Raw genomic sequence first — 60,948 nt, 5'->3', positions numbered from 1 at the left:
GGAAGAGGCCTGGCTGCGGTGTACTAAACTCGACTAAAACAATTCGCACCAACATTGTCTGAATCCTTTATATAATCTACGTGAAAGCCGTATTTCCTGCAGGAACAAACTCCGACGCATCACGCGACTGTTGAGATATTTTGCGGTTGGTGATCAGTTTTTATCTCGAAGTGTTCTCCAAAAGACACCAGTTGAACTTCTTGATACCCCCACACAAGTGCCAAACACTCCTTTCTATGGCGGAATAATTTTTTTCTGCTGCCGACACCTTCATCTTCAATAGGGCCAAAAGTTGTCTCGCAACGTAAAAACCACGAATTACCGTTATCAATAAAGTCAAAGTATGTATTTCACTACACATTTACAAGTGGGCGCTCAGATGTGCCTTGCTAGCGGGAAAACCATAGGCGTGAGCTAACTCGCTGATAAGGTCTTCTTTCTCCGTGTGAGGTAAGAAGCAGGACAAGGCAGCATTCATGTTCTGAAAAAATAAATAAATAAATAAAGAAAAAAACGACCGAAATCACGAAATAACACTTTGTTGGGCATATTCGGTTCACAAGGGAAGACGACTGACTACGGAGAAAGAGTAGCTCTTACTCCTTCTCGTCTTGACTTGACTTGTCATGCTCGATTCGAGAGCGCTTGTCTCGTCCGCACTATTCTTCCGTTGTAAACCGAAAGTAACGACGTCTATAGTCTATTCTTTGACGAACGCGGATTTCGCTATCAAACTGAAAGATTTGGTAGCGCTATCAAACTGAAACTCAAGGTAGGGCACACACTTTTGGAACTTTCGGCTTGCCTATTAAAAATCTTGATCACGCACCGAGCGTACAGCATCGAGCTAATTGCGCCAAGCTCAACATCGAACTAGCGTTTCTGTTTTTCTTTCGCGTATCTTTTAATCTAACCTAATTCGTCTGCTTCTGCTTTCCCCATGATTGTCTATGGTATCGCTGACGTGAATATCGACCCAATCAATAATTTGTAATGTCTCATCTCTGGAAACTGCTGATCTTACGATGGACATCGGTATAGCTTTAGACATTAAGTCTCGGCTTGTAGGAAGGGCCGTGTTTTACCCTTTCCATGTAGCAGAGATGAACCGTAAGTATATATTTCGCAGCTTGTGCTTTCATTTTCATCCCTTTACTGTCCTTCGCGAACTCTGCGTTCGTTATAAACCCCGACAGAAAATCTCCAGTGAACCTGCGTCCGGTAATTGAAACAGGCATGGCCGACATCATAAAACACACTGCATAGGAAAGGAATATCCGCATCCTAGGAAGCCTTGAGCTCCCTTGGATTGATTTGCCACAGTATGATGGTAGGAAACAGCCTTGGTACAGGCTTCCCAGAGCTAGGCCTAGTGTGTTCGTGCACAAGGAAATAATCGTTTACACTAGGCCATGTATCCAGGTGGCGTTGGCCGTGCCCTCAAAAAGAATATTATCTTGTAGTGTGGCGCTAAGCACTTACCGCTCTGATAATATGAGACTCAGTCAAGCCAAGATCAGTCAGAAACCTGTACTCGTCATCCAGTGTACTGCCAGTCACTGTGGTGTCGTCTTTGTTGATAGAAAAGTTCGCACCGTCTTCAGCAAACCTGCCCGGGTAACATACCGTAGGATAAGGTTACGCTGAGTTACACAGCCAATCCGTCGTGACTACGAAGCCTGTACGAGTACCTGACTATCGAGTGTTTCTGGCTGGACAGAGGACAACCTCCCGTGAGCACGCTAGAGTAAGGGCAAGCCTCAAAGTGGAGATTCACTTCGCGTGCCATTTGGTACGTACTTCCTGAAGTGTCCTGGAATACACGGTAACCATGTCCTACTCTGCTGCAGCGCAGCAAAGTCATAGCATCTAAGACTGTGTTGTAGGATCCACTTTCGCCAGCATGGGCAGTGCGGTTAATCCCAAGATGGGCTGCGCGCTGAGAGATAGTAAAAGGAGTGAAAAATGAACGGTGTGTGCATGATGGGAGATGTCATCACAAGCCTTCGAACATATGGTCTACGTACCTCGTAAACTTGAATTTCTGTTGGTGTAAATCCGCCGTATATTGTTTCATCTTTAGCAATATCGATCCCCACAACACCACTATTCTGGTATTCCTCACACATCTTAAGCGTTTCTTTTGCCCATTCTAAATGAAAAGAAACATAGGTAAGCCGCACCGGTAAAAATGTTCCACAATGGTCCAGCGTAGAGTCACTAAATAAGCTACGCTAGTCCAGCGTATCTTCGCTTTCTTTCAACTCTTCTGGGGGACATTATGTATCACATTTTGTACTTCCATTCTTTTTCAGGTTATCGTGTGAATGAATTCATTATCAGCGAGATAACATTGTGTTCATGGAAAGCAACCACTCCAATCCCAATGAAGGCTTCTGAGGGATGTTTGGCATTGGCAGTTCCGTGGGACTGCCTGCCTAGCACTAGTTGATCCTGCTGTTCGTTTTTAGGGCGATAGCAGTACTATTTTTGAAATGTGATGTTGGCAAGCTTTCGCTTGTCCCACCCTACAGTTGGCAATACGACTCCAATGGCTTTTAGATTGTGAGCCCTGAGAATGTGCTATCCGAACATATTAGGGGAATGAGAGCTACAGGTATTTCCTCCACATTGTCCATAGATATAGTAGTGAAGAAGATTAAAATGAACGTACCATCATTGTTGAAGACGCAGCATAGTATTGTGCGGGCTTTAATATTAAAGTCCTGTTCGCCGCGACGCAAGCCATTCAAAACGGCTTGCAACACCTGACGCGGGGTGATCGATCTTGAAGGCGTCACAAGCAGATGGGGTGCAAGCCTCGTTTCGAAGTATGCAACACCGTCACGCGCCTGATCTTCACAGAGCTCATAGGAGATTCTCTCCACCGCTTCCAAATCATCTCTGCAATGCAGGAATAAAGTTTAGCACGAAGATGCACTGCAGAGTGAAGGAGAGACACACAAAAACTGCGGCAATTGGTGCGGTTTGAGATCGAGCTCATAGAATGCGCCTGTGTGGACCTGTCTGTCAAGCTACAACTTGTTCCTTTCTAAGTACTCACGTGAAAGTGGGTGTAAACACTGCAAAGAGATCAAGGAAGTGTTTCAGTGTTCTAGAGTCTGTCTGGATAAGTTTCCTTCTGAGCTCTGCTAGAGATGGTACACCCAGGTCGATTCCACGCTTCCTGCAAGTAGCGATGTCAGTGCGTGAATACATAATGGGTACTGCCGATTATTCAACTCATCGTCGTTTTATCGGTTCTAACGAGGTACAGCTCCGGTCAGTCTTAATCATAACGCTGGGAAAAAATATCTGTCTCATTTCCCCAGCGCGATAACAGCCACCCTTGGGGCACTGGTGGAATGTTAAGTGAGCCAAACCCTTGCGTTAAACTGACAGAACAATTTTGTTCAATGAAGATTTCCTCACGGCCCCGAGGATTTCTGTCTTCTGCCTGTCATCTGTAATCGCGTTCGGGAACGAGGCCGCATTTTTTCCAGTGTTACTATTAAGGTTAACCAGAGCTGCACTACTCCGTTCCTGAAGGTAGACCATGTATCTCCTCAGTAGATACCAAACACGTTTTATCCAGTACAGGTGACGTTCGGCAGCAAAATGTTATGCACGTTGCTAGACCCCCTGAAAAGAAGTATTCAGTACAGTCGTGCGTATATTCTGGGTTTGCTTATCGATTTTATATTTTGGAAATTCTGGCAAAAGACAGGTTGTTTTCCGTTAGGCTAACCGCGATTTGTAATCACAATTATCTCGCACACAGCCCACACGCCTTACATGGTTAAAAGTGTCGCGATCACGAACAACAACGTATACAGTATACTACATGTGAAATGGCGGGATCAGTATTTTTTTTTTTCGGAAACAGCTGCTAATAAGTATACGCCCATATGCCGTGTAATCTGGACCATATGGAACGGAATGTAGCCTTGCAATGGAGATTGTGGCTACGCAAGTGTGGAGCCGGCTAGTCCAGATAATCGTTGGTCTGACGTTGATGGCACGAGCCTGTACAAAACATTAACGAACACTGTTTAAAAAAATGGTGTTTTACTCACTTCGCAAGCTCCCATACCGTCTCTATGCGTACTGAGCCGTCTAAGTGTAAGTGAAGCTCAACCTGTAAGAACCAGTTGTTAGTTGCTGCAATTGGAAGATGTCAACAGAACGCTCTCCTATGGACTGTTCTTGTTCCTTATTTTTGCTGTCGAAATGTCACAGGGGTTTTCTGACTCCTTGCCAACGGAAACATGATTCTATATATACCACCTTTGACGCGCAGACTTCCGCCACCACAGAGTGCATAATTTGTGCCAGAAAAGCCTCCGAAAAAATCGTGGTTACCAGGCACTGCATAACAAAGTAAATACGTCCACGCAAACTTACGTCTTCATGCATTTCGTATGCGCTATACCGATGTAAACACGGCGCTCTGCCACTAGTTGAGTGCAGCTTCCGCTTCGGGGCGCTAGCGGCGCCAAAAGCGCAAACAAATTCCTGTCGGCTAGCGCCCCTAGGCGGATGCTATGCACAACAATTTGCAGACCGCCGTGTTCACATCGGTATAGCGCATAGGAAATGCATGATGACGAAAGTTCGCGTGGACGTATTTACTTTATTATGCAATGCCTGGAAATCCGTCAAGTAGGTATCGCGCCACGCGCGAAAATGTTACTGACCTTTTATAGCACCCACCCTGTATATATATATATATATATATATATATATATACGTGGACGTCACAATTGTATGTGCGTCGCGACTTTCTTCTCCGACACCTATTAGCACTCATGCGCGTATTGTCAGTCATGTCGGCAGTTGACAGATGAATTGAGACAATTCCAGCTGCCCGTATGACGCGTGCTCGATCAGCGCTTTAGCGTTGCACTATGTCTACATGAAAAGAAGAAACACTCATTTTCGAGCCAACCGCACGCCGGGAAGTGACGCGTCAACGCAACATACGCAACATATCACATTTCACCCATCACACGGAACACAAACTCAATCGTTTTAATGTTCGAACATGTGCTCATGCAGGCTAGAACTTTTGTGACCTCGCACAATCAACTTTTATGGAATTTCCCGGTTATTATTTTCGTGCGCTTACCCGGGAACGAGGGATCTTCGAACGATCGAACTGCTTCAAGAAGCTCATACTCGAACAGCGAACGACGTAGCTACAACAACGCAGATACTGGAAACCGGTCCGTTCCACAAACACGTCCTCACTGCTCCTCGCAGGTGTTACTTTATGCCGCGCTCTCTCTCCCTGCTCTCCCCTGCCACCGCGTTCTCTTTCCACCCGTCCTCCCTCTGCTTCTTATCTGGCTGACGACTGGCTGGAGCTTTATGCTTTGAAACCTGCGGTGTTTGTCTGTTCTCGGAACACGGGGTTATCAATGCGTCTCTCCTCGCGTGCCTTTCTCACTCCGTTTGGTGTCTGACAGACAGGGTTGTTCCCTGGAAATCCACTCCATTTGCAAACGCCCCTCTGTCATCGAGCGATAGCGTATGACAGAGCAGACTCCCCTCAATTCCTGTCGTTACATAGAGTTTCGATTTACCTTGTTAGTGTAATAGCGTGCCGTCCAAGGCAGGACATCCTCCGGCCCCTCAGTAAACACTTGAATCCGCCACTGGTTACAACGCGGTCAGTTTAACATTTCGGATAACAACATTGGTGATATGGCACAACAAAATGTACAGGCAGTATTTTACGCAACAATCTTCAGCACTCTGAGGATAGTACGCATGTAGTCGTTTCCTTTTGCAAGTCGTGAGCTGTAACTTTAGCGATATTCTTTTCACATTACGAGTTGATTATGTTATCACAGCCAGACACAGTTCAACATGATAAGTACACAGTATGGCATTTGGTGACAAGTGCTCACACCACTTAGTTCAAATTTCGTTTACGCTGATGACATTGTTCCAAAGGCGCAGGATCCCAGGGTACTCGATACATTTTATGTCCATGTTTATTTTCCAAGAGTTAGTGCAGTTAAGCGCTCAACATCCGCTTATTTTACGTTGGCGCTATACGAGTACGACTCCAGCAGAACTTCGGACCGGATGCATCAATCCATGTGACATCGCAACTTCCCTTACGTCATTTTGAAACGAAGTTGCAGACCACCCATACGGCACGTACACGCTTGACAACAGTTCGTGAGCGTGTGTATAGGTAAAAGATCTGCAATGTGCACAGAGACTTGAAAAGGATACGCCAGCACTCCTTATTTTTGTAGCAGCATTCCAACACTATACAGGGTGTGTGCTCCAACGTGTCCAGAAATTATATTTAAAGCGAGCGATAAAAGAAAAGCAAGTGGCACGACTTTTCTGCTGCTTGAGTAAGAAACAGGTACTGCTTCACTAGTAGCACCTGTTTCTTTGTCAAGTAGCTGAAAAGTAGCGCTCGTTTCTCTTTTATCGCTCGCTTTATAATAAAATATCTGGACACGTTAGAGCAAACACCCTGTATATATGTATGCAGGTTACAGAGGGTGATATATCGGACGGCTACGAAGTTGAATAAAAGCAAAAATAATAAGACGTGTACGACAGGTGGCAGGAAAGTTAACAAAAACTAGTTCATTTAGTGGGCAATCTATAACACAAATATTATAATATACTATGAAACGTTTGAAGGAGCGGTCGACGTTCCATAGTATCTTATAATCTTTGTGTTACATTAGCCCCTAAATAAACTAGTTTTGTTAACTTTCCTGTACTCTGTAGTCTTATTAGAGCAAACACCCTGCATACAAAGTCAATGTTCGCGACCGCCTATGGACACTCAATATACTGAATATAATATTCGCAATAGTGAATTGCAATGACTATGACTAATCTAGTGAACGAGGCAGGTAGAATGTAATTGTGCATCGACCTCGGCAGTAATAAGAAGATGTGCGGCTTGTGACAGTCGGTCTGATAGACTTTGAAGATAACGATAGCTTCTCACAATTCCTATAATATATTTCGCCTATTATGCCTGTCAAAAACGACAGTCTCGTTATAAGCATGGCTTATCAAAGTTATCATCATGTACGCGTGTAACAGTATTTCTGGGCTAAGTATGCAGTGTTATGCGGCGTAACTGGTTTTGTAGCATTTTGCGCGGCTCCGGTGCAAGTGGTGTGTAATTTGAATGGGCAGCTGCTGCGAAGGAGGAAACATAGTCTAATTATTGGCTCCGACCTCCTGTGGACACCCTGAAGTTACAGTATAGCTAAGATACAGTAACTCTTTTTCTAATTATTATTATTATTATTATTATTATTATTATTAGATTCCGGTTCCTCGATGAAGAAGTGAAGTCGGGGGGGGGGGGCGGATTTATTGGCAGAAACAAAGGAAAAGCAAGGATAAAAGGGGAAAGGTCAGCATGCAGCACGCCGGCTTGCTATTCCCTAAAAAATAATAAAAGAATAGAAAGAGATAACTATAAAAAAGAAAATAAAGAAACCGGGCTCACAGGGGGCCCAGGAGGCCTGTATCACGCAGAAAGCGGAGTACCGCCGTGAAGTCGGGATTACTTGAACACTTGCATGTTGAAGTGCACACTGTAAAGGTCAGGGAGACATTTAGGGAGGGATTCACGCGGATAGCGCGAGGGCAGTGGCGGAACCGGGGGGGGGGGGGGGGTCGCCCCCTAACACGTCATTTTACGCATTGGATTTCCCTCTTTCCCCTCCCGACTACGTATTTTGACAAAGAAACCGCCCACAAGTGAAGATCGAGATCCGCCCCTGCCGCAAGGCGGGTATGCTATCCCAAGAGCGAGAGGACCTTCTTGAAGGCCTCTTCGTTGGTTTGGTGTACCGAAAATAAAATGGAGAATGTGGCACTCATGCAGAGAGCCGGCTACTCCAGTTCGATTAAATAACGAGTAAAGTAAATAAAATGATATTGCTTCTGCCATTCTTCTTCGCAGTTCCAATACGATTCTCGTGCTTTGAAGGCACTGCGACACTGGAAAGGCGTGCACTGATGAAGGCAGAGTGCACGGGTAATGTCCACCTCGAGACGAGGACGCCGTCGGGGGACACAGGTTCCATACGTGTTATCCGTCAGCAGTGGCAGCACGTGCGCTCAAATCATTTCTCCATATGTCATGGTCTATAAAAGGGGAAACCGTCCCCCTCCGATTTCACATGTGTGTTGCATCGCCCACTTGACATAACCAACATGGCCACTAAGTCCATTGTTGCCAGACATCTGAACAATTTTGCATATCCCTGAGAAATACCTGGGTGAGCTATTATCACCACCACCACCACCCCGGTGAGTAGTGGTTTAGAATAACTTTTGGAACATAGTTACACAGCTTTGAGAGAAGCAAGCTTTCAATCACAGAATCAAGCTTTCCTGAAAACACACGGGATTGCGGGACACAGTTGAGCTTATTTCAAGCCTTGCCGCATTACGTCGCCGAGCAGAAAGAACGGCTCGTCAAACAGGGCAACTTCCTGACATTGTAGCATACCGCAGGATGAAAGCTAAAGTAACACGAGAACTTAAGAAAGTAGACTGGGAGCGTTGGCGTAAGTTTTGTCGACACCTTTCTCCGTTTCACCCCGGCACAAAGATCTGGAGGACAATTCGAGCTCTGAAGGATGCGCCGCCACAAAAGAATCCTCTCGCGGCATTGGCTGTCGTTAAGGGTGTAGACGAAAACACGCTAGCGACAGATTTCTCCGTCGTACTAACGACACCGGCGGCTGCCTCGACGACTGCAGTACACAGCAGTTTTGTCCAGAACTTGACGGCCGAAATTCACCAAGACTGCCCCCCCCCCCCTCCACTGGATGTTACCGAGCGCGACTTCGCTCTGGTCGAGCTAAAGACATCTTTGAAACTTGTGAATGTGGGCTCATTCCCGGGACCAGATGCCGCACTGCGTAACCTTGACGGTCGGTCACTCCAAGCTCTTCATGTTTATAATACGTCTTGGCAATAGGAATCCCTATCCCCTACCTATAGAAGGAGGCGTTAGTTGTTCCCGTCCTGAAACCAGGCAAACCCCCAAATGCCCTGTCCTCTTTTTGCCCTGTGAGCCTGACACGCTGTGTATATCTACTAGTGGCTCGAAAAGCAAGGTGCGTGCCCTCACGAAATGGCAGGCTTTCCTCGCCACCGAAGCTTCATGGATCCAGTTCTCGACCTTGTTTCTACAGACCAACATGCTCCTGCACATAGGCGGATCGATGTACCAGTTTTCCTCGACATCAAACGCGCCTATGGTACCGTCTCGCACATTTGTGTGCTGTACGCCTTGGGTGCCGTTCACGCGGCTTTGTGAGGACGACTGTGATTTACAGCCTTCCAATCTTGCCCAGGATTTCCACAACGTCATCAAATAGCCTACGGACATTGTTTGCCCGAAGCCTTCGTCGCTACCTTGGAGTTCCAACAATGGCTGAAACACGGCAAGTCCTGGCTGAAGCTGGTGAACTCCCGGTGGAGGTTCTTCGTGAGCGTGAAACGGCTCGACATTTCCTACGTTTGCGGTCCGACATTCCCCCTCGCACACTCAGGAAAATTCGATACCGGCCTGACAGTGATTTCTATCGCGTAGCGCTGACTACACGCCAGGCTCTCACTGGCTTCATCGCTAAGGACGTCACACCGCCGGACGCCCCCTGGTCTCTGCCTGTGCCTACCCACCTTCGTACGTCTTCCGGACCTCCAGGAAAGAAGAGATCAGGTTCCCCTTCAGGTCCTTCGAGCCTATTTTTATGCCCTGGTAGACGCGAAGTTTTCTACCTCTGCCGCAGCTTACACCGATGGCGCATCTCGAAATGGCAAGTCCGCTTCGGCATTCGTCATCCCGTTCGAAGGCGTAGTGGAAGGAAGTCGCCTTTCGCGTCAAACCTCATCCACAGCTGCGGAACTCTATGCCATACTTTTCTTTCTACTGCACATCGTTGATTTTACCCCACGGGAATGGTCGTGTTCACTGACTCTACATCTGCGCTGCAAGCAATCGAAAGTTCTGGCATCCGAGGCTCATCTGCACCGTTGGTGATGCATGTATTAATGACTTACAAGCTTGTCTACGAAGCAGGGCACAGGCTGGTTCTCCAGTGGATTTCAGCCCTTTGCGGTGTGGAAGGGAATGAACAGGCCGACAGGTGACAGCGCCGCAGAAGCAGCTCTCTCGTCTCGGAGACGGACGCGTATTGCGCTGCTGAGAGGAGATCGTCGTTCCGTACTTCGACGCCTCGTGACTCCTCTGGCTTCCCGCCAATGGACCGCTGACATTCTCCCCCCGGCCATGCTGAGCAGAGTTGATCCAGCGCTCGCTTTCCGCGTGCCTCGTCATACCTCTCGTCAAGACGCCTCGATGTGGCTTTTATAGCGCAGTGGCGTTACCGCTTGAGACAAGTTAACTCTCCCCAATGCAGTCATTGCGGTGCTGTAGAAGATCTAGAGCACATTCTTCTCCATTGCCCACACTACCAACCTTCCCGAACCGTACCCTCCGGATCCCTTAACGAGGCTGGACTCTCGCCCCCTTTCTCTCTTAAAATTGCTTGGTCCCTGGCTACATACAGCCCACCAACGCTCTGCCTTCAAAGCTCTCTTCACCTTTCTGGATACGATAGGACTTCGATCCTTATTGTGAAGGGGCTCATTATTTCATTCCCCCACATAACCACCAGCAATGGGGTAGAGTATCGCCTCCTGGCGACGAAACTCCCCATTCATCATCTTGCAATAAAGTTGTTGTTGTTACTTAAAGCGTCGTCTCCTGAAGCGGGAGAGGAAGAGAGACAAGAGAGAGAGCACCCTGGAAGTCGCTGAGAAGGCGTGTTAGCTTAGCTCATTTGGTAGAGCCCTGGACCGGTAATCCAGAAGATGTGGGTTCCAGTCCTACAGCTGGCTAACCTTTTCAGTGATTTCCATCTTCCATCTTTCATTCTCCTTGAAGCGCTATTAACGTGTACAGATGCGAGTTTGGGAGCACAGGCACAGCATTTTATCCTACGTTGATATCTGACCGTGCTACCGAGAACCCCCAAAGCTAGCGTAGTTTTTTGTGCAATTTGATTAAATACGCTGCAAGAGCAGACGTCGGATGCTGAGTATGGCGGAATTCCCTCTCGGGGGAAAAACAAGGGAACTTCATACTGTAACCTACCAATGATGGCACGCCTTTGTCAAAGGTGGGCCGCCTGCATTTGGTAGGCGCGGAGCAGACGAGCTCAGAAGCAATCGTCTCTGAAGTTACTCGGGTGCACGCTATCTTCTGATTGGCTTACAAAAGTTCGTCACCATGATGTTTTTGCCACTGGTGCTCCCCCGGCTGCAGAGACAATGCTAATATATGAAACTCGTTTGTTTAATATCTATGCGCTTCACGGGAGAGAAAATTAGCCAGAATGGGCTGGCGAACAATGTCGAACAAATTGGCACGTGTTCCATGTACACATGTTTCCGGATGCAAGTGCCATTTCAGGGAAGCCCAGCGCTTCAGACAGTGATTTCTGAAGACCAATTTATGTTTTTACAGTTTCGGGAAGGTGCTGTTCTGCAACGCGTTCGCATGAAACGAACTCCAATCGTTCAGGCCTCATGTTACACCCGTTATTCCAGTGGGAACCTCGCACTTTTCGAAAAATTCATGTGCGATATCAACAGTTCGCCTCAACGACGCCTCACACGGGCTTTACCTCTCTGTATAAGCTGCTACAAGACGATATTGACTGTCCTGAATGTCTTTCCTCTGTTCCTTCTTGCGTACCCACGGTTATTACCAGGCAAGATCTATCGTTTTACATTCCGAAGAGTCACGCACATCCTTTATATCGAGTCCTCGAACTTTTTAATTGATCTCGATAATTTTTGCATCACTCACGATATTGACATCTTTCACGTATATTTGCTGATGTTACTGTGTTGTTGTATAGTTTTTGTGCTGTTTGCTGTTTTGGTGCACCATTACCCAGACAGTTTGTCGTTTATATGCACCCGGGAAATATAAAACGCTTAATACCTCAATAATGTTGCATTCTGCTGCACAGTGGAATCTGCTAACGATAAGTCACTTAATAAAAATACGTACCATATCTTACCGACTGTCGTTGCTGAGCTCTAAAATGTGCCATCCTAGCATGTGATGATCCTACGAAACGCATATACGTTGTAGAAGTAAAGGAAACCTAGGCTGTACTTTCTTTTGTCTACGGCTGTAAATTTGGTGGTCGGTAATTGCTGCTGACGCCGGGCCCTGTGTCACAGACCCCTGAGCTAAGGCGGGCCCGTCACGTATAAAATAAAAAAAGACTACATAAATACATAAAATCACTACCTCCACCGCGCTCACAGCTAAAAAAGGAGGCAATTTCTTTGGAAATATTATGAGAACTATCACAACTCCACACATAATGCCAGATCGCAGTTTACAAGATATAAACAAAATGAAACTTACTTGGCAACACCGAAAATCAGCAAATCAGTATGACCTGGTTCCGTCATCACACTGCTGGCAGCATACGAAATAAACGACCAAGCCCAAACGAGTCACACATGATTTATTCAGCAATGAACCTAAATATAATGCTAACGATGATTCACATACGAATTTCTCTTGATACAACGTGTATGAATGAAACTCTTTATTGGTATTACGGTGTATACTGACGGCTGCGGTACAATGGAGTACACAAGACAATCGCTTCACACCTACCTAATAACGTTGCGTCTGAGCTATGCCTGTCGTGAAAACGAAACGCAGTAAATACGCAAGCCTCCCTCCCCGGAACTAGCTTGCTATATGCTTGGTATTGTGCATGTTCTCCCATAACGCGATACGAAATCTTTTCTGTTTGCACACATAATTCCTCTTCGTAACATAACGTGATCGATTTCAAAAGGTGTATAGCGGTGTGAACGGTAACAAAAATGGAACGCGTCTTGTTGATTATCTATAAGAAATGGGTGTGTTTTCGAACTGAACGCGTCAAGGCATGACATGTGGAAAGCCTGTAGTCCCGGTTGTGTCATGCCTACGCTTTTTCTGTAGGCGTGGATGCCTTATCCTTCTTTCCTGTACCGTACTTCTTTGTGCATATGCCTGCAGCTCATTACGTCTGCAATAATGGAGCAGTTCTAGAACGTAGACGAAGACAAAAAGGTTATCAGTCGATTTTTATGAGGGATAGTCAACGACCCTGACTACGGTGAAATGCAAATTTTCACAGCACTCTTGATAGCAATGTTACTGCCGAGAGGCAACGTCTTGAAGAAGTACGGTACGTACGCAACATGCCCCATACCCTGAAATGTCATTCCTAGTTGGCTCCCGCACGGAACCTGGGCCTTGACGTGTTCTTTACGCGACCAGTCTTTCCGAACCGGCGACCAGAGCCAGAGCCAGCGTCACTGGCGGCTGAAGGCTCTGTAGTCACCCGCTCCTTTCTTCGGCCTCCATTTCCATTGTTAAATCTCGAGCTTTTTGGCGTCGTGCTCGTCTTGACCTTAGGTTGGGCTGTGGTACGTGTAGCCTCTGTAGCAGCTACCCTGACAGGAAGTTCCGTTGTGGAAATGGCCCCAAGGGCTGGCGGGCTCTTAATGAAGCTTGGAAGAGTCGGACGAGGTCTAGCAGCGTAGTGAACATTGGGGCGTTGTAGCCTGTTCTTCCGTGGAGCCAGGAAAAGTGTAGATGGCGAGATTGGACCGTTTTTCTTCGCATGGTCTTGTTCTTGATGTTCAGCAGCAGGCTTAGGTTCAGCTGGTTTTGGCCTAGAAGATGAAGACGATGATGAACTTGGTGGTGGCTTCGGCGTGGACGGCTTTTGTGGTGGTTCCTCGTAGTCGTCAACTGGTTCCGGCTTGTTTCGTGAGCTTGAGCTGCTCGACGAGGAACTGCCGTGGCTGCTTCCTCCTCTACTGTGACTGCCTGATGACGCCGGTTGTTTTTCGGCTTTCTTGTGCGTTTCTTCTTCTGCACCCTCTTCGTCGTAGTAGTAGTCGTCGTAAGCTGGGGCTTCGGTGGATGGACGACGGGACTGTGGTCCCCTGCTGCGGGAGCCTTGACCGTAGGCTTGGTGAAGGAGGACGGTGAAAGCCATCAGGCTCAAGATTAGGAGAGGGGCCCGCTGGAAAAGACAAAAAGTGTTCTTTAATATCGGACGGTAATAGCTTTTAAGCAGTACATTCGTGCGCTAAAACAGTAACTGAAATGTGCGTAACCCGCAACCGAGAGCACTGTGCCCGACAGCTTTCACCGCAGGGCGCGCACAAAAATTTGTAACCGGTAGCACTTGGTAACGAGAGCTTGAATAATTCTAAATTTGTGCAGTGAACATACGCTTGCTTCTGAATATTTTGTCCGACTTGGATCTCGACTCAAGGACGCTTTGGTTCCACGCACGCTTAAAATGTCATCGACCACTACCGTGGTATTGACTTCCACACTTTGGAATGACCTGTCCTGGCTTGAGTTTTAATGCGCCACAGAGTCAGTGTTCCATGTGAGTCCATCATGCCCATCAAGTGCATGAAGTGTCCATCAGGGAGGGATCTTGCATTAAGAGCTAAAGAAAATATCTTGTGAAAGTTTTCTGACACAACAAACCGACCTGACAGCTCATACGCGGAAATGAAGTTCTGCCACTTTTACTAAGGTGAAATGGTGGCCAGCGTCTGGCTTCTGTCGAAATGATTACAGGAATTATTTAGAGAGAAACAAAACTTCAGAGAACGAACTTCAGAATCTCAGAAACTCTCAGAGAACGTGTATGAGAATGGCTTGTTGCATTGGTGTTGTATTGTTGTACTGGGACGGCGAATGGATAAACAAGGAGTGATATGAATTTTTATTTCTGCCACTTGTTACTCAGAAAAGATACTTCACTCTGCTTTTCCTGCGACTGACCTAGCTGTAAAGACTGTGGCTGTGCCGCAGAGGCAGTTCATGCTAGAGAGGCCAAGAATGAGATGCATCGCAAGCTCGTATAGTCATATTATGAGGACGATGAACTGCAAGAGACCATGTCGCTACACATACCTCCTTCTAAGAAAAAAAAGCGCCATTAGAGGCGCTCCCAGACAAATCGGGTCGTTCACTGACAGAGTAACCTGGGTTGCACGCTGTTTCATTTGTTTCAAATCCATCTCCTATTGAAACTTACGAAGCACTGTGCCACTACTACCTGACCTGCTACTTTTACCCGACGTACTCGTCATCATGGTACACAAGGAATTTACGAGGGATTCTAATAGTTTCCGCCTTTTCAGAGTTTTGTTCCTCCCGTAATGTCACTTCAGCAAAACGCTGACCTAGAAATTATACGCCGTTCATTCCGCATGCGTTCTTGCTGAGGCAGCTCACAGCGTTGTTAGTGCTTTCATATCGTCATATAAGTAGCACGGGATACCTTGTTGCCCATGGAATTTATCAGGGGCATACAAGTTTAATGAGGAAAGTGTCTACTCACTGCAGCTCGTCGAGAGCGACACAGAATAGTACACGAGGAAGTAGGTCAAGGTTACCTTTCTCTTTTGTTGCAGCGAAAACATTTTGTACGATTTTGAGTGTACAGTCTGTTCGGCTCTGGTTAGCTATTGACGATATTCCTCATGTTCAGGACGCCTCCCTACACCTTCAATGAGTGTGTAGGTACAGCATTTACGGGAGACTATGTATTTATCTGTTTTTTCAACTCTGCATTTGTGTGGAATGCTTATGCAGGAATGCTTATGCTTATCCAGGAAAATTACTCACCACCACCACCACGCAGCACAAAGGACAAGGGATAATTTAAAAAAAAATACATTAAAGATGTCTATTCTGAGCAATGTAGCTAGCAGTGATGGCCAGTAGTTAACTACATGTAGTTAAACTACCTGATTGTGGTTAAAAAGTGGTTATCAACTACTTGCAGAAATGTAGTGGCAACTACTAGTTAAACTACTTTCTAGTTACCTTCTAGTTAAACTACTATTTCGAGTAGTTAACTACGGTAGTTAGGTGACTGCAGGCGCCAACTACTTCCAATTTTGCCGCAAGCTTTACGGCACGATTCTGCTTCCGACGTTTACCTTGAGCTACTTGTTTGATGAGAACGGAGGTGCAGAACACTTGTGCCGTGCATGTGTACTAAATCTCCACTTTTATCACTGCTTGTGATTCATATTTAGGTGTCCAAGAACACTATAGAATGGAACTGGTGTTGATGGACAACGTTAAGTAGTTATAGATGTAGTTAAAATACATTGCAGTAGTTAAAGAAGTGGTTTTAACTACCTCCCCTGGAAAGTAGTTGAACTACTAGTTAACCTACTCAATCGCGAAGTAGTTAGTAGTTATAGTTAAACTACTGTAGAAGTAGTTAGTGGCCATCACTGGTAGCTAGAAACAAACATGAGATCTATTTAGCATTGTTTCTAGTCCGAGATAGAAGCACACTGTAAAATTATATTGCATTGCAGATTAAGGGCAGAGTCATGCCTCTGAAAAATTGATTACTGAGAAAGACGTAAAAAAACGTGACCAGAATCAACATAAAATCTTAGCAAGATGACTTAAAGCATTAAAAAAAATGCTGAAAGCACGGAAGTGACATTTAGCTTTGCTGGAATGATTGATTCATCCCTCCAGTCACCATGATTAGGAGCAACCATGCACAATACTGTTTGCTGTATGGTGCCTTGCACAGCTCAATTATGTTTAGAAAAAGGTCCTTAAAAGCAGCTGAGAGCGTCCAAACAGCCAAGTGCGTCGCAACCGTGGAGGACATGCCCGGCTCCTTGCGTGATGTAATGGGGTCCGTGTGACGTAGCATGAGCGTGACGATCAGCCGCGATGCCTCATTCCTCAGTGAAAATATCGCTGCGCTACTTGCGGGGGACTCTCAACATTACAGAGCAACGTCATCACCACTTAGGCTGACTGAAGCAGTTGAGGGGAGAGAGTGCAACATCAAAGACATCGCGTGCGCGGGCGACAGTCCAACTATAGGATAATCGCTCTTTAGCAAGACCACACATTAGTGAGTTTTAGTACCTATATCGTACGCTATCTGTTTTGCGTACGTAAGGGATAGCGTTGGTGGTTCTGCGCACACGCAAGACAAGCAGAGCTTTGCACATTGCGCAGAACCACCACGCTGTCCCTTACGTACGCAAAGGCGACAGAGTGTACGTTAGACTGAAACTCCCTATTATCTGTTACACAATACGCCGCAACCAAAACGAAGAATGTATGCAGGGGGCCTTCACACTACTCCTTTAAAAGCTGCCAGGATGTTCCAGTCAGGTTGTCCAGTGGCACGGTGAGCCTCCTTTTGTGTGCTCTGTAGGAGGGGAGACTCGTTGCAGTGGGTGGACTTGATCCAAACCGATATGATGCTGCAGGATACTGGGGAATACATTAGTACAAAAGAAAGCGACGCCTTAGAGCGCAGAAGAAATATCGTTTGGACACTCATCAATAGCACTGAGGCTTGGGGAAGTTCCTGTCTGATCGACTGGACGTGGCTGTTCCAGGAGAGGCGTTCCTCGAAGACAGCGGCTAGAAATTTCAGTGCCCTTACACGACCCCCAGGAGTGCTGTCGACTGGACATGGCTGTTTAGGAGAGGCATTCCTCACGTATAACGTCTATAAACTACGCTTCTTTCACGCGATCAACAGGAGTACTGTTGATTTGACGTGGCTCTTCCAGGAGAGGCGTTCCACAAGGACAACGACTATAGGCAACGACCAACGCCAGTGCAATACGCCGCGTACACGCTTGACAACGGTTCCTGAGCGTGCGTATAGTAAGAAATGGTTAAAAGATCAGCAGTGTGCACAAAGACGGAAAATTATAATCCGAAATTATCTCTTTATGTAGCAGTTTTTCAACAGCTTATACGAAGCCAAGTTTCGCTACCATGGCCACTGAATGCATTAAATATAATACTCGCCATAGTGAGTTGCAATGGTGATGCCTAATCTGGTAAACACGACAGGTGGAATACAGTACAAGCGAATGTAATTCTACTCCAGCGTTTCCAGTAGTTTTAGTTAAAGTTGGGTGGAACATCACAGCAGTAACAAAAAGATTTGCATCTTGCAATTGGTCGGTCTGACGAGTCTCCTTCGACAAGGTTAGCTCCTCGCAGTGTTGTTCCCATAATATATTCCGATTCTCGCATGCCTGCCAGGAACGACCGTCTCGTTACAAGCATGGTTTATCATCCTGTACTCGCATAACAGTATTTCTGGATTAAATATGCAGTGTTACGCGGAGGAACTGGTTTTGTAGCATTTGGCAGCGGCTCCGGTACAACCGGTGGGTGATTAGCATGAGCGGCCGCTATATACGATGGAGGAAACACAGCCTAATTATTGGTTCCGCCTTGTCAACAGCCTGTATTTAAAATACAATAACTCTTTTCACAAAAGATTCCGGTTTCTTGTCACGATGAAGATGCATTCTGAAATGGACGAAAAACAGGGAGACACTTACGGAGTGATTCTTGCAGATGGCATTCACAGGGCTGGTATGCTTTTTCAAGAGGCCTTCTTCAAGGCCCTTCGTCCTTCGGATAGGACCATGCTGGTATTAGGTCACTTTCCTATGCATTCATGAATGAGCCCCCAAAGAACAAAAAGGACAGAACCCTAAACGGATCGATATTAGCCTCAGTTTCAGTTGTTGGGTATAGGCTTGTGCTCACACACTGTCTGCGGCCGTGCACTGCGTGGAAGCAAACATAAAGGGACACACGTGTTGTAGCTTGTGCAAAACCCTGCGTAGTCCAGACTATAGCATCTAGGGGGTGATGTAGATAATAATGAGGTATGGGTCATAGCTATATATCTAGTAGGTATCTGTTCGGTCCGTTCTCTAAAGTTAGTTCTTTTTCCCCCATGATTTCTGGTTATTCAGATGACCTTCTGGCTCAACTACTATTCGCGCGTCTGAACACTTACAGTGTGAAGAAAGAACCCATAGATTCTCGCTTTCTATCCTCCATGTTCGCGTCTCCATTTGTCCAGTGTACGTGGGATGTAGCCAATTCGTTATCTACTTACGTTTAATAAAGCAGGTAGAGACGGAGATCTACAGCGGACAGGACATGTTTACATAAAATAGTGTTTCTAAATTTATAAAAAAAATGGAATAGGATGCTCTGGGTGCTACTTTTTGCACGCACAAGGTGTCCTGACTACAAAACAGTGTGATGACTGGGTAGTTGGTAAATAGACATAGCACGACCTAAGCAGCAAATACACCCGGACAGACAGAAAGAATAGTATAACTGTTTAGAAAAAAGGTTGTGTTGTCCAGTGGTATACCCGCTACCAAACCAACAGAGTAACGCAATACCGCTACCCGCAACTTCACAAAAAAGTAGCGCAATACCAGCCTCGTTACAAATTTGAAAAAGTAACGCGATACCGCTAGCGCTACCAATTAAAAGTAACTTAAATACTATGCCGCTACTTTTCTGCTACCGTACCCTTCTCTAGATAATACATTATCGTAGAGACACCTCGTTGCCGAATGTGTCTAAAGACGACGCAGTATTTATGCAGCGTGAAGCATGGCGTTACTTACAGTCAAGATATACTATTTGACATTGAACTTATGATAGTGTTTTGTTCGAGGCATCGGCGTATCCCAACTCAAACCTTTCCGTCTGCTTATACTCCCGACGGATTGAGTAGTTCTCCTTTTGGTCAACTGATGCAACTGCCATCATAAGCGAACTCTCATCGGGTCAGCAGTAACTAGCTCCTACGTGGTAAAAAAGCCAAACGAAAGGCACAGTGTTTGCTCATGCTTTCGCCAGGAACAACGCCTCCAAGATCATAGACAACCTCTTGAGTGCTGTTGGCATACTGCACCAAAGCTTGTCTCTCGTAGGAATTAGGAGTTACTGTTGTTGCTTGCCCCTGCTTTCATTCTTCGAGCTACACGACGGGTTCTCTTACAAAGCGTTTGATTATGCTACGTTTCATTATGTTTAATTGCTACGATTAAACCACGTTCAGTACGCTTTTTCTGGGAATATGAGTTCCTTAGGAAGAGTCTACTCGTGTGAGATTACATCCATAATGCGGGATTTCAACAAAAATATGATGTAACTTTTCTCTAAATATGGCGAACGATGTGAACAATCAATTGCTTTAAAGTTAATCGCTTGTGTACCGCCACCAAGCTAGTGTGCTAAGAGCCCCGAGAAGTTTGAGAGTCGCCCCCTGGTGTTCACTGAACGAACCGTGTCGTGCGGATCTTCCCGGGCAGTATCCACACATTGCATTGTGTATCAAGGCATTGCACGTGTAAGAGGCTGTCCAGCGTTGATATTTCCTGATAATGCATGACGAAAACGACATATGTATTCCAAGTAAGTCGCATTTGCATTCCAATATGACAGTTTTTACTGTAAGAGAACCGAAACCGAAACGATGATTCCCACCAAGAGGCGGCACAGTGGCGGCGCTAGTGAGGGTCTCGCCGCCATATTGGCCATATAGACCTCTACCTGTTTGTAAACAAATGACGCCATAGTGTTCGACACCGCCGCGAATTTGGTAGAGTTGAACTACTTTCAAAGCTGGTGGCGAACAAGGTCCCGCACGAAAGCTACGTTCTTGAGGAGATTACGATGGCCTCTGAAAGGGACGCGACCTTCGGTCCTAGTTTTCTTTCAATAGGAGGCAGCGAACAAATGCCCATTCGTGGAACCCAGCTTTCCCCTTCCGATCTCTTTCGGTTTCAATCTGTCTACCAACGTCATGATGACGTCTCTCGGGTAGAGGTTTGTTGACACTGACTCCCGAATGATATTATTTCTTCATTTTGTTTGGCTCATATACCTACAGTGTAACGTATTTCATATAAGAAGTTAAGTAGATCGCGTTCGGCAATCTGTGTAAGTTAAAGTAATTCTATCTTGCCAGAAATGTCTCACCAGTGGCAGAAACATCTTAAAGCAAAGTCAGCGGTGCGTTTGGAGTGCGATGACTGTCGCGAGATCTCGTTGTGTCTCCGATATATTTTCGTATTTCTTTTCCGAACGACACGACGAACAATAAAGTTGCAAAACATAGTTTGAAATGTGATATCAACACGCTCACACTAGTCTTGCAACTGTAGCACGCAAACTAGCATCGTAGCCCACATTATGTGGTATGTTAATAAAGTTATGCATACCTGTTCGTGTTTCACAAATGTGAGCTAAAAAAGTTAAAAAAAAATGCACAGAATCAACACGAATTATACTTCTACATATTCACTGCGCTTCGATTATGAGAGTTCGTGAAACTGAAGAAGGTCGTCACATCAGTCTGCCTGATCAACAAATAACTATAAGGAATAACAAGAAAAAGAATCTGCTTCGCCGTTCTCGCATTTTTGCTCCGTGTTCCACGTCTCCCATATTATGAAAAGTAGCGATAACGGTAGCGGAGAAAGAGTCCGCCGCTACTCAGATTTGTAACGGAAATGCTTTCCCCGTTACTGATTTAAAATGTAGCGATATCGCTACCTACAACACTCGCTATGTACAACACTGCAGGGTTGTAAGCAAACAGACGTGATCTGTCTGTCTGTCTGGGTGTGTTTACTGCTTTGGTCGTGCTGTGTCCTAACTAACATGCACCAAATTGAATTGCGGTGGCCAATATTTCATTGGACATCAATAGGGATTCACCAGGATATCAGAATAAACTCTATTGACATTCTAAGGAAAATGAAACGTCTCCTCTATACTGTGTCAACGTTATGGAGTTTCATTGTGAGTCATGCAGCTCGCAGGTCATTGTTGTGTGTTAGCCGTAGCATAAGTATCCTTTGCATGTCCTAATTAAACTACACAGGCGCTTGTATTAGTGTTAAGTCTACAGATAATGGGGAGGTCTAATGGAGAAAATCCCAAGACATACATTGCAGCCGGGGAGGGGGTGGGGGTAATACAGAAGTGGGCGTCGTCACGACTGTAGCCGAAAAAAAAAAGACTGATGAAGGGTGGAGTTGCGTAGAGGGTGAGTGAGTGAGTTAGTGAGTGAGGCAAAGTGTTAGAGGGGTCGCTGAGCAAGACCGCCTACTGCAGAGAGGGAACAAGGTTTCTTGCTTTAGCGGAACGGTCGGCATAAGAACCACCGGGGTAGCGGATGTCCGCTAGCTTGCCAGAGCTGGAGTGGGGGAGATGGGCTTCGCGCGCACAATGGTATGCTCGGCAGTCACGCAGGACGTGCTTGATTGTTTCAGGTTGTTGACAATGACCACAGTAGGCGTCACCCCTAGAGCCGATCTTGAATAGTTGAGAGTTGGTGAACGCAGGTCGAGCGCGTAGCCTATGGAGCATGGTCTGTATGCCTCGAAAAAGGTTTTTCATGGGAGAAGGGCGCGATGATGGTGCATGGTGTCCGGTATCCCAGGGTGGCGCAGTTGAACAAGCTGCTGAACGGCCATTTGCATGTCTGTGTCGTCCGGAGTTGGTAAACAATGGCTGCAGCTCAGGTGTGCTGAGGACGCTAGCTGATCCGCCGATCTGAAGGGAGAGGGCCGTTTCGAGCTTGTTGGCTTTCATCGGCACAGCGTCGGATTTACAAGATTTCTGAAAAAAATCTCCCCAGGACTAGTACTGCAAACAATGATATTGCCGGTAAAACATCTATTTGGGCCTGTGGGTACATTTGGTACATACAGTGCTCTATGTTGTGTCGTCTGTGTTTGTCTCTTTTAGCGCTTTTATCGTCAAGGAAATGATATTGCCAACTGTATGATGGACCTGTAGGATGCCGCCACCATTTTAGAATTATAAGCAAAAGATATGAAACTCGAAGCTCCTCATGCCAACATATTCGCCTTGTTCTGTCAATGAACACATTTGTCGGAGTTCAGTAAAGGTTTGCCATTGCTACCACAACATTACTCTCTTTCGTGTTTTTTTTTTTTTTTTTGCAATAAACCTATATTCTCCCCCCCTCCCCCCAACATTGCTCTTTTGTATTTTCGTTGATTAGATTAGTCGGGTAAAGGTGATCCGCGTTCGAATCCGGGTCCCGGCTGTGTTGTCCGCGTGTTTTTCGTCAGGCGCTTTAAGTCCTATATCGGCACCGTTCCCTATGAAGTCGGCCTAGGGCGCACGATCCCTCCGGCACGCAGTTTCATCCCCACCACTACCACCTTCCTTCACTTTTAGCCCACTGATCATCTTCTTATTCCCCGTTACAGTTTTTGATTTATTTGGTAATACAGTCAAACTGCTTTACAACGAAACTCAGGGGACAGCAAAAAAATTTGCAGTAAAGGTATTTTCGTTAAAAAGGATGTCCGTTATTGGACCTATAGGGCTCCAGCGGGACCGCAAAAAAATTTGCTGTAGTGGTATTTTCATTAAAAAGGTGTTCGCTATAAAGGAGTTTGACTGTATACGTATATACGTGAAGTGACTTATCCTCTCGCACGGGCTGGGCAAAAGAAAAACAGCTACAAAGCAACCGACACTAAATGCTTGTGAACATTTTACTATGTGCCAATATTGCCGCACCGCCCATGAGAAACAGCTTCGCGTCATCATTTAAGTTTTCCTTTCGCTTACACCAAACAATCATCACCTAAACTACATTCATCGTACATTCCGGTTTTTCGACTTCCCGACTCTCTGCCGATACTCGACGGGATCACGGAAGAGCGGAAGCACGAAAGTCTATTTGCAACAGCGTCATCGAAAGTGTTGCACTCCTGCAGAAACGCAGTGCAGCTGCAACGTTCAAGTGGCCAGCAGTGCCAGATCAGTAGGTCAGCACTTGCGGGCTTTCAAAAGCGTCATTCCAGTTTGTACCGGATGAGAAGACCTGTTCTTCCGAGGGCCGTGACATGGGGGCTCACCTCTTGCGCTGGAGGAGCATTAATCTGCGGCTATTGATTGCCGTTGTCATATTAATATTGAAGGGAGCCGGCAAGTCGTTCTGCCCTTTGGACTTTACCGAGCCTCTGGGCGTTTGACTGTGCGCCAGATGGTTCTCTCTCTTTAAACTTGTTTGTACAGCGGTGCATCGCAGGCGGTATAGCATTGCTCAGAGCGTGGATTCATCTGGTTCTAAAGTAAGTTGTAAAAGGTGATTAAATGAATCCCGCGTCCGTCATGAATTTTAATAAGCCCGTTGAAGATCAGGAGAAACCTTGTTAATGATACCCGGAGCTACGATGTAGAGTATGATATACGCACGCGACGTTTTGAGCAGCGTGGTAGCTTTTAGTGTATCAATTGATACTTGGGGTGCGATAGGTCAGACGTGTGCTTGTAGTATCATTCGTTCATCACATCATCTCATCTCATCCTGGCTACAGTCGTGACGCAGCCCACATTCTTGAGGCCAACAACGGCAAGCCGGTTTTCGTCACCACCACCACGACCCACCGTTTATCGAAATAAACGACAGTGCACAAACGACAAACACTGTGCGCCTTGCAGCTGATGCAAAGATAAGATATATATAAATACCCAACTGTTGCATCGAGGCTCAAAAATTTATTTTAGAGGACGTCACTGTTTGGAAAGCGAGCCATAGTCGAGTACAGTCAAAGATTACTACCTTACTACTCCCTTACTACAACAAGGTCTATGATTCGGTGGTAAATTCACGGAACACGACGAGCAATTGGGCTAGTTGGCGCGAATGCATAGTGAAGTAAACACGACGCAAAAGACAAAGGGACGGAGGAACAGACAGGAAGAGCGTTCTGTCCAGACGAATATTATTGCCACAAATGGGTAAATTCGTGGCATAGCTCGCCAGTTTACTTTAATTTTCTAAGCAATTCAGTCAATGATCACGATGATGGTAGTAAGAAAAAAAAAGTTAAATACTGCAACCGCAACATATGTTCTATTGAATAATTCCTTCGAGAGAAATAAAAATGTGCGAGGCTTGGCATCGACAAGCAGAGGTAGTTTTCTCTGCGCTCTGTCCGACAACGCTAGAATATGAAGACTATATGAAAATAATAATCCTCTTATGGAACCATCAAGCTAATCTAGCTATCGCCTCTCTCGTTCGTTCTCTTCTTCCTTGCTCTTCTCCAACCGTTCATCGCACAGTCGTCTACCTGTGTATAGAATGCTTTGACATACCGGTGCAGTACTGACGGTAGCTGTTTACTCAACGCTATTTTACTACGTAAAACTCCCGCTGCATCGAAACAGGAAATGACTCTCGAAATGGCTACCACCGAATTTCGTTATTGTAAATTCATTACTGCTCTGGTTAAGCATTGTAGCCCGAAGTCCTGTCACTTAAGGTATCGTTGAGTATCAATAACATCGATCAGTGAAATCATTAAAATCGTATGGTAGTAACGACTGCGTAACTGTCCTGGCTTAGGACGCATGGAGTTTCACCGACCACACACACACACACACACACATACAGTGGATGATGATGCTGATGAGGTGGGCGATTCACCGCGGCTTTGGTGGTACACTGCCTTATTGCTCATTGGGAAAGCGATGCACCGACCAATGCAGATCTCCGACACGCCTTTTTACGTCTGTGTGATACTCGTCCGATAGTAAGTTCCTGGCCGAAACATCAACGCGTGTTTCTGTTCGGACAGTGAACTGGGCTTTAGTTCAGAAAGAAAAGTCAAATGCTGCCCCATACACCACTCAGTATCCCATCTTGCTTTCTTTCTTTGTTATTGTTAATATTTTTTTTCGAGACATACGTTGTTATGTTTCGTTGCAACGCGAACATTTTTTTCGAATCCCGTAAATTTCGTTCCTTACACTTTCGAGGCAAACACACCGGAGCGATACTTTCTACCACGGTCACCCGCTACCAACCAGCATATCTGCGTCATCACCTGATGCTGCCAATCATGTAGCGTGTCCAAGTTGAAATTTTGCGGAAAGTATGTGACGCTGAGCATGACTACTACGGAACTTTCGTAAATAGTTTCTTTCGGAACTGAATGCATGCGCACGCCTGCAACTTGGGGCACACCTTTTTCAGCCACACGAAGAAAATTATTCTGTCCTCCAACAAATTTATAGTTTCGTATCGTTCAGGCTCTAAAAAAAAAGGCGTTTCATCTACGTTATAACCGGTAACGTCAGAGGCCTACTTGTACTCGACCTTCCCCAGCCCTCGCCTCAGCATCCATATGCAAAGTACACGTTAAGTGCTCTAATAACTGCGTGCCCTTCATGAATATATTCGTAGTGCTTGAGGACATTCAATGTTACGCGTAATTGGGCTGAACGGCTCCCCGCATAGTGCGAGCATAAGTGTGCAAGGCCCTTTCTCCAGAAAAAGAAAACTAGGAGCGGTTCTATGTAAAGCAATCGACTTTATAGTTCACAGAGAGCATCCATATACAGGGTGTTCAAAATTAAGTTTTCGCTAGCACTTTATAAATAGGGGAACAAAAGAAAACTGGTGCTACTTTTTCTGTTCCTTGAGTAAGAAACAGGTGCTACATAATTAGCAGCATCTTCTTACAGTTTCTTACACAAGTAGCGTAAAGTTATCATATCGTGATAGATATCATATAATATCATAAGATATCATATCATATCATCAAGATATCAGTTTCCTGTCATCGCTGTGTTTGCGTAGCGCTCGTGAAAGCTTAATTTTGAACTTCCTGTATTCGGTAACCCTGTTCTGTCGTGATGGACAGCAGCAATACTATAGCCTTCGAAATGTTGTGTACGCTGATGCTGCCACTTTCGACTCAGCTGTACCGACGTATTTGTATCGCTTTGACAAACGCAAGGTGCTTTGTTCAACTCGTCAGATGAAGCAGAATTACCGGTTGAACGTACAAGTCACATATTCACGAGGTAATAAGAGTACCGTCTATAGTGAATAGCTTCGCTGTGGCTGGTCACCCTCACTGTCCCTCTCCATTCTTTTTCATTTATTTTTTTTTTTCTGATGGGGTACAATGAACTGTGGCGATCCATCTACGAGTTTTCACTGCTGATCGGTATTAGATCGTAAATGTAAAATTCAGCACTCGTTTCAGGTGTGCTACATATACAAAAGGATAGAGTACACCAAATAAAAAGAAAGGAAAAGAGTACTATCGTGCCTTTGTTCTTGCTTGTTTAGCTCGTTCTGCTCCGTAGCTTTATCCATACTGTAATGCTGGTCAGCCGAAAAGTACGTGGACTAAATGCACGACGCGATGCTGAACTCATAACGCTGTACTACGCAAACATGGCCATTATCATCGTGATGACTGTACAGTAAAGGGTTCTGGGTTCAGCATTGTGCTTTTTGGCTGAACAGTATTACGGTATGGACAAAGTTACGGGGGTAGCAGAACGAGCTAAGCAAGTAACAACAAGGCCATGATAATGCTCTTTTTCTTTGTCATTGCTTTTTTTTAACGAGGTGACGTCTATCCTTTTCCATGTAGGAATTTTGCATTTTACGATGGATCAGTGTTATGATCAGGATCAGTGTTACCCCGCCTGGCTACTTTGGTCCGGTAACTTTACTTTATAAAGAGCTGGAAATGTGTTGTTCGAAACGTACGTTGTTCAAGGTTATCTTTAAAGTCCCCACCTAAGGTGCCCCATGCCCCGGACCCTACACTCTTAAAAATGAACTTCACCGCATAGCATGTTCCTGGTCAACCATCATCTCGAGTGACATCATTCTTCCCCCTGATTTGCTGAAACCGGGAGGCGTTACGCAGTTCATAACTGCCACAGTAAAAATGGCGCGCGCCCGCCTATTTCAGCAAACCAAGGCAGAGAGCGTTGTCATTCGGGGTGATGGTTTTCTAGGAGCGTGCTATGCGGTGTTTTAGCTCGGTTTTCAGAGCGTACGCGGTGCAAATCCGCCGTAACACTCTACTAGTTTGCCACCCCGTGCGTGTCATATCCGCCGAGTGCTGTTTATTTGACCCATAAATGGAAGATAAGAGCTAATTTGAACAGGGTTGCGTAAAAGAGATCCCCGATAAATCGCACAGCTCTTCCCAGCAACTTCCTTTTCGTGAACAAATTCATTTCCGCATGCGAATGATGCTGCACACCACGCGGCAGGATAATCCAGCCTGTTTCCGCATTGCCCCTTATCTATTTCAAGTGCACAGGATTTATTTCTAGTCTCCCAAGATGGCTTAGCCGCGTAGGGCCAGCCGATCTTACACCAGCATCTCCTAGTACCTGATGAAGATTACGCGAAATACATGCATACGTTTCTGGAACTAGCTGCCTCGTTTTACTGGGTGAGTTTCTGCTGGCAGGGAATCATGCTGATCCTTGCTACTTCTTGCGGTCTTTCTCGTTGTTATTGCACTATACTAGTTACTTATAGCTATACTTTTAGTATAGTTATGGTATAGTTGTAGTATAGTTATAGTATATTATAGTACAGTTAGTTATAGTATAGTTTATATACCTTATAGTTTAGCTTATAGTTCAGTTATATTTTTAACGTCAGTGCTAGTTGTGTATTGTTGTACTTACTTTCGATTATTGTGGTGACACCTGCTTGGGCCCGAGATGGGCTCGCAGTATTGCTGAATAAATAAATTAATAAATATACGGCACCAATATTGGCTCTCCTGCAAAGAAACGCCATGTGCTGTCGATGATGACAAAAGAAAAAGAAAAACATTTAGTTGTTATATCCATCAACATGGATCCTTGTACTCCATAATGCTGAAAGTTTCATGCTAAGATAAAGAAATCAAAATAATAGGAAAATAGCGGTAGAATATAATTGAAAAAGCACATGTACGACGGGGGCTCAGATCATTTACAAAAGAGTCAGAGCGCTGAAAGAAAAAGGAGCCGAACACAAAGAGTCGAAATACTTTTTTTGCCCGCCCTGATACCTGCCACACACAACATAAGACAACGCTACACCATGCGTTCCCTGCCCTGTGGAGCAGCCAGCAGCTATAGGGTGCAGCTGATGATGACGACGATACAATAAGATAATATGGAGATTACAACGTCAAACTCACGTTTGAAAACATTGAGTGGGTTGCACAGGTCCCTCGTGTTTTCCCTTCCTTAACTGAGTTTTTTTCACTCTTTTCGCAGTCAGTTTGTATGCCAGAGTCATATTTTTCTTTCTAGCTCATTTCTTTTAATTCCATTGTCTTTCATCAACACGTAGCTATACAACAGCTACGAAGCAGCCGGCATCCACGTTAATGGTGCGTGTCCTCGATGTTTTTCTTTTTTTACAATGCAACTCAATTCAATTAATAGAGCATCTCGTTTTGCATTCAGTGAATGCTCTACCACGTATAGCAGCCGCTGACCAGCTCACAAGAACTATACAGGAGAATATTTCTTACTATACTTTCGCCCGGGTTGGCAGAGAAGAGCTGTCCCTTTCAATTTTCCCCCCTCCGACTGCTAGTCAACTTAATTTCCAGAGCGCACGATTATACCAAAAAAAAAAGGAGGTCGGCAAAATGCCCGTCATTTTGTGTCATTTCTCATCGACTCACTGCCGCACTTATAGAGGGGATGAAAAAATATAAAGCATCCCACTAAAGACACTCATGTGCCAAATGTGCTTCCAACCGGAAACAGAAACCAGTTGACTTTGCGCGGAAAAAAGAAAGTGGCACTAATCCCGTTCAATACAGCCCGTGGATGCTACTAAAGAAAAAAAAGCTTCAGGGAAACAAGGCTAAATTGTATTCATTTGCTTATCATTACTGTGTACACAGGTAACACGGTGAATTGCAAGTGTGGAGAAGGCGCTCCCTTTCAACGGTTACTACTTGGTTCCTAGGAACCGTCGCGATCGATGCATAATTACATGTTAATACGCATAATTAGCGTTTTGTATCAGCTTGAAGCAGAATTTGCATCTCGGGTCGGTGGGGGTGCGATTCCGCTGGGGTGTATGACACCCCTATCAGCTGGCTGCTACCAGTATGTTCATATAAAATACGCGTATTTATGTCAGAAAAAAAAAAAAAGGTGGGGAGTGTTAGGGTGTGTGTAGTTGGGTGTTTCAACCTCCTCTTTTCCTTCTTTTTTTTTTGTCTTTCTTCTTTTTCGTATTGCTTCTTTGCTCTCAGTGACAATGCACACGAACGAAATGTTACCCAGCCTAAACTAGAAACCAGGTTTATACGTTAAGCTTGTTCTTGATAACAACAACGACAAATAAGTGATGACAATGTAGTGGGATGTTTCACCGTTGAGGTAGCACCCTATCCAATAATGAACTTGAGAATGTGTGACTGCACGATCATTCCCGATATTTCACATTACTACACAGTTATTCCGTGCGGCGTCATTATTAAGTGGCGGAAGATAATTTAGGAAATATGTCCCCTTCAAAGGTGGTGGCTCAGTGTACTGCAGAATATTATATATGCGAAGCACTGTCACAAATTGTATTTATAGGTCGTGCGCGCGTGAAAATCGCAAACCCTCCTCCAATTTTGGGTATGGCCGATCCAATACCGGCATAATGTCAAAACAGAATCTGTTTACACAAGGCATTGTTACAGGAAGCGACTAATATGGAGACACTCATAAAATGCTCGATCGACAGCCAAAAGAGGATAAACAAACTGAGGTCCAATGTCATGCACCTAGTATATACAAAGACCCACCAGATACAATGTACAAAAGCAATACTTGCACTTACCATATTGGCGACACGTCAATCCAATGAATGCACCTCACTTCGAAGACACCAATCTGGTCTACTTTCTGTGTATCTATATACGTGCACCTTTTCTTGTATTAATAATAACTGGGCGGACGGGTGTTTATCTTTCTTTTCTTTTTTAACGCGAGGCCCCCCGAACGTCGCAGCACGGCGCAGTCCCCTCACAAAGGAAAGCACCTCTTCGTGGCGCCTTCGGTTTTATACTACGCCCGTTCAGCTGACCTAGTGGCCTGCCACCAGTCACGTGGTGTCTAGGAAGAAATTGGTAGAGAAAGGTGCGACTCCTATACGAAAGTGAAGCGAGGGAGAACTGGTTCGCTAGCAAGGCGTCCTCTGTTCTTGTCGGTCCACCCTCCCTTCCTCCCTCCCGTTTTACTTTTCTCTTTTTATAATACATCTTGTGAACGCCGAACTGCTCGCTGATGTCTTCGCTGTGGAATGCCGCGCGGGTTTTTTGTTGTTGTCCGTGCCACTGCGTCTTGGATCTTTTGGTTTTTTTTACGCTTAAGAGGCGTATATGGTTCAAGTTGTGCGTCTTGAGATGTCGTGGAGAACAGGGATGTCGTGTGTAGACTTCTCGTTGAATGAGAAGCTGTCCATCCGGGTCATTACCTGCATTTCAGATTTTGACCGGTGGCCAGCATGTGCACGCTAGGCATCGAAACTGCCTCTGACAATAAGAGCTGAACCATTCTCATATTACCTCATCGTCACACCCCCATGTCAACATCGTGACTGGAGGACCAGGGACGCCAGAGTGTGCGGAGAAGCGGACAGTTGCAACCCTGATCTCGGGTTGCGGGGATCTCGCCACCCCCCCCCCCTTTTCATGCACCGAGATCGGGTAGGGTGTCTGGTATTTTCACAGCCAGATTCTCACAGAATTCGCTTGTCCAATTGTACGAACTTTGTCTATACTGCAAATGATGTTGGTGCAGCAAGGAACATCTGTTGCGTGAACAGGTATACGTATACAGGGTGTTTGCTCTAACGTGTCCAGAAATTTTATTTAAAGCGAGCGATATAAGAGAAACAAGCGCTACTTTTCAGCTACTTGACTAATAAACAGGTGCTACTAGTGAAGCAGTACCTGTTTCTTACTCAAGTAGCAGAAAAGTACCACTGGTTTTTCTTTTATCGCTCGCTTTAAATATAACTTCTGGACACGTTAGAGCAAACGCCCTGTATATGTAAGAAAGAAAAGTAGCCGAAGCTCTTGAGCTGCACGTGGAATATTAGAATATGTGTTTATAAGTGCTCAACGCCACTATACCAGCACTGGACAGCTGTTTTCGGCTGTTAAGCCGAACTTCTGACTCGCTCTTGTCTTGAGGTCGCTAGAGGTCTTGTACCGCTAACAGTTGATGAGTTGATGTACCGCATGAGTTGATGACCAAACCCCAGAGAACAAATATAACGCTAAGTCACAACTTTATTGGTTTACGTAAGCCGCGGTTACATGAATGAGATAGAAGCGTATCGGATCCACTTATCGTACCTCGCGCAAGTCCTCTCCAGCGTATTGTATTTGCTGACATAGCCTCAATGCAATAAGTGGATTATGATGCGCTTCTGTCTCATTCTTGTAACCGTGGCTTTTGAGGATCACCGGATACAGTAACGTCGTTAGCATTCAGCGCCGCCATTTCTCTCAGCTGCGTACGTGCGACATCACATTACACACGTTCCATTCTTACATTCGTCGTGTGAAGCGCTTGTATATGGCGACTTTAGCGGCTGCCTGACTTTTTGTCACCCGAAAGATAAGCTTCACTGTGTCTCGCTCACTGATGGAAATCCTAAGAAAAGTTGGGGTGGGTACGTCGGTTTTGTAGGCTTTGTGACTGGATCTGTACTCTCTAATGGACGCTCATGGGTCACCTCATGCTCATCTAGACATATGAGTGTAGCTTGAAAAGGTTCGTAAATTTCTATGAAACGCCGCAACAATTCATCAGGTTTCATTACTGCCAACGGGCATAATTCCTCGTTCGACATATATCTCAAAATTTTAGCAAAACGCGACGGATATAGTTAGCGTCTGAAAACTAACTGAAGCGTCCGCATGCAGTTTCTGCAACAATGGAGAAAAGTAAGTTTCGCTCCGTCATCAAACATTTTTTTTTTTTTTTGTAGAAATTAACAGCCGCGCAGATCAAAGTCAAGTTGGGTGTTGTCCACGGGGAGTCTTCAGCAGCCTTGAAGACAGTTTACTTCTGGATAAATGAGTTTAAACACGGTCGCACAAGCACTGGGGACGAACTGCGGTCCGGACGCCCAGTTGAAGCCACCACGGTAGAAACGATTGAAAAATGCCATAGTATGGAAGACCGCAGAATCCACGTGCGTGAAATTGCCGACGCCGTAGGGATCTCATCTGGAGCCCTATTCTCGTCATAGTAATCTACTTCGATTACTTTGTGTCTCGCCTGTCATTTGTCGTTACGTGAAGACGGCGTGAAGAACAGATTATGTCACGCGCCCTCCGCTAGTCGAGCTCTTGATCCAGCAATCTTCGTGATAAAGTAGATAAAGTACGAAGAATGCAGGATCAAGTGCTCTACTATTGACTGAGGGCGCGTGGGACTCACATCTGTTCTTCACGCCTGCTTCACGTAATGACATGCGAGACACAAAGTAACCGAGGTCGATTATTTTGACTTCATGAAAAATTAGATATGAAAACACTGTCTGCGCGATGGGTGCCGCGATTGTTGACCATCAACCAGAAGCGCACAGGGATGGACATTACAAAGCAGTGGTTGGCTCAGTTGGGTTCAAAGCAGTAGATGTTTAATCGTAACAGCAAGTTTTTTGTTTTGTTTTTTCGTTTATTAGTCACTCTGGACGAAACGTGGATCAACCACTACGCTCCAAAATCTAAGCAGCAGCAGTTAAAACAATGTATGGTGACTGGAGAAAGTGTGCCGAAGAAGGCCAAGGTTTGTCGGCAGGGAAGGTTATGGCCACAGTTTGTTGCGATTGTCAAGGAATCATCATGATCGACTACTTGGAGAAGGGAAATGCAATAACTCAAGCCCACTATGCATTGTTTTTGGAACGCTTCATCGAGGAATTCATGGAAAAGCGTCCAGGATTGGAGCACAAAAAGCTACTCTTTCACCAAGACAACGCGCCGTCCAGCACATCAGCCCTCGCGGCTAGTGCGACCTTATTGTCCACAATGAGCGTAACTGCCTTGGCTGGTAAGATAATTTCGTCACTTCTCGAGTAGGTTGCGGCACCGGCATTTCGGTTGTCTTCCCTCTTCCTAAAGGAAACGCATCAGAAGTCTTCCAATGTCGCGGTAGGTTGGTCCAGGTCTCCGAGAAGGCGAGGACGTTGCAGTGGCCAGTACCGGGTCTTTGCCAGGAGCATAGACAAGCTAGTGGTGGCCAAGTACGTCAGCTGCTTCAGCCTTCACAGGCCTGTACTGTCCATCCTCGGAAAATGCCGGCGATGAGCTCTGAAATGCTATCACATGACAACCTGCACAGCGATTTCTGTGGTATTTTTCTCTTTTGTGCACTAGAAAAGCAAATGTCTGACTCATATCGCTTTTCTGACGAAAGCTATCTCTATATCGATAAGCGCTATGGAGGTGCACGTATCTCACCTGCCTCCTTTGTCAGGGCTGCTTCACTGGTCTCGTGACCCTTCTTTTCCCTGCGTGCGCGCACGATCTTGGTATCATAAAACAATGGCTGTCCCACAATGGCAAACAGTTTGTGTGCGTGCTCATCGGTGCCGGAAGATGGTTAATCACGGCGTTGGCATGTTCCCGGAGAGAATAAAGCGCCGCCAGTCAGCCACTAGCTCTTCTAGTGCACAAAAGAAAAAGGAAAAAGACCCGTGCATGTATGATTGTTGGTTGGTTGTGTTTGGAATAAAACCAGTTGTCAGAGGGAGCACCGTACACCAGTACCGTTCATCCTGCCCTATACCTGACCCTTCAACTCTCATCTTCCCCCTTTCTCTCCCCCCACCCCCTCCGCGATTCTCGCAACGCGTCTCCACAGTCGTGGACACGATCAAAGGAGGGTTGTATGCAGCGTAAACCTTAGAATCCGTTGCTTTAATTTAGTAGTTCATTCGAATCCGTTAAGTACACTATTGTACGAGCAGCAGCCGCAGCTCTGTTTGAGACTTCGTGGTTGCCTGTGTCCCATTTCTTTTTCCTGCGTAATTATCAAAAGGACATGCGTATACCACGACCTCACGATACTAGTATAGGTACTGAAAAGTTCTAGAATTTGAGGGTTTGCACCTTCCTAGACATTTGATTTACAGCTACCTTTGTAGACACGTTGAACTGCTGCAGACAAAAGTCTGTTCAGCACCGCTGTGCTAAAAAAAAGAAAAAAAAGTCACTGTCGTCTTTATGGGGGCTACACTTGTCTTTGCAAATACACGTCACGGATCGTGCTGTGTGATTTGCGGATGTCGCTATCCGCTCATCCGCTTACTTACAGCTATTTATATCACAACGTGTCCACTTTAATTACGTAACGAGCAGCAGGCCAATCACAACTGGGGTTGTAACGGGCGCTAATCACTGCGGGGAAACGTTGTCGCTGCGCTATGGGGACGTTCCCGGGCTGAAGAGGATGTCCGTCGACGCTCTGCACACTGGACGTCCATAACGGGACCAGCGTGGCAGTTTACACGTCTATGGGACCTCCGGGGCAGACGTGGGTCGAGGCGAGGTTTAAAGGCATTTGCACGAGAATGGTTTTTGTGTGCGCAAAGGTGGATGTGGTGCACCTCGTGGACAGTTTCTTACCCATAGACAACGGTTGGAATGGTTCCACACAGGGGGCACGTGGCATGGGCAAGAAAGCAGAGGAGCCGTGTGATGTTCTTTAATGGGTCATGTTTCACCCTGGAAGGCGAATCCTATATCATGTCAGCATCTGGAGGGAACTCCTCTGCAAGTTCAACAAGATGGTGATCCACATCATCACACCACCATCCCCACAAGGGTCCAGATGAATTATCTTGAAGTGAGAGATAATTAAACTTAAACCATATGGAGGTGGTGGTGTGACGGTGTGGATCACGATCATGTTAGGCTCGCGTACGCTCTTCGTCGTCGACAACCTTCATACCACGTATTCAGCACGTCTTCCACGATGAAACGCGTGCCGCGTGGCAGGGTCACGACACCAAGAAACCACAAGGGGCTACAATACCATGTTGCATGCACCCTTAATAGTAATATAATATCCACATAAAACTATACTTTGACTTGGGTGCACTTAACGAAGTGTACCTAGGTTCCGGCGCACCCATAAGCCCTCGGGCAGTCCATAAGTAGCTATAATGTGCACGATGACTTGACTGACCAATGGGTGCCACTGCCGCTACGACGCGTCTCATATTTATCCATTCAATGATGTCTCACGACTTGCAGGGGACCGAGCACGGTTTGCGAAGATAACAAAAAACCTCCTCTAAACGCGGCGAAACGCGCAAAAGAAGTGCCTTGATTAGGATTACATAATCCAGTGCCAATGAAGTAATGGGCTGATATGCATCCGGATCCTGTTTTCTGTACATATATTTGCATAACAGGACGAAGACTCCACTATGCAAAACCAGAACATAGCACTACTGGGCATAAGCATAAATTAAAGGCGCCAGTCATGGACCTTGTTTCCAGCTACGCTCCAGAAGCGTTTCTAGAACTCGACTGTGAATGCCATCAATGCCGGGGCACCCGTTCGATGTGAAGGAGAGATCTGCTAAAATCTCCACCGGCATGAGCGGCCCTGACTCTACATGCTCTCTCTCTCCCTCTTCCTTTTGCCGTATATGGCTTTTCTCGCAGGGTACAGCCTCGACAGATGATGGCAGCAGACAGAGTACCGCACAATGTTCTCACTGCTTGAATGTCTCCAGGTTTAGTCTGAAGTGGTCAGTCACCTATACCGGATCTCGGTAATCCTTTACCAGCTCCCGTGGCATAGTGGTTAGGATGATCGTTTTTCACGCCGAGACTGCTGGGAGGTGACACGGGTTCGAATCCTGTCACCGCGGCTGTGTTGTCAGAGCTTCCCAGAGACTTTCCAGACGAAAGTCGGCACACTTCCCATGAAGTCGGCCCAGGACGCACACTAACCCCGCCTATCCCCCACTGCTGTCCACGTCTGTACGCCGCTCATAGCCACAGTTGCTTCGCGGCGCTAACACGAAGAAGTAATCCTTCAGCCCGGGTTTTCTGCCACGTAGTTCAACAATAAGAAACCAGTAACAATTAAAGGATCTTGACTCCAGCGTTAAAATTTTCGTTTATCCTTAATTTTGCGCAGGGAATGCGTTCTCAGGGACGCAGGTAGCCTTTGCACATCATCCTCTTTTTAGGCATAGCTGCGAGTGCCAGGGTGCGAATCATAGCTATAGTGCCTCACTGAGTGCCTCCAGATACATTGCCAGTTTTCACGAGCACATTATCTCCCGCAAGACCAGCGAAAGTGGTGTGGGGCTCATCGCTTTGAAACCTTCCATTGAAACCTGCGAGTCATCGGGCCCGAAATCTGGCGTGGAATACTCTTCGGGCAGGCAGTGTTGCGTATCTTCGTTCAGTTTCTGGGTCTTCATGTAAGTACACGGTCACTTGCCAGGAAACACAGCAGGAGTGAAAGCTCGAGTTCAGAAATCGACAAAAAACCTCCGTAAGGCCTCCGCATGTAAGGCCTCCAGTATGGGCGAATGCCCGCGACTGCAGGTAGGTAGTGCCTGAGATGCGACGCAAGGGCGTGCTAATATAGCAATTTTCCGCGCATAGGTTGAGATTATACGACTTCCCTTTGATTGGTTTCGCGCTGGGGGGTGAACCAGGTTTGAATCCCGGCACCGGTTATGCTGTCTGACCATTTCCTCGAGGTTTTCCTCGAAGGTTTTAAAGCACGTGTTGACCCGTGACGCACAGTCACCCTTGAGCATCATGGCGCCACGTCGGCACGCAAATCGCTTGGTATGACACAACACTACAACCACCGCGTCCCGTGCTCACGAAAATCAAAAACTTTGTAGGTGCCTATAATGCTGTGGAACAGGCTTTCGCATAACCGGTATCCTAGCGCGTAATGCCTTTCACTTTCGCCGACTTTTAGGCGTGTCACACTGACCGGACGAGCGCTCCAGTGCTCGTAAACAGGACCTTAAATTTATGTGCGCATGAAACACACTGTCGTTGCGTGCAAGAAAAGCGATGCTTGCTTAAGCTCCTGGACGAAGATGGCGAAGAGGATAAGAGCCTCGCGCAGAATGATAAACGTTATGTTTCCACGCAGGGCCAATTTCTTTTGACCCGTTGCACTGAGCTCCCCTGGAGTTTTCGTTGCTGGTGGTCATTTAAGCTAAATTTATTATAGGAACGATAAGGTTCGCATCCACTTCGTGTTATTCGATCCGCCTGTAAATATCATCCCTAAAAAGATTTACACATCCTGTACAAAACAAGTTTCGCATAGGGGAACTACTTGGACGCCCAAGAGACCAGCAACATTGTCTATACAAAGCAACGTGGTGAAAGACGCGCAAAAAAAAAAGAAATAAAAAATAAGTGTTGCGCCGGCTACAGAAATTAAGTTACTGAATACTGCTACAGGCTACTTCACTCAAAAGTAGCGCCATATAGTAGCGTCGCTACAAACTCGATCAAAGTAACGGGATACTGCAACCGCTATCAAATAAAAGAACACAAATACCTTTCCCCTATTTTCTGTTACTTACCCTCGGCGTTCAGGAATATGATTCAAAAATAAAAAAATAAAATATGACTGGAAACAGCACCACAAAGGGTGCTTCCCCGACGACGGTTTAAGCATATGATTGTCCAGTGTATCTGGTGATGGTGAGCTACTTAGATTCCTTCCTCCGATTATTCAACACGCACCACAATTTGCAGCCAAGATAATTTGACGTTTTCGATATTCACGCTATATGCAGATCTACATTCGGGTACCCATGCGCTTTAGGCCCCAAATAAATAAGAGATCGGTACAACGCTCTCCCAGAATCCAACCAGTAATAGGGCCCCAGAGCGCATGCACCTACGTTGTCTTCTAACAGCTCAGTAAGTTTTCAAGAATGTTGTACTACGCGAGCAGAATGCTAAATATATCGAAACTATCGAATAAATATATAAAATATCATATTGATTTAAAAAACACGCCGATATTGTTTTTTTTTTCTTTCGATGAATTTGCCATCTGTACACATAGCAAACAGAAGTGGACAAACACAACATCTAGAAATGGACACGCAGACATACGGAGGAATGCAGCGGTTTGATGAAGTAGCGGATATAGCATATCTGTCCTCATCAAAACGTCTAGTTCCGTACGCCAAAGGTGGTGTGCAAGACATATTGATGTCTCTTACACAGACTACGACTAGACAGCGATGGCTACAAGGCGACGGGAACTTCTCGTTACTCCATCTAGTTGACCCGGATCTGAAATTTAGAGTTCCGTCCACGTTACTTCGGTCTATCCAGACGCTCTTACACATGTTCCGTCTGGACGTCTCGTACGGGCGCCAATTACTCCATAAAATCGGGAAGGTTGCTGATTTAGCGAACTGTACACTTTGTGCAACCGTGGAGGACACTGAGCACATTCTCGTGCACTGTTCTAGATACACATCTCAAAGGACTACCATGAAATCTGCTCTCGACCGACTGGACAACCGCCACTTTGACCTCGTAAAACCGCTGGGTCCTTGGCCACCTGACAAGAGGGATGCTGCCTTGGAAGCGCTTGTGACATTTATTCAGAGCTGTGCGTTGGAGTCAGTCTATTAGGGTCGGGTGATTCATTGTGCGTGACGCTAGCCTTTGGCCGACAGTTATCGCGAAAATGGCGGGACTTTTATTATTTTCCTTTGGGAAGGGGGGCATGTTTATGGGAGTAGCTGAATTTGTCGTGTGATGAATTCAATCTATCCCTATTATTGTTTTCGCCAACATCAACATCAACGCCATCTAGAGCCCCATGCCATAGAGCAACTAAAGGCAATCGTCAACGAGCGCAAAAGCTCATTACCAACAGGCATACGTGTCCCATGCGAACGTTTTTCTTTTTTTTGTGTGTGTGTGTGAAATTATTATGAAGACATTCTGTTGTGTTTGAAATATCTATGTGTTCCTGTTCCTTTAGGGCTCAACGTACTGTTTACCTGCTACGAAAACTATACAACTATACTAAACAACTGTACTATATCTTCAACGCGCATATAGCAACTTTTCATTTGCTTGTACAACTAGAAACCAGCCCTGTCGTTCATATTGCTTACTATCGCATAGCGCTATGTGTCTCATAAATACACAGATGCACACGCATAAAAAAAAATATAGGCTCCGAGATACCAGAAGAGAATTGCATCATATTTATTTATATTCCCTGTTGCTTAATTTACGGGAGTCGTTGTAATCGAGAGGGGATCGACAGACATGTCTACCCGTATGGCAAGAAAATGAAACGAATAGGAAGAGTGAACTGTTTTATCGGTGTCTCGCTTTTTTGTCCGCCGTGTTCCATGTTTTCTATGTTATTTAGAGCTGTGGTAGCGGAGCTCCGCTGCTGGACGTCCACTGAAGAGTACGCTGCTTCGCGAATCTGTAGCGGAAAGCAGGATCGCTACCCCGTTACTGATAAAAGTAGCGAGTACGGTAGCGGAGCTAGGTTTGATCGGTTCGAACAAGCATGACCGCGGGGCATGGCTGGCGAGGACAATGTGGCATCTACAAGAGCTGTGACTGCCGTCAGTAAGGAGTATTTAGCAGGCAAGGTATCTTTGCGCGACTTAGTGGCTGTGCGGTGTAGATCATTCGAGGACCCGCACCTCAACAGCATGGCTCAGCTTTTGCCGAGAGGACAGTTTTCTATAGCTCTACAAAATGAGGATGCGGCCACCATAATAAACTTCGTGGTTAGATCTCGCTTTGACAACAACAACAACTGTATTTTGACCTTGGAGAGTGGGGAGTTTCATCGCCACAGGCGATACTCTACCCCATTGCTGGTGGGAATGTGGGGAATAAAATAACGAGCCCCTTCACAATAACGATCGAAGTCCGATGGTGTCCAGAAATGTCAGAAGAGCTATGAGCGCAGAGCGTTGCTGGGCTGGATTGGGCCAGGGACCAAGCAATTTCGATAGGGAGAAGGGGCGAGAGTCCAGCTGACGAAGGGACTCGGAGAGTGTGGTTCAGGAAGGTTGGTAGTGAGAGCAATGAAGAAGAATATGCTCCAGATCCTCAAGAGCACCACAGTGGCAGCAGGTGGGAGAATCAACTTGTCTCAAGCGGTAACACCACTGAGCTGTAAAGGCCACATCGAGGCGCATTCGCTGGATCAATGCAGCATTTTGACGAGAGGTGTTTCGTGGCATGCGGAAAGCGAGCGTCGGATCAACTCTGCTTAACATAGAGGGGGGAAGAATGTCGGTTGTCCGTTGGCGGGAAGCCAGGGGTGTCACTAGGCGTCGCATAATTGAACGGTGGTCTCCTCTCAGCAGAACAATACTGGTCTGTTTCCGATACGAGAGTGCTGCTTCTGCGGCGCTGTCGGCCTGCTCGTTCCCCAGGACACCACAATGGGCTGGAACCCACTGGAGAACTAGCCTGTGGCCTGCTGCGTAGATAGTGTGGTAAGCCATTAACACATCTGTGACTAGGGGTGCGGATGGGCCTCGTATGCCGGAATTTTCAATTGCTTGAAGTGCAGATTTGGAGTCTGTAAAGACTGCCCATTCCCGGGGTGTAAAATCAGCGATGTGTTGTAGAAAGAAAAGGATGGCATAGAGTTCCGCAGCTGTGGAGGAGGTTGGATTTCACTCGCTTTGACGTGTTGGAAACGTGAAGCTTATTTCTGGGTCTTACCGGTAATACATTCCGTATAGCAATGCGTTAAGGTTCAGAACGAGACACAAGATCGCCAATGAGTTGTGCTCGTGCTAACCCTTTGTCTCAATTGCGTCCAGTAGCTCTCGTTTGAGCTCCAGTTTCTGCCAATGAACGATATCTTTCCTCGGTAACTGTCGGGGAAGCCGCGCGATCAATCAACACATTAATTAACATATCTTCCGGTTTGTCTCGCGTATACTTTCCCATAGGGCAGATGAGTACAATGGACCTTCTTTCCATGCGATATCTTTAGACGTATGCTTAGTTGGTCAGACTCTTTCTTCCCTTTGTTTTTAGCACGTGGTCACTTTCACCTGCTGCTTAAGTGTCAACGAATCATGTATGCAATATCACCACACATGCAACGGTGTTTCATGTTTCCGTATAAAAATCCTGGAATGTTCACACCTTACTCTGATTGTTCTTACTAGCAGGACCAAAGCGGAGTGCTGAACATGACGGAGCCGCTAAAGTTGCCCAGCGCACAAAGGAAAAAGATAGTACATACATACAATTCTTTAACGGTACTGTGGGACGTCACGTGGTCTAAGCTAGTCTAAGCATAGGACGGAGAATCGCCCCCGTCCAGTTGTACCTGCGTATCACCCATGTCCATCCTACGCCAGACAGCGAAGACCATCGGATCGTTTCCTTCCTTCCAGGAAGAAATGTCTTCTAACCGGCGTCGCATTGGAATGCAGCTGGAATCCTTGTCAGTGTCCTTCGTTGCAAATCTCCCATACGTGATCATTACAAGAGGCGTTCGTACAGTCTACACACGAGCAATCCAGACCGTGTTGACCTTGGATATCAAGGTGCCGCTTCAGGTTGATCTTGTTCACGTAACTGAACGGTGGTTTGACCTTATGAACTCTATGGCTGTAGCTGAGATGTGGAAATCAGGGGAAAACGACTGTATCCCACTGTACCAGCCGAGCAGCTCGCTGGTAATACGGGTTTGTTACGGGATTCTTACTACGTTTTGTGCAATGTCTCTTTTCAAATAATTATTACTAGACATTGCACATTACAGCAGTATGACCCCTGGAAGCAAACCAGTATAACCCGTGCTTTATGCAATGCCTATATGAAAAAGCAAGAACAGCAGTAAGGCCCAGCAAAACGGGTTCTTTTTCTGCATGTAACGAGCTGCTATTACAGACCGAAATATCATTAAATTTTTTACAATTCCACATTAAGTTAATGATAAAAACTTGCACCGCATACATCGATGGTATTTACTTATCCACATCTTCAGCATCAAAGAGAAAAAAATATCTTGAGCTACACAAAGGAAGCATACACTTGGCATACACGATGCATCGTCTAGAGCCATAGCATATTTGAACCCCTTTATGCGGTATCACGTGACAAACTATACATATGTACGCCGTTACCATATACTGACTTACTAAAGTAAAGTTGCTGTTGTTGTACTATATTGATTCCAAATATGCACTTACCAAGTACCCATTTCAGTTAGCTCTTGCGCTTGATTGTCATAGTTAGGCATCACCTCCACGGGCTAACCTCACCGTATTCCAGTGGCATAGCCAGCCTTTGATGTCACTCTACAACAGTGATATTTCGTAGTTTGTGTCAGAAAAGCTTTCTTTTAAATATGTTCCTTTGTTTCACTTTCCTGTGCGAGTGAGCACCACAGGCGCAAAGGATACGCTCTTCCGGTCACGGTTGTAAGCCAGAAGTGTGTGCAACCAATAAATAGAGCAGGTGGAATTGTCGCACATTACGAAAGGCACACAATATGGCGGCGCATCTAAGTTCGTGACTCTATGACGTGAAATGAGTTCATCTGGGCAGTTGGCCTCGAGTTCCGAAGACGGTAAATCCCGACTCCCTCTTGACGTTCATAGTAGCAACCGGTCGAGGTGCAACGATTTCGTCGAACAGTTTTCACCGTGTCTGCAATTGCTGCATGAGTCACTTTTTTTTCTCTTCTTCTTTTACGTCGACTCGAAGACTGGCCAGCAGAAACGGCGCCGCTTCTCCAAGAGCGACTAGCACTATCTGAGACATAAGCCAGTTTTAGTACATTGGAAGGCGTTCACGATAACAGTTCCGAAAACATCATAAGCCATTGGCCCTGTTTCTCTCAAGCGGGTGACATCAGCAAGCATGGCGGTTGCAAACATTGCAGGCTTAGATTTGATAACTTCCTTGATCGCACCCGTTTCTGAAGAGTTCTTGCGATGTACTAAAAATCGCAATAGGCCGGTTTCACACTAACGTTTTTTTCTCGTCCGTGTTTTTCACGAGGCCAAAATGGACCCATTGGAATGTACGGGGATCGATTGCCCCTCATATTCTAGTCTTGAAGCAAACGGACGACAAAAACGTTAGTGTCAAATGGGCCGAATAGAGTTTTAGTACATCTGAAGGTCTTGACGATAACAGTTCCGGAAACACGATAAGCCAATAAACTAATCGCCCTGCTTCTTTCAAGCAGGGGACTTCACATTGCTAAGTTTCGATTTGATAACTTCCTTTATCGTATCGTTTTCGTAGAGTTCTTCCGGGGTACTAAAACTCACCCAAGCAGCACAATGTACTGAAAGTCGAGTGCAATAGGGGTGGACGGGTAGGTGGAAGGCCTTGAACAGACTCGCGAAACTAAGGAACATTGATAAGACACATACCGTCCACCCCTGTTGCACTTGACTTTCAGTACATTGTGCTGCTTGGGCATTAATACATTACGTGCCCTTATCTACGACACAAACACACACCCTCCTACACTCTTAAAAAAAGGGTGTACTTTAACTCCTTTCCTTGCCACATATATAACACCCTTTTGGAGAGTAAAATTACGCTCAAAACGGTGCCTCCTCACTCCCTCAAGGGAGTAGCATTACACCTTCTCCCTGCCGGGGAGTAATATTACTCTCCAGTAGGGAGAAAGGTGTTATGCTACTCCCTTGAGGGAGTGAGGAGACACCCTTTTGAGAGTAATTGTACTCTCCAAAAGGGTGTTATATATGTGGCAAAAAAAAGGAGTTAAAGTACACCCTTTTTTTAAGAGTGTACATTGCATCCCGGGCCTCAACTTTCAAGGAGCATGGAAGACACTTCATACTGCGTCATGATCTTGATACTGCGTCATATGAGCATACTACTTTCAGGAACCGTCACGCAAAATATATCATTTGTGAAGTGTGAATTCGCTGAGAAAGTTGCTTTGCAACGAAGCGCGTAGCGGCGACGACCTCGCCCAGCTGCTCCTCCCGTCTCGTGACGTCAGGTAGCAGAGCGCTTTTCAATGGCCACCGAGAATCATCTGCTACCCAGAGCGACCAGTCGAGACGCGGGACGGGCGGCGCTGCAAAAGAAAGGAAGAAAAAATAAGGCGCTCGCCTCAGTATTGGTAGTATTGGCGAGGCGCATGACTCTGCAGACTGGCAACCAAGGGGAGCAGGTGTTCTGACCGGCGAGATTGAAAGCTCTCTTGCGCTCCAGGAATATACGCGCTACACTCGTAGTTTCCGTGCCAATATACGTGGGCTTGTAATCCTAATTACTAATCCTCGCGGCATATTTGTTCTCGAGTCTTTGAACGCTCCTTTCAGTGACTGAAACTCAGATTTTCATCCAGCTCTTTGTTGGCAAAGCATGTTGAGCAGCTACCGCATGTCATGTGTTGCGCATGGAGTAACGTGCTAGATAGAGAGCACCTGAGCAGCACCAAACTACTTTTCTCTCTCTCTCTCTTTCCTTTCCTTCGCTGCCGACCATCACCTCCGTTTTACCCAGTGCGCTACGAAAGTCACGTATCTGTTCTTTCCTGCACGAGACAAAAAAGAAAAAAGAAAACCGCGACAGCTAATGGTAGGAGTGCACATCTGGAATTGTGTAGACGGACGCGTGAGCCACAACATGGCAAGCGAAAAAATAGTGGGCACACCGTTCTCGGATCGACCTTAATCGATCGGACCGGATTGTTAATGCGAATATCTCTGCTCATGTGCACGTTGATGTACATCTATAGTTCTTTTGGGTAGTCACGTCAAGTGTATTCTGTTGTTCCTCCGCGTCAAAGCCGATGCAGAGGAAGTTGCCATCATCTACAAACTGTCCCTTGCGCATATGTATATTCGTGTTTAAAATCTAAATCAATGGCGCAACCAAAACTCTCAAGTCAGACGCTTTCCACAGTGTACGATGTCACGTTTTTTGCACATAACGTAACTAAGAATGCATTCTGGTATACGTAGCTTATATCCCTTCGTTTTCTTCACCATCTTCTATACGTGTGATGCTTCTCTGACGATGTCTCGCCACCGTTACCATCACCGCCGACTTGTGATGCTCGGCCTTCGTGCGTACACGCTTAGGGTGAAATATCAAGAACCGTCACAGCTGCAGTCACTGTCACGCCCTCAGCGCACGCTCCCCTCTGACTCATGTGTATCATTATGGGTGGAAGTTGACACATATACGAAAGATTGAAAAACAGCAGCGTAGGAAATTAGACCGAAGCCCTTCCGTCCGCCTATTTCCGCGTGCCGGGGAACGCTGACGCCATCCATGTGCAGCCACTATTACGGGAACATTCTTGACTCAGAGGCGAACCTCCCATACCTGAACATCTTGATCCATTGCCAGAATTTGAAGAATTTCAATCTGTGAGCTGCCGTTGCCCATTTTTTTTCTCATTATAGCTGTATGCATCTAATGAGGGTGGTGTCCTTGATACATTATGGTAATTGAGGCGTCTTAATAATTGCTTTGTTTTGGTGCGGTTGGCGTTAACACGTTCTCGCGATACCTAAGGCACCGTGAGCAGACGCACAGTCACGTTGAGGGCTTCAAATATCTAGCTATCAATCTGCCCGGTCACACCCGACTGTATTGTAGATGTGTCAGCAAGACGTTGACATGTTGTGAAGTGCACCATGCCTTTCTCGCAAGACCACGCCAGATGTATAAACTGGTGACGACAAGTAAAACACACACGAACAAGGTCTCGAACAGAGCTATGAAGTTTATTTTACGGACAAAATATTTAAGTGGAATAGAATTCAGGAGGAAGAAGTAGAAGAACGATGTATGAGAAGAAGAGGAATTAAGAATTCAAGTGAGCCAGTTTCGTCCCATTCTGCTTAAATTTGCCATCTGTGGAATACTCAGCTCTGTTTTAGATCCCGTTCCTGTGCGTATTTCTTTGTCGTTGGTGCCGCGTTTCTTCTTTTTCTTCTTCTTCTTCGACGTCGTCGTCGTCGTCGTCTTCTTTTGGATCTATGACATCAATAATAATGGTGCCCTGATCTCATCAGCTATGACATCAGCTCGCTTGCTTTTTAATCATTCTTAGAAGATTTCTGTCGAGATGCAAATTCGTCCAGCTAGGAATTCTTTCTCTTAGTAATTTCGTCGTTTTCTTTTCACATATATAGTTCCTAACATAACTCAGAATTTCGCAGAGAGTGAACGGCAAACCGAAACTGAAACTGGGTTACTCCTTGCCTGTTTCGTCCAAGCATTCAGAGACGGATCTGCTAGTCTCCCCGCAACGACTTGAGGGATCATACAAAGATGGCGCCACCGTAGCGGCGGCCCTCCGATCAGGGAACTACGGAAGCCAGCGCTTCCGTTTTCTTGCTGCATTATTTTGCTGCACTATATTTTCATAAAATTATCGCGAACAATGACATAGAACAGAGGCCTCAAACTCAAATAGAGTCCCGGATCTCATTGTCATTTGACCACACCATGGATAGCAGCACAGAAATAAAATGACCGTACAATCACCGTTAAGATACCCTTAAAACAGCATGAAATAAATGCACGAGAGTATATACAAAAGGCAGGAGCGGTGTGGTGCGCTTATTGTGGATCCGGGAGATGTGCAGAATTCACTTCCGAAAAACTCGACTTTACCACCAAGATCATTAAAAAAGTTTCCTTTCCAAATCGGGCACTGAAAATACGAAAGATATTACTCAGGAAAAATACGTTTTCTTCTGAAACGATTACGACAGTGATCAAAAGTACTGAAATTGTGAAGAAAGGGCAAGAATTTAAATATTAGATACAATTTCTTTCTTTTTGTTTACCAACAAACGCGTTTTGGAGTAGCCAGTTCTGACTGGGTCGGGACTAACCTCTCCATATTTTTCTTTCTTTTCCAATCCAATCCAGATACAATGGCCCAATTACATGACTGTTTCGTCGCCCGCGGATGGCACTCGGAGAGGCTGCATCTTCTATATACGATTTGCTTGCATACTTGATAGAAATAAGATTAGCCCATGCCTCAGGTTAGTGTTACTTTACCGAAGTCCTCGAAAACCGACAAAATGGAGTAGATGCAGGCTAGCTAGTGGGCGAACTCCTCCATAATGTAAAAGCCTCAGTCAGGACACACAGACGGACGACACATGACTCACGCACGACACTCAACACGGTTTCCCGGCTCTCCAACATTGGCACAGAAGAAAAAAGGAGCACAGACTCGTCGCCATGCCGCCTTCTATGCCCAGTTTCATGATCTGGAGTCTTCAGCAAACATGTTATGGACCATACTGTCGGTTCTTCGTTCTTCTTCCAAACTACACCGGACTTCAAAGGGACCATGAAAGGATATTTGACAAGCCCACAATAATTTTTAATCTATTCCCCTGTAATAAAGCGTTCACTCTTTGAAATATGAAGTTGAAAATCGTCCAAATAGCGAAGATATTCTATATTAACCACGTGCGTGAACGGCAGCCGCTACGGCCCGCCTCCGAGGCGAACTGGCCGTGGCATCACACACAGAACACGTTGCCGATTCGTGGACGGGCTTTTGCGAGCAAACTGCAAAATTTGCAAACAAGCTTGCATACTTCGCCATGAAATATGTTTTAATATGACCTGGAGACAAGATTGTATCTAATCGTTGACACAAAACCCTACGAAAAATGTAATATAGCCGTTGACTGTAGGCATGGTTATCGGTGCACGTTTTCCTCTTTGAACTTCTTCGTCAGAACATACCTCCGTCGGTGACATTTTACGAGCTTCCGAGCACCGAACGAGGCGAACGAGCACCTGCTGTTGTGGCCGTTATCGAGCTGCGAAGTGAGATCGAATTTTTTCCAGTGTTATTATTAAGGTTGACCGGAGCTGTACAACTGGAACTACAGCTGCACCAGGAACCCTTATGGCATTTGGAGCAGTTGTAGGGCGCGAAGCTGAGCTTCACGACTTGGAAAGGGCCGAACCACAGGCAGAACCTTTCACTCATTAAATGCGCGGGGGCTTCCACAGGTACACCATCGACTTGTTCTTCTCTTGCAGCTCGAACACGTTCGTTGAAGTGCCGTACCAGGGTAACTGCATTTGCAGGACCTTCAATGATGTGTGGAATCGCACGCCTTTTAACACAGTTATAGCTGCAGGATGTACTTAGGGCGTAAACTGCCCGCATAATTCTGGAACAGAAATAATTGAATAAGTGATCGAGACGGGGAAACAACTAGGTCGGGTTCAACGTACTTGATATCAGACGCCGGATAATTCGATTCAAATTGAGCTTTCAGAAGTCTGTTCCTCGAGAGGCTGATTTCGAATTCCACGATGGCCACGTGAATTCGGTCCGAAATTGAAAGTGGAAAGGATGAGAGCACGGATATAGCTAAGCTGTAGAAGCTACGAACAACATGGCAGGTTATTAAAGCTGCCTCAATCAAAAGTTAGATTTCTGAGCGAGCATCTTCCGAACATTGTCATCGTCCATTCTTGATACGCCGAATGGCGCAAGCTGGGTAACAGCACGCGGAAGGATGCGATCCCGCACTTTCATTCTTTCTTTCATTGAGGTTACCTTGGTTTAGCATGAACTGTCAGCTTGGAAGAGTTAGTATAGGGGGAAGAGAGAAAGCCGTGTTACTAAACACAAGTTGATATTTTACGAGTCGTCAAATTCGGAATCATCGTTGCAGGAGTGGACGTCGGGGCGAAATGCGGTAATTATGAACAACCCACGTATTTCAAACCCCTGAAGGTCTTCCACATCTTCTGCGATCCTCGGAAACCCTCGGAAGTATTCGAAAGCAGATTTTAGTTCAGACAGCAGTAGAGGTAGAGATTTTAAGTCCCGTTTCTGATTTGGCTCTATTACATAGCAAAATTTAGTTATTTATAATTTCATGTATTTAGTCGTCCAGTAGTAGCATATAGTTTTCGACAGGATGTCCCTTAGGCCGCATAGCCCACCTGTGAAAAATGTATCCGGGTAGCTGTTTTATACGTAAACGATCGGTCCACCTACGAGATACGCGTATAGCCTTTCCAACACACACACCCACACACACACAATCCGAACGTAGTTCTGTGCATAGCCTAGCGCCATACATTATTGACAGACATCCGTCCAACATATGCTTTGTTCTGCCATCGATGTTCCCGAAAATCATGACCATTTCTGGTCAGATGCGGCCAGCGCAAACTCTGCGTCTGTACCTCAATCCAGGGCCTCCATTAAAGCAGGAATATGGCTTCCTTGCAGTTGCACTTCTGATGATCACTGATTGCACTTCTGATGAAGCATCACACTTTCTCAAGTCCCGCATTATTGTTAGGAACACAAGCCACGAGACTCGCTACAGGGCGCAGCTATATATGACGACTGTTCTATAAACAGACCTTACACAGGTAGAAAAATCTTTTACTCCATCTATATATATATATATATATATATATATGCTGGCAATAGCTAGAAATCTCCTCTAGAGTGCCTTCTTAGAATAACAGGAGGTAGCTGAGGTGGTCTGTGATAGATAGCTCGGCGCTGAACCTGTATAACAGGTGGTTCCCGCGCTGCGGGTCTGGTCTGCAAAGGAAAAAGCACTCCCGCTACAACGTATGAATAGCGCATGCCCTGGACTGTATTGTGGGGCACCAACATTGCATCAAGGGGATGCGTAGTGAAGAATACAAGTGTACCGAAGTTACTGTGGAGTCAGTACTGTCATTGACCTTCGTCCTTCCTTTCTATTAGTCTTGCGATCATGAATTTAACCTAACGTAACCTATAAAATGACCTTCCATTGTGCAAACGCTATTTACAGGCAGGCGATCACATGTGCGAGGATGCTACATTGGGGTTCCTCGTGGAATGACTCCAGTGACTATGCACGCGTTATGGTTGCTTACCCTTCTTAGAGGAAGCTTGCTGAGTAAGAACACAACAGCGATCAAGATGGACATCCCAAGCACACCCAGCACCACGAAAAATGGCATGAATGCTACGAGAAAACAAGATGTTGCATATGAACTCCTACCCGTGACGAAGGGTAACTGAAGCTGCTTTGCGTTACGTTCCCAGCGTATAGGACGCCAAAATTCATGGTGGATTATGGCTCTGCGTTCGACATTCGTGAGGACCAAGCCCGTTAATCTGTGTTGTCACAGCGTCAGTTCTCCGGCGTCCGCCGTTCCAAACCGATTAGTCTGTAAATGTTTAACTGTGAGGAATCCTTGAATATCCTTGCTCTTATAGCCTCAAGAGCCTCTGCTACTAAAGCCGGTTTCACGGTTAGGTCGGTTTTCTTGTTCCTGTTTTGAACGAAGCCGAAGGGGACCCATTGTAATCTACGAAGCTCAGTTGCCTTTAAATTGAATTTTCCAAGCGAATGGACGACAAATCCGGCCTTATGCGAAATTGTTATAGTAAAATCTTGGTGCTTACACGGATTAATCATTATGATGCTATCAGTGATAAGAGGTCTGCTGAAAAGGCGCTCTGTATGATTAGAGTCGGTCCACCGGTATGCCATCACGCGAAACTGGTATCTCTTGAAGGGTTGCAGGTGCCGAACAGTTGCTGAAGGTATCTTGACGTTAATCGAGCACTTGCTGTTGTTGGTATTTGGAGGCATGACCAGACCAATGGCAAAGAACCACTCCGCTAAATCGAAGTCCTCACACCAAGAGACGGTGTAACCATGGGAAGACTCGTCATGAGGCCACCAGTACAAGCGAACTTCTGTCCAGCTCTTCAGTGCACTTGTCCAAAAGCAGGGCTTGTCTGGAGCTGCACGGGAACAAAAGGAATCGGACAATCACCTGGCCAAGAACCCTCCGCGACATTCAGTTGAATGCACGAGTTAAATGAATGCAATTATGCATTAGGAATGCACGCCTCTGATTGCTAAGGATATACAAGTTCTGTATCCACTCCAGAACAACAAACAAACAAACAAACAAACAAACAAAATGACTTCACCAACCTAGCCTCTTGCTGCGGAAGTTTTTCTGGTAAATGGCCACCCCATCCGATCGATGGACCCAAAGTGCCACTTTAAAGCGCCATAGATCCGTGGGCACCAGATATTCTCCTTTGGCACCTGGAACGGTCTCCAGAAAACAGCTAGTGTGGCAGTTGCCTTCAGAGGCACAAACTAACGCCACGAGGCTTTGGTTGCGTGCGTGAGTGTTGTTCCATTTTACTCCAATGGAGAAGTCTGTATCGGTGATGGCCTGGAACCGGAGACCTGCACACACAAGTCGAGCTGAACACTCGCTGAAGACTAAGTGGCTTTCAGCGACATACGTGGATCCCTTGTCCACAGGTTGGTGCAGTAGGTGTAGTTGCTGAATCCACCGGTGCAGCTCTTGCAGAGGTTTATGCTACAGAAGGTAAAGTTAGTGTCGCCAGGAAATTCTCCAACGACGTCTGTAGTTGTATTGTCGACGGCCCTGCATTCAATTGCTGACGGGGCAGTGGTTGGTGTGTTCAGCGTCGTTGGATATTGCTGCAGGGAAAACTACAAGAGACAGCAAAAATAGTATGAAACAGAGGTCGTAACAAGACAACTTGTCGTGGTGAAAAGTGTAGGCGCATGATTTCCGTACCTCGTACTGCTGAAACTTTCCAAGACAACCTGTGGTAGTGCGATGTAACCCTGGACGGGTATGGTCCAGGTGGCACCAGGAACCCTTGCGACGCCTTGAGCAGTTGTAGCCCATGAAGTGGTGAGTCATGGCATGGGAGTGCCCGTAGCACAGGCAGAACCGTTCAGTCATTGGAGATGCTCCACGTTTCCACAAGTACAGTATTGATTTGTTCATGAACATGAATTCGTGCACTTCGAACACGCTGGACACGCTGTCGTGCCAGGGTAACTGCATTTAGAGAGCCTCAAATGATAAATGGAATTGTTTCATGCGTAATAATATCAGATTGCTGGAGAGAGCCTACTTACTGACGACAGGCAAATAAATGTTACGAATATTACGCGCATAATTCTGGAAGTGCAACAATTGAATTGGTTAAGAACTTGACCGCGGAAACAACACGGGAGCGTTCGACATACTTGCAATCAGACGCCGCCTGGTGTTATTATTGACCGATAATGGTTCCTGGGACAGTCAGTTCGACGACAGGCTAGTTTCAGGTTCCACAAGCGTCTTCGTCCTCTTCGTCCACGAGAGTCAGTATCACTTCACGTGCAGATTAGCCACACTCCTCCTCGTCCTCCTCCTCCTCCTCAGTGTTCTTCTTCTTCCCTCTGCGGTTACGGCAATGGTGGTGTGTATAAAGTTGGGTTGCCACCTGTCCGGACTTCACCCGGACAGCTCGCGTTCGGTGTCCAGGTGACGGTGTATTCGGACAAAAAAATGTTCGAACATGGGCGAAGTCTGAGTAAATTCTTTACAACTTTAGGTTTTCGTTTTGCGTCATCGTCGCCGAAGCTTGAGCGATAGCCAAAATGAGCAATCAAAGCTACGTTGAGCTACATGAAGATACTGTAGAAAACATCTCATGTAGAACCCTCCGTATACCCAGCGCTCAGCATTCAAGCCTCAAGAAATTGATGTGGTCCCTCACAATCCCCCTCATTCAATCCAAGACAGGGCAAAAATAGTGTGGCGTGGCAGGTCCCAACAGTAACAGCACCACATAGAACCCATAGCTTGAGATAGTCCACGCATCTCTCTGGACAAATGAAATGCAGCGGACTTAATAAGCTCTGCAAGTAGGTCAGCCTTTCACGCAGCCCTTCAACTTTACCGTTTGCCCTCGTGCACGTAGAACGGTCTCATTGGATCACTCTCAAGTAAGATACCACAAGAACTGCACCTGAAGACCACATTGCTACCAGCTCGCGTGGCTCAGTCGTTAGCGTGCTGGCCATGTCACGTAAACGTTGAGACTGCGAGGTACCCGTGTTCGAATCCTGCTTCGAATATTGCTGAAAGAGCTCTCCGTCGTCGGTCTCACAGAGGTGGGCAACGTTACGCCTAACGCTCTGGACAGCGTTCAAGTGTCTATATTGGACAGCGCGCAGCACCGTGCGCAGCGCTGTCCAATATGCCCATTCCGCTAACTTATCTCGACGCATCAAGTTACACTAAACGAACTTAGCCTCCCTGGAATGTGTTTCAACGGTATGTCACCCAGTCGTGTTGTGCAGTGAGCAACCTTGCTTTCCTTTTTTAAATTCAAAATAGCTTATTTTTATCTCTCCTCTATCTCTGTCTCTTTACTTCACACCTAACGGTTTTGAGGGAAACAGCGCTGACGCCGTATTAGCACATGAAGAAGCTTTCATACCCCGGGCAGTGCGCTTATTTTTTAAAACTTCAAATCTCTGTACATGCAGCCCCATGTGTATCAACATTCGACACGCAACATTATTCTTCTAATAATTGATTAATCTTCGCAATTAATCTTCCCCTGATTACCTCTCCACCTTCCTCCATACAACCATTCTCTCCACACGTACCCGCTATTAAAATCTGAGTACTTGTCACTTCTGTTGTGGCAAGCACCGCAGCGTAGCTCGACCACAATCGTCCTCTTAGGGCCGGCATTGTTATTACTGTCAGATGACGGGTCATCGAATACGTTGATCACATGCCTGTGCCGGAAACCGCGAGCTATTGGAACTGTCCTCTTTGAAGAATTGCGTCATGAACGTTTTTGTATGTAGCGTGTCCCAAATTCTTCCTTTTGTTGCTAAGCCACCGTGAAAGTGCGTTTTCGTTCGCAAGCTGAAATGTCGTCATGCGTTAAAATACGTCGATTGCATAAACTTTACATGCGTGGGCCCGTCCGTGCTGTTTTACGTGTGCGGATGTGCGCGTCACTATTTCGCCTAGTCATCGATTTATCCTTTAGCCATCTTTTCTTTCTTACTGCCATTGACATGCTTTTGCACTACTTCATGCTTACTACAGACGACGGAAAACTTTCTTCACGAAGACATAGCGCGGCCACGCGATGGTTCTCGCGAAATCGCGTGTGTTCTGTAGAAAACTTTTTCTTACTTTTCTCTTTTTCTTTGGAATAGTAAGTCAGCTCTTTGCATGGCTGACCTTTCTTTTCTTTATTTCTCGATACACAACATACCCCCCCCCCTCCCATCATCGTAACAAATAAAGAGAAGATATGTATAGGAGAAAACAGAACACTTAGGCAATTCTCAACGAAGGCAGAACACACCACCCAACAGCCTTACATGCCTCACGTGAAATAATAATTGAATAGCCACGACCTATTCGATTTCGACTAAAATAACTTGGCCTCTCCCAAAGTGCTTCACAGACGTCTGTTTTTCTTTTCCTTCTTTTTTTTTATTTTTTTTATCGGTACAAGCACCTCAAGTCAAACCCGACTTGACCATTGAGACATCTTTTTGTGTTTTGGATATGGGAAGAAAAGGTCTCCTTGCTGGTATTTTGCGCATGAGAGACCACCCGCATAATCTCTCAGCTTGTGGGTCTGTGGGATAATACCCGTAACAAAAGACAAACCATCACCCTTGTAGTTGCCTTCCTGATCCAGTACGGACGAATTTGTGAATTATGAACAATGAAAGTGAACCGCTTTTTCCCCGACTCTATGTACAAAGTTGCGGTGGACGTCTTACAGTGTATCTTTCTGCAGAGGGAAGTGGGAGGAAAAATAATAAGACCTGGACGACAGATTACAGGAAAGTTAACAAAAACTAGTTTATTTAGAGGGTAATCTAACACAAATATTATAATATACTATGAAACGACGACCGTTCTTTTAAATGTTTCATAGTACATTATAATCTTTGTGTTAGATTACCCACTAAATAAACTACTTTTTGTTAACTTTCCTGTAACCTGTCGTACACGTCTTATTATGTTACTTTTATTCAACTTCGCAGCCCACTGATATATCAATCCCTTTAACCTACATACATATATATATATATATAATGTGTTTCTTTAATATCCACAAGCTTTCATGCAGTACACTACAAATATATTCGTATAATCTGTACAAACGTTTTGCAGCTGAAGAAATGTAGTCTATACATGAAGACTTGTGTATATTAAAGATGGCTTCACTGTTGGATTTCCCGCATAACGTTAGTGTATCTTTCTCCAATGTCTTCCAGTCCAAGTGTGTATCTCTTATGTACCTCTCGCAACGGAGCATGTAAAACCGCTAATGTGTGCTGCATGTTCCAAGCTTCACTTTTTTTTTCTTTTCTAATGTATACCGACCTACCTGCACACGGCACAATATGTTCCTGATAACAACAACGAAGTTGAAGTAACGCGAAAAAGACGAGACGCAACGCACGTTGGAGCCAGTGTAGCTGGTTCTGCACTACCACCAGCACCATAAACATTTCTCATCACATCAACGTGCGCACGGTAACATTCCAATTACTTCTACTACCAAAAAGTAACTTCGTCTTTCTTAACCTTCTGTCGTCGTCTCTCGCTGCAGTTTCACTGTGAACATTTACCACCTCTCCCTATTCGCCGCGAGAACGAGCTGTAGGTGGCGCTGCGGCGGAGCGCTACTGTGGATTCGGCATGATTCTGCGCAGGACGCCCATGCTTTCCTAGGCTGTCAGCTTCAAGTTCCGCAGTGTTTCTGGACGAATTACTGATGCCAGTGCCCCGTATATTGCGGGTAAATTTTCTTGCGCGTTCAAAATGCGTTATTTAGACCGCTGAAAATGGTGTCGAAATTCACAAAAAGGGCTCTATTACGAAACGCTGGAATCGCGAAATTGTGAACAGAAAATCTCTTACGTCCGGCGAGCGCTTCACCAATGACAATTTCCGACTAATGAGGAAGAACAGGAACGATTGAGGGATTCCCGATCGGAAAACACTGCCTTTCTTTCTTTCTTTTGTTGTTCTTTATTATTCTTTTTTTTTATATCCTCGTTGGAATACTTTATTCGTCGCGTGCATAGCCTTTCCCTCCAGCGTTTTATCTTAGATCGAGACAATCAAAGAACTTTAAAAAAAAAAATGAAACCGTGCCATCCATAAAAATTTTGCCTACACAAGGACAGAGTAGTCCACAAGTACGGAACCACTTCGTTCTAATGTGTAATGCTCTCATTTTCTAACACTGGTGGTTATTCAGTTTGTGCGAGAAGTTCTAGTTTTGATTTGGCCCAGAGGTCTCAAGAAGCGGGTATTCATGTCACAGTGCTAGTATGTGCTACGAGATAGCCACATCTATAAGGTGAACCGACTTTGTGTGAGGTGCTTCTGGCCAGATAACTATATATAAACTGCAAGGTTTTCGTCTCAGCGGCCGTCCTACAGTTATGGGGCAGATATATATTTTCGACAACATAGTGTTGAAAACGTTCTTCAAAGAACATTCCGGGGTGGTGATGACACTTTACCTTGAATGCCTGCGTTCAAATAGTCGCGTATGTGGAAGCCGGAACAAAAGGATTCATCCTGTCGTACTGTCAGGTGAAAGTAGTTGAAAAGCTTCCAATCCACACATTTCGAAACTATTCATTTCACGCCCGCATTCATATATTTTATGCATTCGATATATTCATTGCAAGTAGTGCCCGACGCACGAAGAACATTGCAGCTTGCATTCTGGAGCGGGATCGTGAGTAACTTATTTATTTACACATGGTAACGAGACTTTCGTGCACGAGACTGCACTTCTTCGGGTTACAAAAATATGAACATGGTACGTACTCCTACCGTTTAATATCACTCTTTGATTTACTCACCACCGGCAACTCGGCATCGCATATTTTTCTGCCTTCGTATCTTCTTGTGTCACCATGTCTAGCCCGATCGGAGTGTGTACCATGTCCATATTTTTGTAACCTGAAGAAGTGCAATCTCGTGCACGAAAGTCTCGTCACCATGTGTAAATAAATAAGTGTCTCCTTACTGTTTAATATCACTCTTTGATTTACTCACCACCGGCAACTTGACATCGCATATTTTTCTGCCTTCGTATCTTCTTGTTTACACATAGTTCATTCTGTGAATGTCTGTGTTTGGTCCTATTCGTGATGAAAATTTTTATTACAGCATTAACCTCAGATCTTGGTACATTTTACTTGACACACATAACTGTAGTGCCAAACATGATTAAGAGTGGAATCTGCAACTGCAAGAATTTCACGTTCTGTAGTTTTCTTCCCTGCTAAGAAGCCTAGTACAGGGAACTCCAAATAGCTCACAAAGTGATCCTACTCATTCTGAAACGATTTCAGAAGTTTGATGCCGAGAAACACTACCTTCCACGCGCGTTTTTGAACACGACAGCCACGGTGAAAGCGCTGCTCCACCCGCTTATATCTAGGCTAAGGAGAGTTCATGGAGCAGCCGCATGGTGGCAGTACTGTACGATCTCGCTACGAATACATTCCGTTCATTAAAAAATATCCCCATTATCCATATTATCCAGTATCGATATGCTGTAGTATGTCTCGCAGAACGCTCAAAAGGACAAAGATCAAAGAAAATACAATTCGAATGGATATATTCTGATCTATTAAAAGAGTATTACATTATTTTCCATTATATCCTGTGGCTGTGAGGCTTCATCTATGAGCGTAATTAAAATGGAAGAGGATCGCCATCCATACCTGCCTCTATACCAAGTAAATAAAAAAGATCAGAAGAAAAGAATTTGCTCATACCCAGCTTTCTTCCGTGTTCCATGTTTTCAGTTTTATAGAAAGTAACAGTTGTAGCGTGAGTTCGTCGCAACGCGAATTCATTCAGGAAATACCCGCTACCAATGTACACGACTCAATAGTAAAATTTGGCAATGGATATCTCATTGTGCGTGCGCGTTTCAGGATTTTAAGGAAACAGTATCCCTTTAGACAATGACTGTCTCCAATTCGTCTATCTCATATTTCCCTGAAAGCATCTAATTAAGCAGTTAATTGAAATATCTCTGTTAATGAGCCACCTCACTGCACAAGCTATCTTATTCCTAATGGCCACCAAGTAGGGTAAGCTAATGACAGAATTCTTCTCTGTTCCTTTAGGTGTTTCTTTTTTTTTTGTCAAGTGCAGCTATAAAACTAAATAAATAAACTATATGTGGCGCCTCTCTTTACAGCACTAGTCCACAGCGTGATAAGTTGCGCCTCTTCTATAAGTGACGTTTGAAATTGCTTGTCGTTACTGGACTTAGGAGGCAGCGGGCGTCACGCCTTAGTGCAGGTACAGGAAGGCGATATGCGATAGGAACGTCCATGCAGGGAACCGTGTTCGCGTTAATAGTAGACATCAGGCTCTTGCTGCTTCCTTAAACTGTTTTGTTGTGGTAAGATGGTAACGGTAATGACACAAAACGAGACACTGAGAGTTGGAACGTGAACCATTCCCCCGGGCTGCCTGTGTCCCTCGCACTGTTTGAGGGCATTTATTTTGTCGTCCACTCCAGCGTTGTCCTCAGGTGGCTTTATAGCCAAACGCGAAAGAATACCTGCATCACTAAGGTCCGAGGAGATGCTGTGCCTAGAAATCAAAACGCTTCAGGTCGCGTATCCATCGTGCGACCTTTGGGTTTCAACAGCTTCACAAGATAGTAAAGCGCAGAATGTCCGGAAAGAGTTCAAATTTCCAAGTGTGAACGGATATATACCAGTACTACCGTCAACGCTTCTGTGTGGTTCTATAGCTGTTCTCAGCATTGAAAAAAAGTATATAATGACTCACAACAGAAAGCTGGCGTACCCTAACCCGACCCAGAAACGTCACTCTCTCCCTTTAAAAAGTTACCTTCATTTCCGCCTTGCTCAACGACGTTGGAGCTTGTACGAGACGTCTGCTGTGCTCACCGACTGGTCGCGAGTAAACCACTGTGTCATCATGTGCACATCGCGCAATGCTTCTTTGCATATGGTCGCAGGATGTCGTCCACGCTTTTTTTTTATAAAACCATGCTCCTAAAGCCCATTTTCCACACGAATGGGAGCCGATTATACGCAAATGGCATGACGAATGCCATTGTACTTTTTCTACTCTTCTTTTGAGAGATCTGTGAACAGACCTTGGAAAGGTCAGCATGGATTGCATTTCCTGGGAGGCTTTCATTTTCCTCGACTTGCAGCACGGCTTATTACGAACCACTGTGCTCTTCGTAAGTCTGAAATCTATATATATATATATGTTTTATTAAATGTTCAGACGCATATTAGCCTCCGCCACGAGCGATGTTATGCCTGATCGTAGACGCAAACCCTAGTTCAATACACTGATTTTCTCCGTGTTTACTGTTTGTTCACTGCACTGTTGAGTTCTGCAACTACACAGTTTATTCACCACGCGGTGTGGCGCACGAAAGAGATGTCATACGGTTCGAGTCACGCCCTAAGGGAACAAAGGAGACGAAAAGGATTACATCACACTGATAATTATATTTCTGTCGTCTTTATTCTTTTTTCGTATGCTTTCTTAAATGGCACGTCGTTTCTTGCGTGTGTTTCTCGCACTAACCATTAGCGCTGGTTGGTATCTCACTGATGAATGCTATTCATCGCCAGACTTTCGAAGTGGGTTCCCACGTTTTCTGAAGCTGGGAAGGATAAGCAGCGGTGGTTTCCACATATTTTATTAACAAGCACAACAAAGCGTCTATCTGAGCAACAACACAAGCGGCTCGCACTTCGTTGACTGCGGATTCTCATAGGAACCCTTTGTTGCTGTATATAAACACTCCCACACGACTGTGAAAGAAGATGTGAACAGAGAAACACTTCCCATCAAGAGAGTGCCACCTCATGATCAAAAGGAACAACTCCCAGAGCAGTTAGAAAACCTCAGTCCCGCCTTTTGCCCAACTCACAACCTACACCGTCGTCTCAGCGCCAGGTGAACTCTGTCCAGCAAGAGCGAGAACTTCGGGTTGAAGTACTTCGGGCACAAAGGCTTCAGCAACCGCAAGCTCTACTGGTACAGCCGGCTGTGCTACTGCTTCGGGTGCGGAAGCTCCAACAGATGCGTCTTCTGCAACAGCAGGAGAGTCAGGCGTAGCTTCGGGTACAACAGGGTCGACCGGAGTAACTTCAGGAGCAGCTGGTACAGCTTCAGCAGGAACAACAACGTCAGCAGTATTTAGTGTGGGCTGTTCCGGAGCACTTTCTGGTTGAACTTCTGGAACGGTCT

General features: G+C 45.7%; 3 protein-coding genes across 4 annotated transcripts; all 3 read right to left on the bottom strand.

Moving 5' to 3' along the window:
- Window positions 1–331: 331 nt before the first annotated feature.
- On the bottom strand, window positions 332–5,278 carry LOC135393795 (adenosine deaminase-like). The gene is made up of 8 exons (XM_064624067.1): window positions 5,129–5,278; window positions 4,077–4,138; window positions 3,065–3,187; window positions 2,675–2,904; window positions 2,028–2,152; window positions 1,692–1,939; window positions 1,483–1,609; window positions 332–481 (listed from the first exon to the last, which is right to left on the bottom strand). Exons 1-8 carry the CDS (start codon window positions 5,174–5,176, stop codon window positions 362–364), a joined length of 1,083 nt encoding a protein of 360 aa, XP_064480137.1. The 5' UTR covers window positions 5,177–5,278; the 3' UTR covers window positions 332–361.
- A 7,268-nt stretch (window positions 5,279–12,546) lies between these two features.
- LOC135395253 (uncharacterized) lies at window positions 12,547–30,885 on the bottom strand. Its single transcript, XM_064626493.1, has 2 exons — window positions 30,624–30,885; window positions 12,547–14,129 (listed from the first exon to the last, which is right to left on the bottom strand). The coding sequence occupies exons 1-2, from the start codon at window positions 30,624–30,626 to the stop codon at window positions 13,323–13,325; spliced, it is 810 nt and encodes a 269-aa protein (XP_064482563.1). The 5' UTR covers window positions 30,627–30,885; the 3' UTR covers window positions 12,547–13,322.
- A 19,323-nt stretch (window positions 30,886–50,208) lies between these two features.
- On the bottom strand, window positions 50,209–53,012 carry LOC135395252 (uncharacterized). Of its 2 annotated transcripts, XM_064626491.1 has the most exons (8): window positions 52,875–53,012; window positions 52,764–52,806; window positions 52,414–52,683; window positions 52,112–52,325; window positions 51,789–52,052; window positions 51,248–51,592; window positions 50,713–50,804; window positions 50,209–50,389 (listed from the first exon to the last, which is right to left on the bottom strand). In XM_064626491.1, the coding sequence occupies exons 2-8, from the start codon at window positions 52,800–52,802 to the stop codon at window positions 50,273–50,275; spliced, it is 1,341 nt and encodes a 446-aa protein (XP_064482561.1). In that variant the 5' UTR covers window positions 52,803–52,806; window positions 52,875–53,012; the 3' UTR covers window positions 50,209–50,272. The 2 variants fall into 2 exon arrangements, with proteins under 2 accessions (XP_064482561.1, XP_064482562.1); XM_064626492.1 differs by lacking the exon at window positions 50,713–50,804.
- Between the last annotated feature and the right edge of the window lie 7,936 nt (window positions 53,013–60,948).

Source organism: Ornithodoros turicata, chromosome 5 (assembly GCF_037126465.1).
Source record: "Ornithodoros turicata isolate Travis chromosome 5, ASM3712646v1, whole genome shotgun sequence".
NCBI lineage: Eukaryota > Metazoa > Arthropoda > Arachnida > Ixodida > Argasidae > Ornithodoros > Ornithodoros turicata.
The sequence above is the reverse complement of the archived record's forward strand: the minus strand, read 5'-3'. Positions and strand labels throughout refer to the sequence as shown.

Bases quoted from the DNA above. Each gene is read 5' to 3' on its own strand.
- LOC135395252 (XM_064626491.1), bottom strand. From the start codon at position 52,802: ATGCGCGTAATATTCGTAACATTTATTTGCCTGTCGTCA. The intron at 52,684-52,763 runs GTAAGTAGGCTC...CTCTAAATGCAG, and splicing joins CATTTATTTGCCTGTCGTCA to TTACCCTGGCACGACAGCGT. The intron at 50,390-50,712 runs GTAAGCAACCAT...TTTCCTTTGCAG, and splicing joins GCAAGCTTCCTCTAAGAAGG to ACCAGACCCGCAGCGCGGGA.
- LOC135393795 (XM_064624067.1), bottom strand. From the start codon at position 5,176: ATGAGCTTCTTGAAGCAGTTCGATCGTTCGAAGATCCCTCGTTCCCGG. The intron at 2,905-3,064 runs GTGAGTACTTAG...CCTGCATTGCAG, and splicing joins GTGTTTACACCCACTTTCAC to AGATGATTTGGAAGCGGTGG. The intron at 2,153-2,674 runs GTACGTTCATTT...CTTTTCATTTAG, and splicing joins CTGCGTCTTCAACAATGATG to AATGGGCAAAAGAAACGCTT.